Here is a 72,089-nt window from a genome sequence, read left to right on the forward strand (position 1 = left end):
CTATCTGAGGCTCAAAATTCAATATGTGGCTCAAAAACAGGAAAATTTGCCTATTTCATTATTTGGACGTGCCTCATTAATTTACAGTAATTCATCACTCTAGTGAGATCAATTATTTGGCGTGTGCCACAAAATACAATGGCAAATGCCCTGATAGGATGTTGGATTATTACTAACACATGGACACTTTTAGATGGCATTCAATGACGCATTTCATTGCCATATCAATAATCATTATTGACACTCATCTCTGTCTCTAGTGAGACTAATCACTATGCTAGTGCTGCGGAATCAAAATTGATCTTACACCTCTGTTCAAGTGTATCAAAAATTATTAAACATTATTAAACATTATTCAACAATACTACCTCAGTGGGTTTTCCAAATCATTCCTATTGATATTGTATTTCATGTGTTACCGCGCCAGTGCGCAAAGAGTCTATCGTAGTCCTGTTATTCTCCTAGATGTATGTTATTATATATTGCATTGCCTCATGCCGAATTGTCTTCACATTGTTAAATATGCGTGAAAAGTGAATACAGAAACAATTAAAATTGATTACAGAAAAGAAAGAAAATAGGATCATAGGGATAGTTCATAAATACGTATACAGGTCTTCTTCCCTATTTAACCCCATAGGGGTTTTTGTATTAAGCCTAATAATATAACTTGATTCTAATTTTCGTAGGGTTTTCAGCCGATCACCCCCCTCTAATGTTGACAGGTACAGCATCTATGACAAAATATGTCAAACCACTCACATCTTGGTTGTGGATTTGATTAAAATGACGGGCAACCGAATACGATTGGTCCACATTCTTTATGGCCCGTAGATGTTGCAGCACTCGCTTGTGTACTTGGAGAATTGTGCTGCCCACGTACTTCAGGCCACAAGGGCACTGAAGCACGTAGACAGCAAATTCCGTTTTACAAGAGAACTGTCCCTTGATTTTTTGTTCTCTCTTCATGAAGCCAGAAACATAACTGTTTGTGTTTTTACCAAAAGTACAGGCCTTGCACTTCGTGCATCTGATGAACCCATCTTTCCTGGTTAGCCATGTGCTTTTAGTCTTCGATGCTTTGTCAGTTGGTAGCATGTTGCTTACAAATGCTTGTTTTAACGAACGAGCCCTCCTAAAGGTGATGAGAGGTTTTCTCTGAACACACTTTTTTAAGATTGGATCATTCCAAATAATATGCCAATGTTTTTGTAAAATCTGACGCAAATCTTTGTGCTGGTTATTGAACGTGGTGATCATTCTACACTGGGAATTCTCTAACTTGTTCTTACTGTCCTTCTTGCTGGGTTTAAAGAGTAATTCTTCTCTTGATTGTTTTGTGGCTCTATACACAGATGATGCAATGCATTCCTCCGAGTATCCTCTGGCAGAGAATCTATTTTTGAGACATGCGATTTCCGCCTCCAGATCTTCCTTAATACTACAGTTCCTCATGGCTCGAAGACATTCTCCATAGGGAATGCTTCTTACCAAATTGGCTGGGTGAAAGCTCGTGGCATGTAACAACGTATTGCCATCAGTGGGTTTTCGGAATAGTTTTGTGTGTAGTTTTCCTTGGTGCATGTAAACTGTCAGATCTAGAAAGTTCACTTCTACACTACTGATGACACTGGTGAATTTTAAATTCAGTTGATTAGTTTGTAATTCCTTTACAAAATGTTGGGCACTGATAACATCTCCCTTCCATATGACAAACAAGTCATCAATGTAACGACTCCACTGAATCACATTGTTTTGCCATTCTTGAGTGAACTGCAATTGGACCACCTGCTCCTCCCACCAGCCCATATGCAAATTAGCATAGCTGGGGGCGAAGCAGGTGCCCATCGCTGTACCGCACTTCTGGTGATAAAGATCTTCACCAAAAAGAAAAACATTGTTTTGTAAGCATGTGGTAGTCATGGGATTCTTTTGATCTCCAAGTACCTGTTGAAAGATTTCGCCTCCCACCACTTAGAGAGTTCCGTTCGTTTCAGTTTCTCCAGTCTTTTCAGACGGGCTTGTACATCGGTAGTTTTCGTACTCACGTTCGCTGTCACAGTTCTTTTGCTGCTACCCGCAACATTATCGTTAAATACAGCAAGTGCTGCCTCCTCCCGATCCTTCAATTCGGCAGCTGACATATTCTCATGCAATTCTGATGCTAAGAAGTTATTGCACTTCAAACGAACCGCCAGGTATCGTGCCTCTGAAATAGTGGCCAGACACAACAGTCACACTGGCTTTCCTTGCTCCCCAACACTGTGTTCAATAAGCGCTTGCCTTCGTCCCATGCGTTACCTCTGTGAGCCCTCCGACTCGCCAATGCAAACACTCAGAGATTTCGTCAGCTTCCTTATTCTCGTTCCCAGGTCGCGAATGCCGCTTTCCTGTGTCCGCGGTGGGGGGGGGGGGGGGGCGGTGGTATCCAAATTGGTTCAGGCTTGCTTCTGCAACAAACCACCTCCTGAACACAAGGCACGTCGGCATTGATGGACCTCCGAAGCCCGGTCCAGCAATATGATTCAAACTCCAAAAACAAATGGACTGTCGACGCCGTGTCGTTTGGAAAATGGTTTAATGTCAGCTGGAAAGAGTTAGACGCGTTTCGCCTGCCCAGCAGGCTTGCTCACCAACAACTCCAATAAAGTTTTTTACCACCATTTAAACTCGTGCATAGGTTCTGTGTCACATGATAAACTACAACAATGAAAAGTGAAGACATACTCGTAGTTCCTTAATTGTAACACATGTTAAATTCATTCGCATTGTTCTATCTGAGGCTCAAAATTCAATATGTGGCTCAAAAACAGGAAAATTTGCCTATTTCATTATTTGGACGTGCCCATTAATTTACAGTAATTCATCACTCTAGTGAGATCAATTATTTGGCGCGTGCCACAAAATACAATGGCAAATGCCCTGATAGGATGTTGGATTATTACTAACACACGGACACTTTTAGATGGCATTCAATGACGCATTTCATTGCCATATCAATAATCATTATTGACACTCATCTCTGTCTCTAGTGAGACTAATCACTATGCTAGTGCTGCGGAATCAAAATTGATTTTACACCTCTGTTCAAGTGTATCAAAAATTATTAAACATTATTAAACATTATTCAATATATATATACTGTGCACTATGGAGGGACTAGATTTTGCAGCATGGGGTTTAGTGAGGACACTCTTCAGAAGTGTGCAGAAACTGTGAGGTTTCACCACATTGAGATGTTTAATGATCGGTAATGTACTGAAGAAGAAGGGGGTAGTGGCAGGTGTATTCCGACTGGAATGGAGTACCACAACCTTTAAGTATAACCTGAATTTCATTCTTGCAAATGTTATGCTCTGTGTCCTGCAAAGCCTTGTTTATAATCACCAGGTATGGCTTTGTGGCATTGTTAACTGCATTATAGGCAATGCAGCAAATCTTGAAGTTGATGCAGGTGGGCAGAGGGAATGAGTGGACTTGATTAGGAGTTGGAGTTGACATGACATTTTCATAGAAGTTTCAGGTGGTGAGCAGCTATAATGACATGAAATGTTCCTGTCCAGACTTTCATCTCCTGTGGTGCCAATGAAATGAATAGGTCATCTTTTCATCTTATCTCTTTACTTCTTGTTAGTCACAATCAGAAGAAGGACAGCCTTTGAAACTCTTTTGCTAATTGCAAAAATCCAATTACCTAGTATCTCAATACAGAGATCAATTTAATTCACTTGACATGGTATGCGATGTTCTTTTTTTTCAATTTCTTATAACAGTGATTGACTGGGAACATATTTCAAAAGTAATTATCATTTTCAAGGCATCATATGTTGCGCCAAAGAAAGTCAATATACGGCCCTAAAAAAATTCATACACGCCTCTCATCCTCTACAATGTTTGACAAAGATCAATAATTGCTTAAAACGCTTTACATCATACATATAACCTGAAGAAGGGGTGCTTGGTGCTCCCATACTTAAACAGAGCAGATAATAAAAGTGACTAAACATGTTTGTACAAGTACAGCGAATGACCAAAGTCCCGAAATGCTTGGTGTCACATTAAATCTGTCCCATAGTTTATTTTTCATATATTGTCTGTTTGTTGTGGGTTTCTTCTATCGTATTTGCTCAATCAATATTAAGATTCTAAAAATGAAGTATCTACTGTGGCAGTCCTTGTCATTGTACAATCTCAGTATACAATTCTTAAAATATTTTTTACTTGATAGTTTTGCAGTTGGAAAAAGTATCAACAGTTCATTAAAAGTCCGGATTCATCTGTGGATTTTTATGAGTGTAAATGCTTCTCACAATTGCTGAAAATCCTAAGCTTTTCCATATCTTTCTCACTTTTAAGCACACAGATATATAGACTAGGTGTAAGTGGTGTGCAAAGTGTTGGGCACTGCATTCAATGTCCCAGGAGTTCATGGGAAAGCAAATATTAGAATGGCAAATTATTTCCATGTGGAGAAAAATATTGTTTTCTATTAAACTGTACTGTAAAGCTACCACTATAGCTTCACACTTCCTTAATAAGGACATTTTACAGCAGTAGGCTCAGAGTAAATTGGTGTATGCCAGAGAAATAAGAATTTTTATTTTTCCTTTCGCAAACAAAATGGGGTTTGAGAAGTGAGTCGCAGATCCTATGTAGGGGTGGTATTTTTGTTTTATCAGCTGTAAGCGGATGCAATTCCTGAGGCAATTTCAATCATTTTGCCTCTGCGTATCACAGATTGAAAAAAGCCGGCATGCAGGGACAAATGCCATGCAGCACACATAGGAATGCATCTGCTACTTCAAAATGTGTGCATTCCTCACAATGAGGAATGAGAATTACAAGTGCTGTACAAAGGCTCCCCTGCTGGGGATGTTGCTTTCAGTAGCACCTTAGGGGGCTGGACGTTGCAATTATCTTATTGCCATTATCATTAATGTATATAAATTGCCAGACTCCTGACAGCGCTCCTAAAAACATGGGGCCATATTTATTTTCATTTGGTGCAATGCAATACAGCAAGACAATTTGCTGGGCTGCGTGATATGAAGAAAGCGGGTATGTGCCATAATTACTACCATGGTGCATTACTGCTCTCTCTGCACTGGTGCAATGGTGAATACCAAGCGCCAATGCAAGCACTCTTGCATCATGGTCCAGAGGTGCCTGCTTTACAGCCAGGATTGTTTTTTGCCGGGACAACTTCCTGCACATAAACAACCCCTGGAGTCATTTTCCTCTTTCACAGAATGCCGCGAACATGCAAAGAGGAAAAAACAAGGAGAAATAGCCATATTTCTCATTATAACACCTCGGCTGAAAGGTGTAGCATTCTGATGAATGCCCAGATTAAAAATGCACCAAACACCATTGGAGGATGTGTGGAATGCCGTCCCCGTGCAGAGTAATGCTAGACAGCAAGTCACTGCTTTGCATTGCTCCAGATATACCATGCAAGGTGGCTCAGGGTGGCATAGTAAATCTGACTTACGGAATTGTGTTGCCGTAGGTGGTGCAAGGGCAGTGCAAGCCCCTAATAAATGAAGACCATAGGCTTCTTTTGCCTATGGAGCACACTCATTCTTACTCTGCTGGTGAACAAAGGGTGAACTTTGCTTGTGATTTATAACCTCAAAACTACTGCCAGCCTTAGATAGTTGTGTACGAGTTTCCTGAGACTCTGTTGTGGGTTTTAGCCTATAATGAAATCTGAATGTTGGACCTCTGCTCTCAGGTGCCTTCACCATGGGTTCTGATGATTCATTTTCTATGACTGTCCATATTATCCCACTAATCATCTCCTCACAATCCATTCACATATCACACATAATGTGTGCATTTGTTGGAAGGTCTGTATGACATTGTGAACAGCTTGTCGAGCATTGCAGCAGATTTTTGCAAGTTACATACTAAAGGTGAAACATTTGAGTAAATCACACGCTCTCTCATTTACAATTTACTCAAACACAAGATAGCCTGCAGTTTGAATTATGCTTTGCTGTGACTCCCAAGCATTCTTTGTGAGTGAAATATAATACCACCCCCCCCTCCAGCTTGATAAAAGCTTTGTCATCAAGGCAGAACATCTAAAATGTATAGCTTCTGCCACTCACAATGGCTGAAATGAGTAGAGTAGTAGAGAACATATTGATAAGCAAGTTTGGTTGCAGATGCAATGCCGAGCCTGGCGCTGGGAGCCTTGAAAATCTGAAATCTCGGCTTTATTCCTCAGAAATGTACGCCTAGTTCCTCGAGATATTTGCTCATAAGCTTTCAAAGTTGCAAGTCATCTTGTGTGAAGGATGGACAAGAAGCAAATGGCCTTGCTGCATCGGAAGCTCGGCTGCAATGGAAGCTTTGTCCACTGAATGAGAAGGGCTGACAAGGACACAGCAGCGGTCTGACAAGCAAGGCACGCGAGCATTAGGCAAGTCAAGGCTAGAACAGCTCTCTCCTGTACATCTCTGCTCCTGACAGTTTATAAGCGGGCTGCCAGCTTCCAGGGGCTTGTTACCGAGAAATTCATTTTAAAAAGATACTCAACTTCTAGATGCACAAGGAGAAATGCACTGATATTTTCACCAGTACTCGGGCATTAGCAAAAAGAGAGAACACATGGAAATATTTATTGCACATGAATGTGGATATATGTGCTGCTCACAATTATCAGATTTATTTCATTTTAACAACTGTTTTCAATATTTTACAGTGCAACAATCAGCAACACGTTACTAAGCACTATTCTTTTATGATTTTAGGCCACTGAAACTAGTGTTTATGAAAATGTTGTTATGGAATTCCTTTTGTCATCTTCTGAATCATGAGATGTTTATGTTTTTTGTTACTCAACTTTGATCTCACCTAGAGGTTCTGGGCAGTGAACATTTATCAGACACCTACCTGTGTAATCATACATTTCTAAATGAAGTGCCTGCACTTCAACATTGCAACTGTACGCTACACTATTCATCAGCAAGTTGGTGTTAGTTGGTTGGAGAGCAATGTTTTTCAAAGCTGATAGTAGCTATGAACAAACAAGTGACAATGTTGTGGATCCCCCAGTGGCTTTTTGACCTTACCCTTACAGTGGAAGGTCAGGGCGCCCAACTGGATTTAAGCTGTGCCTTTACACTAGAATGTGAGCTAAATTCGAAGCCTTTGGAAGAGCCAGAGAGAGCAAAAGTTGCAACTAGGCGTTTATGTTGAATATTGCAACAGGCTCATCGTGCTCATCTAAAAAAAAGGCTGGTTGATTATTTGCAGAAGCTGGAAGGCTCTCGAGCAAATTAGGATCTTAAGGGAACTGACTACATCCTCTTTTCTGTGAAGGCTTTCTTTGCTTCATCTGTATTTGAAAAATCCTTTCCACTGAGAAAAGATTGGCCTATATAAATACGAGAGAACATCTTGGGCAAAGAAGAATATTTTGGGCAGCAAGATTCTTATATCAGTTTGGGCAATAGGTTGGGAACCGTGGCTTCCATCGACAAGCACTTGAGCAGCATGTTCATGCACACACAGTAACACAATCAAAATTGGAAGGACCACAATTTGATCTTGCAGAAAGCAATGGCGGCAGACTGGGAATATCTGTGAATGATGAGGCAGGAGAACAACAAGTGACATGACAATACCCTGTAAGTTTTCCAGTCACTGCCAATTAGCCCTGTTGGTAAGACCTGCACAGCCCGTTCATGTGCCACGAAAATCCAGCTCATGAAATCAATGAAATTAAGGTAAACCCCGCCACCCCCATACCCAAGTGAAAAGAAGCAAGCTCCAATATCAACCCCAAATCAAAAGTGAAGCCATGGACATGGGTGAGTCTTCGAAGATATGGGTGTCAACCCCATGATCCTCTAATTTGTTTTGCCACACTACTACAGCTGTGGCACAGATGGCCTGCTGCACACAGTGATGGGTGCGAATGTATTGTGCAGTTTTCCTATAGTTTAATTCCTATCCCCCTGTCTATGTGTAATAACTCTTTAACTCGTCTGGTAGATGCTTGTGTGTGTTAAGGAACAGGCTGAATTGTGATGTGTTTTTATGACATGTACCTACTGTAAGCTTGTGTCATGTTTCTGATATGTGAAAACAGACCAATACAACTGCAGAGGTTCCAGAAACGAACACACATAAAGACAGTATTTCATGCAGACTTTTTTTGGGAAAAGTAGAGCTAAAATGAAAGAATATTAAGTAATTTCTGAACTTTACTCTGTGCCCTTCACAAGGCTCCAAACATTGGAATGTCCCTCAAAACCTATCCCAAAAAGTTACAAACTCTGGGATTATTTTGATGTTGAGCTTTCCTGTGTTCCAGAGACCATTTCCATAGTCAAGGGGTTTAATGTGAAATGGGATATCCTATAAAGACATCTACCTTACCTCCAAACCGATCATCGCATGACATCACCTGACTGCTTGTCAAAGTATATCTTGGTTAATGTAATATTATTTTTCTGGTATTTCGATGATTCCGATGGACAGGTATCAAAGGCTACAAAATCAAGCAGTCAGAATATCACTGACCCTACGTAAACAGGAGCACATCAAGCCAGTATTGCAAATACATCACCTTCACCCAAAGAAATTATGAATCAAGAATCAAGGCTCCATTAGAGGTTCTCTGCACTGTCCACAAAGTTTTCTAGGTAGGGTTCAAAAATGCCTTCATCCACTATCCCTCACTACCCATCAACCTGCTTCTGTAAACAAGATCTCATTATCCAGCGATTCTTTGATCTACACTTTACACTACTCATAGAGACAGATCCTTGGGAGCCCACCGCCCCAAACTATGGAATGCCATTAACCCAGATCTGAGAGCTGGACCAAACTGCAATAGACTTAGAAAACAGATGAAGACAGATCCCCTCTAAGCTGGTGACACTCTACAAGAACAAGAAACACTCAGTGGATGTTTTCTCAATGACAGAAAATAGTACAGCTTTCTAAGGGCACATTTTCCACTATGCACATACTACACATAGTTGAGCAACAATGGATATATATTGTTCACAACCATGGGCTGAATGAAGACATTGAATGGAGTTTAATGTAATATATCATCAGTGAGGTTTGATTATTTTAGTCTCCTCAGAATGACATATCCCTAACTAGGAATATTATATTTCTGAAAAACAAACAGTTACTCTTAGCCAATCCCGTAATATGAAAACCACACCTAAAACAAACATATGGTTGTTCATAGTCCACACATTCACATAGGCATTCTGTAGAGGTGGATTAGACATCATTCTATTGAGCCAGGCTATTAGAGGCTAGCCCTTTTAAGTAATACTAAAAGAGAACTCCAGACACGAAATTAACACCCAACCTCATCATGTGTCCACTACTTTCTGATGAGCATGTCGGTGAACTGTAAACAGACAGAGGACAGCTGGAAGGTTTCACCTCCACATATTGATAAGCAAAAGTTGTGACTTACTGATAGATTCCTACACAGCCCAAGCATCTCTCCAATAACACAAAGAATGTAGGACCTGTAATGGAAATGTCCTTTATATTAAAGAGGCAGTTTTAGGTCCAATCTCCTTGTTGGTTGAGCATAAAACACTTAATACTGCAGATGACTTAGATAATTAAACAATCATGGTTAGGAATGCATAAAATATACTCTGGTATCTAATAGCATGTGAAAATGTCATGCTCAGTCGATTGTACTCCTTTGTTTACAAAAAAGCTGGTCCTTATTTCCAGAAGGCTCGAAGGAAGAAATAAAAAATACTTCACTATATTATCTACGGAGAGATCTCTCTTTGGGTGACAGTGGTGATTAATTGACTGTGTTTTAATAGAAAAACTGTTTCTGTGAGGGCATTGTATTTATAAAAGGATGATAACTAACTTGAACAACCATGATCCAAAACAACACACTTTAGTTGGGTTAGGCAACTGTACTGTTACTTATCCTTACACGCCCTCTTTGATAACATAAGTGATATCAGTGACAAGAAAAGGAATGCCAATTGGATGGACTCAGAGCTCATCCTTTTCTTGTAATTTTCCTCGATTCCTTGTATACCAGAAAAGTGCAGGTTTATATAATGTCAATGGGAATCTTTAACCTTGTCAACTGTCAAACAACAACAGACTTTTGGCCAGGATCTACACTGAAGATTGAGTCAAACAAAGGTGTGTGTTGGCACCACTTCTCATCTACTGATATATTTCAGATCTTCTGAACTACATGAACTTCTCAGAAGGCCTACTTCAAACTAGGTAAGCAAACAGTTAGTCGCCTGGATCATGCAGATGATCTTGTGATTTTCTAACAAACTACATCAGGCTTACAAAAACAACTGTGGAGACTAAACACATGTAACATTGTTAACTGATTGACAGGAAATGTCTCAAAAACTAAAATACTGGTCTTTACAAAAAAGGAAAACATAGACATAGTAAGCACAAACACATATGAATTCAGAGAAATACCCAGAATAGCCAAGCAATCCTGGGCAGACCACTTGTATAAGTAAAAGCAAAAAGCATGCACAATTACCAAATAAATGAAAAGGTTTGCTAATATCTATGGCGGAATGATAATTGGTCAGGCCATTTCAATATTGCTCCTCCCTTTGGTTTTGTAGGCATCATTGGTATTAAGAGAAAAATGCTTAATACCATCTACATTCAAAATTTTGGATTGCTGTTGAATATACAGTCTTCAACACCATATGTCAAGCATCATCAGGAACTTGAAATCAGTAATCAATTTACATGTTGCCACCATGATCAATTATGTTTGTGATAGCAGTAAGGCGGTTTGATGTCACCCTGAGACGGATGATTCTTGATGAATTAAAATCAAATCCTATAAACACACTTGATTTCAATCTAGCCACTTTAGATTAACCTAGTTATGAAAACAATCTTCCTTCGCTGGGCTCATTAATGAAAATTACAGGGTTAATTAGAATTGCACTGAGGAACACAGGCTAAACGTAACAACTCTATTGGATCACAAAGGCATGGAACCCTCCTTAGACTCACATTTTTTTTAACAAAACAACCGTACATTGATTCCAACTTGGAAACCACAAAAAAGCAGACATATTTACTGTTTCCCTTACTATATGTTCCAATATGCTACATAGAAGACTCATGGAAACATGATGTTGTGCTTGAAAAATGTGTGGATTGTGTTCACTAGGGTAGGGAGGGTACCCAGTTCCTGAGGCCAGCACAAAAAGGGACCAGAAGGAGGCTTGGATTCCAAACAAGATGACTTCTGTTTTCCCCGAGTTAAGCTTCATACAGTTCCCTGCCATCCAGACGCTAACCGCCTGCATAGAGTCTTAAATTAGAGTGCCCCAACTCTTCTAATTTTTAGTCTGGGAGACCAGGATCCGAGTATTATTAGGATAGGAATTCAAGTGAGAACCCGAATGATCTGATGAGATCAGCCAAGCTTGTGACATAGACGTTAAACAATGTTGGATTTAACAAAGAGCGACCCCTCTAGGAAGTGAGAATGGCTTAGAGGCAAATTCATTAAGTGCCATTGATTGTTCTCAGCCCAAAAGAAAGGATCTCAGGAGGGCAAGAGCCATTTCTCTGATTCCGATGTTTTGGAGGCAGCTGATCAGCAGTCTAATAGTTAACAGTATCAAAAGCTGCTGAATGATCTAATAATATGAGGGCAGCACTCCCACCCTGATCAAGGGTTTCTCTGATTTCTATTGTGGCCCTGATCAAGGCTGTCTCAGTACTCTGTCCAATTGCAAATTTGTGTTTTTTTCTACCATCTTGGCAGGAAGTGGCAGGCAAGAGATTGGACAATAACTATTAGGATCAGTGGGATTGAGAGTAGATTCTCTATTAGTGAGAGTATTGACACAATCTTCCATTGTATCTTAAAGTAACCAGTCTCAAACAAGCGGTTCAAAATACCTGTCACATTACTAGCAATAATGTCTGGTGCTAATTTGACCACTATTGGTGCGCACAGATCCAAAGGCGACCCTGGCTTCATGTATTTAATGAGCTATGAGATCTGCTAAATTGTAGGGATCGTGAATTTCATGAAGGAACCTCCCTTACGTCTGGGAAATATTTGGTACCTCCAAGAAAGAGGTTTTATTAATGACCAAGTTAATATATACCTCTTTCATTTGATTTTGAAGACAACTTGCTAAGGCATCACATAATATTCACACAAGTTCTTTCACAGAATCTTAGCAGCTCCAATTTTTTAAGTGAAATAGGAGCTTTTTTGCTGTTTTAGTAGCACTTTGTACTCGGCCATATACTGTTTATCTGTTTCTTTGTCAGATGGGCGATAGTCTTTTCTCAACTTATGCTCCTGCTTTCTACAACATTTATTTGTTTTCTGAGATTTTCGTTGAACCAAGATGCAGAAGGGTTCTTGTCTCCTGGGATGGGAAATCTTGGCAGGTGCCAGAGTATTCACCGCAGAACAAATCCACGCGGAATAATTAGTGACCGAGGAATCAAAGTCCTCATTGATCATGGGCTGAGACTGCATCAAGACCTGATTCAGTTGGTCAGGAAGAATCCGTGCCATGGAGGAGAAGTGAGTATTTTGGAGGGAATTTTCCCTATTTGGGGAATCAAATATAACTCAAAGATTTCTGCACGATGATCAGACCATGTTATTAGCACGATACTAGTATTCGTTAGCTAGGGCTTGTTCGTATAAATCCCATCCAGACACTGTTCTGCGGAATGGATAGGGCCTGCAACTGTCTGGTTGAGAACATTACCGGACTTTAAATCAAGTATAGCAAAAGTGTCTTTATCTGTAGTTTCTTCTAAGTAGTAGTTGAAGTCTCATAATATCGTAACATTATTAGCAAAAGAGCATGATTTCAGTATCATGTTCACGACCTGCACAAAGGCGTATCTAATGCAGGGTGGGTGATGAATTAAAATCCCAGTAAATGATTGTGAATTATAAATTTTAATAGAAAAAGAGAGGGCTTCACAGTGAGAAAGTATAACTTGCTGAAAAATGTCTGACAGGTAAATATAATATATAATGGCTAGTCTGCCACCTATTGTATCTGGTCTGTCAGCTCTTTAAATGGAATATCCCTTGGAGTGGCTGTAACCATATCTGGGCCGGAGGTCAGATCTGCCCATGTCTCTGTATGGATCTTGCATTAATTAAAGAGCATTTCACTTTTGTATGATTGATCTTACTAATAAGGCATTGTGGGGGGTTAGGTACAGACTTGCCATTAACGTCCCTGTTAAAAGCAGACTTACTATCTCTTGTAGTTGTGGAAAATCCACAGCTCTGGCAAAAGGTCTTGGGCGGCACAATTTTGGTATCTAGCGTCAAGCAGCAAAAGCTCTTACCTGCTTTGTTAAGAGTGATAAGATGTTTCCTTGTGTACCATAATCTGTTTGGGGCATGGGACCCAATATTGGCAAAGGGCCTGGCCCTACGCACTATCCAAGTGCTGATGGAAGCAGGCGAGCTTTCTTTAGGTGTGCCAGCAGTTCACACAGTGATTTGCTGATTGTTCACTAAAATAGCCAGCCATTGAAGGGGGGGTATGCCAGGGGACGTGGCCTCTGCGCTCGAACATCCAGAACAGGTGGACAAAATGACCCTTAACTAGTGTCTAGCAACTCTAAGTCCTACACACAGGCTCCTCTGTGTAAGGACACTCCTGGTAACTTAAAACAAATTAAAATAAATGTGTGAAATCAAAAGCATATTGTGATTAAAATAAGGAATAACTCCATTAAAGATGACACTCAGCTTAGGAGCCAGGCACTTCCTCAAACAATGCACCAGATAGCTACAAGGAAATTAAAAGTGAGCATTCAATTCTTGCTTTAGGAAGAGGTGCGCAAACGCTGATTGTTTGCTGATAGAGCCCACCAGTGAAGGGGGGGCGTCCTGGGGGGCGTAGCCTCGGCGCATGTCATAACTAGTATATCCAGAACAGGTGGGCAAACTAAACCTTAGCTAGTGTCTAGCAACTCTAAGTCCTACACACAGGATCCCGTGTGTAGGGGCCCTACTGGTAACTTAAAACAAAATAAAATAAATGTGTGAAATCAAAAGCATAAAAGGATTACATAGTGAATAAACCTTTTAAGAAATGGCGCTCACAACTTAGGAGCCAGGCACCTCCTCAAACGATGCACCTGCGTGTTACAAGGATATTAAAAGTGAGCATTCACTAACACCTTCACCATTAGTAGCCCATTCCCTGCCAAAGTGGCAGGACAGTCAAAAATATAATTAAAAACCCCAAAACTTACCTGATTGCCACTGCTGTCCTTTGCAACGCCCTCTTCCATCGTATGGGCACAGGCTCCCAGAATACACTGCGGCCAATCCTGACGCTGCATGAAAGCAGCATCAGGATTGGCTTGAGAGCTGGGCCTTTGCACTCCCAGGCAGACTGGGAGCCTGTGCCTGCTTTCTCCAGCCCCAGCAGTGCTGCTGGGGCTGAAGAAAGCTTCACTGCAAATGAGGATTTGGCCAGCATGGGATGGCTGGCCAAACTCTCATGCGCAGAGAAGAGAGTGCACTACCACTCCCCCACCACAGTGTCATCCCCTGGACCCACCCCCAAGACTCGTCAGAGTCCTGGGAGGCGGGTCCAGGAAGATAAAAATAAAACAACAATAAACAGGATTTAAAACCTGTTTTATTATTGTTTTATTTGCGGGTGGTGGCGTGGGGGCGCTCCTCCTCCCTAATGGAGGGGCCGCTGTTCGGCTCCATGAAGAGCCAGACAAAGAAACGATTCAGACAAAGAATACTCCTTAGAGCCGGATTGCAGAACTCCGTAATGACCCATGCCATAATATGTGGGTGAAAGTTCTAATCCTGTGTGACTGACAGTTCACAGGACAACACAAATGGGAATGGAATGCCATAGATGTAAATAATAACACGATCGCCACAGACTATCATGCTTATTACATGTTCATGTATTTGAATAAATCACATTATATAACATGTCATAAACCAGCAAACATGTGTGAAGATATCAGATAGTAATTCTGTTCTATTTCCATGGACGAAACACTGACGTTTACCATCTTGCCTTATATTACCTTGGTAAAACATGACCAGCAAGATGGCAATTCCAATGGCTGATAGGCCATATGAGAGGCATTTGTGCATTTCATACAATATTTTTCCAACATCGTAATGGGTTTCAGATATTGAGCACCTTGTAGATGCTCCTGCTCCTGTAGGTAAGCATGCCATTGCAAGAGCCCACCCCTTCACTGAAGTAGGGTGGACTGGAATCAAACATTTTCTTCTAATTAGCATGACCTTCAAAGAATGCCCAGCACCTCACGCCATCCGACATGATACAAACCTCTGTTACTATACGTGCAGGAATATGAACATCGATGCTCCAGTTAGGTCAGTTGTTGGCACAGAAATTGCCAATGTTTACCTTCCAGGTTTTTTGTATCTCACAGTGCACAGCTGGTGTAGTATTGGATCATATGATGCATAATAATGACATCGTTTTATTTCTCGAAAAAGCTCAAAATCAGTTTAAGGAGGGAGGGAAGGACACATGCCACTCATAATTTGTCAATTCTATTCCAGAAAAGTTATCCTGTGAAGGTACTGGACAACTGGACATTTTGGTATGAAAATACATTTGCAAAACCGCATTGAGCACATGAGATAATATGCAGTTCAGGCATAATATTATAAATAGAATGGGCGAGAGGAAATGTGCAACCGGCTGTGGCCTTAATCAGCTTTTAAATGCAACATATTTCCGTGGGTTTGTGCACATAGCCTTGTGATTGTCATTGTTTTATTGCTTCGTCAAGCATTTCTTCAGGAAAGCACGTGTTCAAAATAAAAACTCCGAAATAGCCTCTGAAGCCTGAGTAGGTAATTTACCCAAATGGACAGCACATTATGATTCAAATGTATTAGCTGATCTACCGTGTCATACTATTCAAACCCCTATACAATGAGAGCACTGATACTCTTGGCTTCAAACTTTGACTACATGGGTAGCTTGGATTTGGGAATGCTGAAATGCCTGCTGAAAGCGCCGCAGAGTGTAGAATGTTGCAGCATGTCACTTCCATTCCCATTCCACATCTTACTGTATTTTCTAAGCACGGACTACATTGCATTTGTCTCCAAGCAACAGGCAGATCCAGTTTGAGAGCTGTGTATTCAGTAAATAGGATATTTTCAGCTAAACCCTAATTTGATAGTAGTAAACGTCTTACAATGCATTGTACTCATGGCATAACGTATTCTAGTATGTTTCATGTCACTGAGGTGAAGTTGGAAAATGTATCCAATCAAATGGCAGGACTAGAACAAACAACTGTTAGACAGCAAACACTGGAAGGCCAAGGGATTGGTTATAGAAGAAATGAGAATCTTCAAGAACTGTATGAAACTGAACTCAGGTATGGAGGAGAACTTGAGATGGAGGGCCCTGTCGAAGTGGTGTGCTCCCCCTTTTAAATCCATGAGGAATACCTCTCACAGGTGATTTGCAAAATGCTGAGTAATCTTACAAAAAGAGGTGCAACAGCAACTTCTAGACCATTCTTCAAGTGAAATAATGGTGGTCGTTTTGATTTCCGCTGAAGTTGTGAGTGCATATTAGGCCTGGGCGAAAATTTCGTTCCGTTCGCGGAAATTGTCAAAATTTCCGCTTTCCGCAGCTTGGCGATAATTTGTTTCTTGCTCGCGCTGTAAAATAATACATTCTCGCGCGCGCGCGATCGCCTTACCTGAATCCCTGCGTTCGCCGACAAGTTTTCTTGATCCGGTCGCGTTCTCCATGAGATGTTGGATTGTTTTTAGCCATTTGCGCTGTCTCGCGACAGTTCGCACCCGCAGTGACGTCATGCGTCGCGCGATCACGTCTTTCTTCTCGCGATCATGCACCGCGAGACAACTCAAAACAAGATGGCCGCGCCCGCGAGCAACCACATGGGTAAGTTGGCGACCCGCTTGTTTGCGATAATTTTAAACATTTTCGCGATATTTGCGAAAGTGGATTTCGCAAATTCCGCCCACCCCTAGTGCATATTGCAGGCTGTGGAAATGTACTGCAGGAGGGGCTGAGGTCTCCTTTGTTTTGCTTTTCTGGACTCCTCATCAGGAACATGTTGTTGATGAATATCGAGGAAAATGTAACACTAGTGCCGGTTAAGTCTGTAAGCCTCCATGTGAATCTTACAGTAAACCATTATTGGAGGAAATATGTGTTCTCTGAGGTTGAGAAAACAAGGGTTTGTCCTCGTGGCTTGAATGGGACCTCCATGTGGTCTCTGGATTCTCTGGATTCTAAGAGCAGTGGCGGCCGGTAAGTTTTTGAGGGAGGGGAACGGACGAGACACACTCTCATGCACACACACAAATAACACAAAGCTATGTATTCACACACTTGCACATGCACACAAACACATCTATTCACAACATTTTTCACCAAACATTCATACATACACACATGCACACAAACAAACACATCCATTCACAGCACTTCACCAAACAATCATACATACACGCACGCATGCACCAAACAGCTCACTTACCTGCAGCCAGCTCTGCCTCGGAGGTTCCAGGAGGCTTGGGACTGCTGCCTTCCCTCATTGGCTGATTTAAGGTCAGCCAATGAGGGAAGGCAGCAGTCCCAACGTCATCAGTGGGATAGGGTCAATGAGACTCCTGACCCCACCCTACTCTGTGATGAAGTGTCACTGATTGACACCCGACCCTGGACGCTTCAGGGCTTATAACTGAAGCACCCAGGTGCGAGTCAACATAGTGACGCTACTCCTCGCCACTGAGGGGATGGCCTCAGAGTCCTTTGCTAAGCTGAGGATGCCATGCCCACAGGAGCTATGACATTCTCAAAACAGCAAATTTCAGCTCAGGCAGCCAGCATGATGCGGACGTTTTTAGGGGAGGGATAAGAATTCCCTCTCTAGTCTTAACAGGTTTATCCTTTTAAAAATAATTTTTAGATTTCTGTATAAATGTCATCTTTCTTTTTTCTCCGTACATTTTAGGTTTCGATCCCTTTATATATTGTTCTCTGGCAAAACCTAAATACCTTCTGTCTGGTCGATTCTCTATTAATGTTGGATCGTGTCTCCACATACAAAACCCATTGTCAAATATTATTTTAGCGTCTATCTTGCTAGCCAAATCAAATCTTCACTTTTACTCTAATGTTTGACCAATACCAGCACAGCTTTTATTCTTTCGACCAATCAAATTCTATTTCACACTATGCGCTTAGCCAATACTAGCACGGCTTTTCTGTAACGTCAGTATCACTTTTTACTACTGACCCCGCCTTTACAATTTCGCATCAGTCACATGCACGCTGTTCCACCCAATCCCAGCGCGGTCATCTGTGACGTCAGTGCAGCACCCTTAACTGACCCCTCCTTTGCAAGGTAACACTAAACTTATTTTTCTTTCAACTTTCATACAAATTCATTAAATGACAACATAGAAACATTTGCTACTCTGTTTGCTTCGCTAAAATCAGGAAGTCGATTCACATTTACAGCGAGTAAAACTATTCCGCTTACTCTTCACACACTACGAGTAAAACTCTTCCGCTTACTCTTCACTCAAGCACCGATGAACCTGCTACTCCTTCAGTACTACCCTTTCTGGGTGATATAGGACCGAAGTTTCACCAGCGAACACTTTGCTATCAATCACTCTCACTTTTATACAAAATAGTCCCTAATTCAGCACTGTCAGCCTGCATAGCCCTTCAGCGCTACCTTTAGCAAACGAGCAACTTCATTGCAGTGTGGTTTCCATTAACCACCCACTGTTCAATATTCCTGGGAATTTCCAGACAACATAAAACAAGTACAAACGGGTAAGTTATTACATAATCAATAATTCAAATTCAAAGATTTTCACCGAACTAGTTAATAAATTAAACCATAGCTCTACTACCAGAAAAACTGATCCAGCGGGTTACCAACCTCAGGTACTCATTTACTATACATTCACTTGGGCCCATAAAAACACTCATTCATGCAGGCTAGTAAATACCGCTGGGGTCAATTTATTGTGCTAATACCTGTAAGAGGATTTTTATCTAATTATTTCTTACCAACTTCTCGATCCAATGTATTTTTCTCTGGTCAATGGACCTTTTAGTTAATTATATAGATGAAAAATTACATATAATAAACCTTCATTAAATAACCACTGACTCAGGAGAGTTTAAATTGTTTATCTAATAAATTCAGGTGAGCCAAGAACCAAAATACAGTTAGAGCACTGTCTTTGACAAGAGTAGGAAAAAGGACGTGATTCAATCAGAATAATCATTAAATAAAGTTATTACGATGACAGTACCTGAATAAGGAGGAAACGCGAGAACAGCACATTGACATACTACACAAAATTATATTTACCTAGTATGATGTGGAAACCAACCCCTTGGCCAAGGAATTGGAAAGGGTCCCCTGGGACAGATCAGGTGACAAAGTCTCCGGACAGGATTCAGGACAGGATAGATGACCTCTTTTAGATACGACGCCTGCGCCGCACCCCTCTCTGACACTATCTTCCTCCTCAATTCTTCAGCGATGTTCTTCTAACTAATTGGCTCAAAAGTTCTAAGTCTGGATTTGAATCTTCTTCAGTATTTGCTTAATTTTCGGACAGCATCTCAGTCTCTCAGCATTCTCCGTCTTTCTGTGGTTACTAATCTAGCTAAACTACTTCTATTATACCTTTCTAATGGCATGTACCACCCCTAAATGTTTCGAATTTACGAAACTCCTAACTCTGATTGGACAGGAAAGGGGAGATGATCATCACACCATGCTAAGATTAATACTTTTTTTTTAAGCTTATGCTCCCTCCCCTTAATTTACATTCCCATGCTTTATTTCCCACCCGTATTCACAAGTTAATCAATACAATGTACGCAAATTTATTTAAAATCCTTTCCGTTCTCAGGACTAAGGGTGGGCGTAGTTCGCGAAGTAGCACTTCGCGATGCTACGCAAAGTGAAGTTCGCACTAAGCGAGCTACACGTAGCACTTCGCGAACTGCGTAGTAACATGTTCGCACTGTGCAAGATGTTGTTTTCAATGATTGCACAGTGCGGACAAGCAACCGGCACTGTGCAATCATTGAAAATGGCATCTTGCACAGTGCGAGCTGTAGTTTTGTGCTGCTCGAGTAGATTTTTACTCGAGCGGCAGCTTTCTCAACGCGAACTGGTAGTTTCTCATCGCGAGCATATGCGACCCCTCGCAATGAGAAACCTGACCTCCTCGCGTTGGGAATCTCGCCGGGAGGTTTATTTTCCATGCTCGCGATCGCCAACTTGATAATGCTGATCGCGAACAAGGAAAAAGTCTCGCCGGGATGTCATTTTGCTTGCTCGCGGTCGCCAACTTGACGTTGAGGACCGCGAGCAAGCAAAAAATGACCGCAGCACTATGCAACACTACGCTATGCATGTTCGCACTGTGCTACGGGCAGTTCGCGTAGTGCGAAGTAGCGCGAACTTCGCAAACTTCGCGAGCGTAGCGTAGTGCTTCGCCCATGCTTACTCAGGACATCATGCTTGTTCCCAGGGCATGTTACTGTTTTCTTTTGGATAACATTCAAGGCTTTGCATCACGGCTCCTGGGTTGTTTCAACTGCGCATGTGAAATGGTCACATGATGCGCAAGCTTCAGTCCCGCACGGAGGCCCAAATACAAACTAATAGACAGGTCAAAGAAAGAGAGTATTAAACTAAAAAATAAATGATTTCACTGTATACCACTTATCTCTACTCTATTCCCATTTACTTATATAAATCTTTCGCATTAGCATTTTTAGTAAACTTACATGGTTTAGTTTCAGCAAAGAATGCGCATTATCATGTGAATTCCAAGCGCCCATTTTAAGGGCAGCTGCGCAGCTGCAAAGATTTCCCTCCAAGCGATAGTACGTCATACTATGAAGATGCAGTAGACGCATGCGCAATGAGAATCCCGAGTTTAGCAGCCATTTTAGTGACACACGGGTCACTTGTTAGTAATACATATAGGCAAACTTCCCCTAGATTCAGTGTACGGATTTTCTGGAGAAGATTAGTACTTACAAACACAATTATCACGGTATTAAAAGATATTTGAGAGAATTGCATCTGAGCAAGTCTCTTTTATTCGAGTCCTTGCTCCATCATAGTGATGCTACCCCTCGCCACTAAGGGGAGGGCCTCAGGGTCCTTTGCTAAGCTGAGGACACCACGCCACAGGAGCTGTGACATTCTCAGACCAGCAAATTTCAGCTCAGGCACCCAGGAGCTTGCGCTAAATTTGCTTGTCTGGCTCCTTGCTGCTTGAACTGAAAGTGAACAGTGTCTGTCAGGCTGACCTTTGTGCAGCCTGACAGACACTGTTAATGAGGGGCAAAAGGTGGAGGGGTGTTGCCCTTCAGCCGCAATGGACCGCCCGCTCCTGTCTGAGAGTCTTCTTAGGGACTGAGCAAGCCATTTCTGGGCCTCAAGGGTATTTCGTGGCCTGGTTATTGGGGTCACGGTGGTGCTCCTTGTTGGATATGTGCAGGGAAATGCAAAACTGTAGTAATAATTGTAACAGTATGTTTATTCTCAAATGCTGTGTCTCTCATTGTATTCCTTCCTATCCATCGTCTACAGTGAGCCTTCGTGTTGCCTTCTGATGTGCTTTTCCGTTTGCTGTACTCATTGCATATTCACAAAATGTTATTAATTTTTCTGGGTATTAGGCTTTGAAATAATAAATACACATATTGGGCCCAATTCACAAACTGTTGGGCCTATTCATAAACTGCATTTTCTATTATGTTTAATATTACTACAATATTACTACTAAAATACTACAAAATTATATTTATAAACCTGCATCCAAAGGTTCTGCCTTCGCCTCTTCTACCTTTTTCTGTGTGGAGGTCTCCAGCCCAACTGTAGAGTCACCACACAAGAAAATATATACTTTTATTGTGAATTTGGGAAGAACAGTGGGACGTGGTTGGAAAATGGACATACTTATGAATCAAAGGGATAGATTAAAGGAAGAGCAAGGAGGTAGAGAGGGGCATGCACCCAGCCACACAGAACCATAAACTCATTGCTATTCCTAACTATCTTCTAAAGTTATTACACCCAAAAAAGGACCCAAAACTGTATCAAATATACTCCAGCTCGGAGCGGCGATACCCCTCTGGTAATATAGAGGGAACATTAAAAAGGTTTATTAAACTTGAAAGGAAAATTGTAAAAATATTTTGTTTGAAACTTTACAATATATTAAATTAATATATTCAATGTGAATGAAGAAAATATTCAACACTGCTATAGTTCTGCTACCTTAATTGTAAGTTAAATATTTAATTAATTTAAGTACATTTAATTAAATTGAAATCATTTTTCTGAAGTATAAATTTAAAAACGATGTTCCCAACTAGAGTTAAAAAAACTATTTTATTTTACATTAATAATTATTAAATATTTTGTCGAGTCATGTGATGTTTCTGGTCAGCACTCCCACTCTAGAAATAGTTCCACTATCACTGGGACAGCAGAATCTAGGATTACCTTCTGCTCCCCTTATACCTTCGAGAATAGTAGAAATCAGTCCTACCCTGCAGAGGATAGCAAGAGCTTATTTTGACTGCCATTTTATTATTAGGGACTAAAATGACCTAGTAAATATTGTTTGGGCATTGTGTTGAAACAAATGTTGACCCTGATTACTAATTTCGTGGTTTTTAAAAAGCTATAACATGTAAACGTGATATCTGCTTCTTGTTTTATCATATATGGTATTGCCCCAAACACCCTGTTTGAATTCAACACTTCTTGTAGAACCTGCATGAAATCGCCCATGCAAGTTTTAGAAAAGTCAGAGCACTTTGCATTGATTCTGTGATGGCACAAAGTGAATACAGGATGCAGAAACATTTGCACACTTTTTAGTTTTCTGGCCATTTTACAATGAGCTATCAGGAGTCAGAGTGGGTGAAAGCTATATATTTTGCGTCGTGGATTATGGTGTGAGTGAGTACATCTGTGTAGTGTGCTGTACTGTGTGCTGTAGTGTGCATCAGAGAGTTTGCTCAGGGACAGGCGCGGGAGCAAAGTGTCTGTTACCTCAAAGTGCATTGACTGCTATTTCTTTAAAACATTTTATTTGTTTGTTCTGCCATAATGGTTTTACTTTAAACGATTTCTTTTGTAAGGTATTGAAGCTTATTGTATTTATTTTATGCACAATAAACCTTAAGTATTTCTGGAGCAATTACATGTAATTTGTTTAAACAATAGATACCCCCTTGGGTACCGGAGCCTTTAAACAACTTAGACGTGCTGTTGCATGCTGTGGTAATGTCAAATTTATTATGCATTTCATTTGATTTCATTGCAAGCACAGCAAGGAGCATTTTTTATTTGACTAACGCAGTGCAAAATCTGCAATCAAAATATTAATAACTTCTAAATAGGCATTCGGTAAATGAGATATTGGCTTTCTTATCACCAGCACTGAAATATTTATCTTTCCTCAGCAAATATAGCTGTAATTGAATGGCCTTGAAGAAGTTGGAAGTGCTTTTGTTCGGTGAAGGAGTGCACAGCAGCGCGGTATCTGCAGTCAAAGCTTCCATTTCTTTTGAATGTCGCTGGCTTGTGATCAAGAACAGCAAAATGGGTTTTAACTGAATGAAAACGAAACCTACCAAGAACAACAGAAACATTCAAATCGTACATATTGTTTTTTACATCTAAAAATATTAAATACTGAATACTGCTTCTCAATCATAAATCCCTATTTATATTGCAAACCTTGTCAAGAGTTTGGGGAAAATAAAGAAAGGTTTCATTTAGAATTGTAACTACAGAATAGTGCTTTATTTTTTATTCAAATTGTAAACATGCGTTATATAACAAAAACCTTTACATTTAGTAAGACAATGTGCTATTGATCGCATGACAATGTGAGTTTAATGTTTATTATAAGTCACAATATTTTTAACAGGGGTATGAGAGGCAATATATTTAAGAGCTTTGCAGTATGCACATCAAGTATAGAAAATTAGGGGCATATTATCAAGCCAGGCGATAAAATTATCGCTGCTTTAGCGCCAGAAAACTGCCACTAAAACTGCGATAATGAGCTTGATAATATGCTCTATGGAATTCCAATTGAAGCCCATGTTAAATGTGAAGGACGTCTAACATGGGCTTCAATTGGAATTCCATAGAGCATATTATCAAGCCCATTATCGCAGTTTTCTGGCGCTAAAGCGGCGATAATTTTATCACGCCCCTTAATGAGTCCACGTTGTTTCTTGTATTCCTTAGTTGTTTTTATATGTGATGTGCTTAAGGTTCAATACAGTTACTCCTATTACCTACGAGGATGGACCGATGCTGATTACTGCCCGAACATGGAACTTCCCTTCTTAAACTAGTTTCTTTAGCTCATACTTTCTCAGTCACGGCACGGACCTTACACACCGTTGACGTATACCTAACCAGAGGCGCTCCGACTTTTACTTGCTGTGTGATAGTTACTTCAAAATCAGACCATTCAATTACAGATCTTTCTTAGTCAAAGCGCCACATCCACACTTTAAGCTAAAAAGAAAAGTTACTTTAAGTTCAAGTTCCTTTACCCGGACTGACATCTGCAAACACTAGAAAATCACTATCCAGCACTCAACCATATACTCTGTCTCTACATTTTTCACTATCACATCTGTGATATTCGCTACATATTATCCTCTAGAACAAAATTCTAGCTACATCGCACATTAGAGACCTGTATATAAGTTTAAATCACATTCTGTAAAATATGTACAAAACCATCCTGTCCATGTCTGACACTGGATCAAGTATGTCCATAATATTTCCCCTTTCACAAGAAACAAAAGAATGTGTGCCCCACTTTACAAACTGTGGATCCTATTAACAAACTGCATTTTGTAGTACTGTTGTAGTACTACTCACGTACACGGCAATGGCAAGAAATGGTGAATATTTCCTATTAAAATTAGAGAGATTTAGTGAAATTTAAAGAGGAATTTTGAAAAATTAATAAGGGGTTTGGAGAGTCTTCTGTTTTCTTAAATATTAATATAAATATGTTTTTTTTTTTTTAAATAATTGGAGTCGCGCACCCATCGTGTACCTATCTCGGTGGTTGTGCGGATTCAACCCGCCATATTTGTAAAGTGGTGAAGGATGCGCGTTTCAGCCAGCCCACTCCGCTTACGCTTACAGGAAGGGAAAACGCTATATGTCCAAGGTCTTCCCTGTAGTGACCTGCTGATCACAGGTCTATTTCTCAGCTTGTTACAGCCACTCACTCACGGCTGCTTTACACCCATACCATACCAATGCAGCACAGGGGTCACAGAACATGTGATCCTACCAATAAAATGGGCCGGGAACATGTGCTCGACGCCATTTCCACTTTCTATATGGTTGTATCCATGTGCTTATTATGTTGGTGGCAGCTGAGGCACTTTGACCGACACAGGCCTCCCACAACGTCGCAATGATTTGAGGTGCACAGAGATGGTGGCAGCCGTAGCACTTTGCGGGACACTGGCCTCCTGCCACGTGACGATCACTTGAGGTGCACAGAGTTGGTGGCAGCTGAAGCATTTTGTCCAACACGGGCCTCCCGCCACGTGGCAATGAATTAAGCTGCACTGAGTTAGTGCCACCAGAGCTGAGTGGTTGTGCAGCCTGCGATGATGCGTGGCCTCGATACGCTATCCTGGCAATCAAGACCCGATTTGAATTGTGATCTCGGCTGGACCGCGTGTACGCCAAAGGCAGCTGGCTGTACAGACATGACTCCACGGCGCGGTGCAGCAGGATGCGCTGGGGGCCTGTGCTGCGGAATCCAGCGATGGCTGAGGAGGTTTTTCCTGCAGATGGTGGGACCTATTGGACACAGTCCGGTGGTGGAAGGTGAACATTGAGATCTGGGTGCGTAGATTCGGGCAGTCATCGCTGGGCAGCGGACTGGTCTGGGGACCAGGGCTGGGATGCTTGCAAAAGATGTAAGAATCATGCACACTGCCTGAGAAGTTTGCAACGACATTAGTGTACAGGCCCCGGTGGTCCAGTTTTGCCTGCACATTGTTGGAATGCGTGTGGTTTCTGTTGTGGTGATTGTGTGCAGTGTCAGCACGGGGCACAAGTAGTACATGTGTGTAGTCAGTTGCCTCCAACACATGCAGGAAGGCTGCTATGGCATGGTTCCCTTGCTTGGTTTCCAGTTGTTTCTGCGTAGTGTAGGTGAAGTAAACATGCAGGTGTATCAAGCTGAAATGAACCCTGATGCTTACAGGTCTGATAAATTCTGCATAATGAGACCGTAACAGAAGTTTGTGTGGTTGTAACGTTCATTTTCTTTCCTACGAAGGTTACAACCACACAAGCTTCTGTTACGGTCATTTTGTGCAGGATTGGTCATACCTGTAAGCATTTCGGTTTGTCCAAGTGCAATACATTATACCATATTACGTTTGTGACCATACTAACGCTTGACTGTTATCTTCATTTATCCAACAGGTCTCTGAATACGGAGTTTTGAGATTTCCAGGACGATCTACAGTTATTTCGATCCACAAGCTGATGTTCCCCGTTGGCAATGTCACTCGATGTTTGATGTTTTTGTGTTGTTAATTTATGTTTTTCTAATAAATTACTGTTTATCCACTACTGTTGACTACTAGACTTCATGACCTGGCACACCCCCATTTCAGTGACTACAATCTTGGATCTGGAGCATAGAGCCGTCAAGAAACGCCTGGGGTTGGGGTTGGTTGTGCAGTAATACTACGTATTGGGAAGAGCGGGTGATGCAGATGCAGGGGCCCTAACTTGCTTTTGTAGACATGCATCCAAGACGTGTTAGGAAGTTTAATAGGGATGGCTGTGAGACTCCTCCGACTCTCGCAGTTGTTTGCTGGAAGATGCCAGAGGCTAACAGGTGCAGCACAGCCAGCAGCTTTGTCTGTGTAACGATGTTGATTGTCCACTGTGATGGTACCATCAGCCTGTGGGCAATGTGGCAGTGTGCACCAATTTGAGAATGGGGCGATAATTCTTTCACCACTCGGCAATAAGTCCCAACTGTTGGGTTATAGGATGACTCTAAAACGAGCCCTTGTGTTTATTAGGACTTTGTTGTAGCTACATGCGAATCACAATAAAAAAGATGAAAAATCAAGAAAAGTGGGCAGGGTACAAAGACCCTGACCCCCCTATGCCTGCTCAGGGAATCCCACAAAAAGTCCCAGGGCCCAAAAATTATTACTATTTCTTTTTGTTTTAAAGCGGCTGGGAGCACGAACCCGGACAAAAAAAAAAAAAAAATGATGGGGTGTATTCTCAAAAACTTATCGCTGAGTTATCGGCGCTTCACCGCAGCAAAATAATTATCATCCCATTCCCAACCTGGTGAAATCTGTTGATATCGCCAGTTTTCCAGCGATAGCTTCCCTTAAAAAACATCGCTACCAATGAGAGCGACAACTAACGCTAATGATATGCAGAATAGGCATTCCAGTGCAAAAAAAAAAAGAAAACACCACTTTCCGATATTTTCAGCAACCAGCAAAATCTGCGATGCAATCCCAAAACATGGGATAAGTGGCATTAGCAGTAGGAATGTAACATCTACCTTTTACTGGTGTAAAGCAGGACTACCTACAGTATGAAAGGGAGTCCAGCCCAGAACCACATCTGAAGACCAACACATGTCATAGAGCTACTGATCATGCAGCTCCGACACCCAAGAAGGCCACAACACCCACTACCACCGCCCCAGGACCTCCTCCTCGGACCCCTCCCACTACCACCGAGGCAGCACAGAACAGCAGACCTTCCCAAAATGGCATGGCCCCTCAGCCACACAATGACTGAATGTTGGGAGACGTGGGAACCAAGTTTGTGTGAAGGAGGCAAGTCACCCATCAATAACAATGCACACAATGCCAAGTGTAGCGGTAATGTGCTAGACAGACCTCACTATGCAGAGCACGGACCTCTCCATGTGTACATATACTGCTGGAGCTTGTACTGTTGTGGACAGTGGATGCCACCATGTTACCTTAGGCAGTGGGGAAGATCTCGGTCATGTAGGTGTGTCATCACCCAATGGAAGCGTAACCGGAAGCGGAGTGGGCTGGTCCAACGTACGCCAATCTAGCGTAGAAGTGTGAATAAATGGGAAGGGGCTCTGGGCGTGGTTCACTTCTGGAAGGCCAACGCGTCTGCTAGAGCGGTGGCCCTCACCCTGCCATGAGACCGCCGCTGTGACCGCTGGCCTCCTCGACACAGGCCCCCTGTGAACCCAGCAGCACAGCACCACAGAGTTATGTCTGTACAGACTACTGCCTTTGATGTACACTGCGGACAGCAGGGCTCACAATTCAGATTGAGTCGCGATTGCAGATGACGCAGTCCAGTAGCAAGAGACATTGCTCCCTGTGCGGCCCGCCTGGACCACACATCATCACAGGTTGTGCACATGCTGAGTGCTTCAGGTGCCACCAACTCAGTGCACAACAAGTCATCGCAACGTAGCCTTATTAAGGCAGAATTCATTAGACAAAAGACATTGCTACCAGTGTGGCCCGCCTGGACCAATCATCATCGCTGGCTGCACACACGCTGAGTGTTTCAGGTACCACTATCTCAGTGCACCACAAGTCATTGCCACGTAGCCTTATTAAGGCAGAATTCATTAGGCAAAAGTTATTGCTACCAGTGCGGCCTGCCCGGACCACACATCATCCCTGGCTGTGCACACGCTGAGTGCTCGAGGTGCCACTGGCACTAATTCGTCACCGCCATGTGGCCTTATTGACGCAGAATTCATTAGGCAAAAGACATTGCTCCCATTGTGGACCGCCCGAACCACGTATCATTGCTGGCTGCGCACACGCTGAGTACTTCAGGTACCACTAACTCTGTGTAGCACAAGTCAATGCCACGTGGCTGTGGGCCCTTGCTGATCGCTGACCCCAGCCTACACTGCGGTTAGCAGGGCTCACAATTCAAATTCAATCTTCATTCATTAATTTCAGAGTCCAGTAGGCAACTAACTATAACGTCCCTGAAACCTACACATTTTGACAATGTATTCCATACATACTTCATCTTTTGATCCATACGCCTACACTGCGGTCAGCAGAGCTCACATTTTGAATTGAGTCTTGATTTATTAATTGTAGAGAGAATTGTACTCTATATCCTCGGACTTTGTCAAGAGGAAGTGACAAAAAGCATCCCTCGATGTCTGCGCTGACTACTACTTCCATCTACACTGCGGACAGCAGGGCTCACAGATGATGCAGTCCAGTAGGCAACAGACATTGCTCCCAGTGCGGCCCGCCCGCACCATGCATCATCGCAGGCTGCGCACACGCTGAATGCCTCAGGTGCCACTAACTCAGTGCACCACAAGTCACCGCCACATGGTCTTAATTAAGCAGAATTCATTAGGCAAAAGACATTGCTACCAGTGCGGCCCACCCGGACCACGCATCATCGCTAGCTGCGCACACGCTGAGTGCTTCATGTACCACTAACTCTATGCAGCTCAAGTCAACGCCACGTGGCTGTGGGTCCTTGCTGACCGCTGCCTCCGGTCTACACTGCGGTCATCAGGGCTCACAATTAAAATATAACATAATCCATGTACAAAGGGAAGGTGCACCAAATCAAAGTCAATGTCCTCCAAGTGTATCCAAACAATATCCTTTTAGCATCCTTGCTTCAAGAACTGGTTTTATATCAGTTATAGCATTAGTACAATGACCAAATTCATCTTGCAAGTGCAAAGGAACACTGAATAACAGTCTACACTGCGGACAGCAGAGCTCACAATTCAAATTCAGTTTTGATGTATTAATTGCAGAGTGAACTGTACTCTATGTCCTCGGATTTTGTCGAGAGGAAGTGACAAAAAGCATTCCTCGATGATCTGTGCTGACTACTGCCTTCGATCTACACTGCGGACAGCAGGGCTGACAATTCAGATTGAGTCGCAATTGTAGATGATGCAGTCCAGTAGGCAACATACATTGCTCCCAGTGTGGCCCACCCGCACCATGCATCATCACTGGCTGCGCACAAGCTGAATACTTCTGATGCTCCTACATAAGTGCACCACAACTCATGGACCCTTTATAATAGAATATTTTTTGTGTATTATTTCAGATCTGCTGCCCCTACCTCAGTGCACCACAAGTCATGGACCCTTTACGATAGAATCTTTTGGGTGTTGTTTCACATCTGGTGCCCCTACCTTAGTGCAGCCCAAGTCATGGACCCTTTATGATTTAATTTCTGTGCGATCCGATGATTACTGTTGTACTTGTTGCCAGCACCAACCATTCCCTGAGGGCTGGCTTACACTCACCCCACACACATCCAGCACAGACGTCACAGGACATGTGACCCTGGTAATAAAAAGGGGCCGAGCGTGCCCGTACCCAGTTCCACTTTCTATCTAACTGTGTCCGTTTGTTCATTATGTATGCATGATGCCCCTGGGCCCTACCACATTACATTGTGTTGTGGACAGTGCACACAACCATGTTACCTCTGGCAGTGGGGAAGACTTCAGTTATGTAACTTTGTCTGGGTCATTGTATAACTACATGGGTAGAGACTGGATCATTAGAGTACTGCAAGGAGAGTGTATAGTGAATTTATAAGTGCTTGGGGATTGGCGGAGTGATTGGATAAGTACATATGTTGGCGGAGCCTAACCCCTGAGCACAAGCTTGGCTCTAATTGGCTGCCCTCCATGCGCCAAAAATTGAAATTTGGGCTTTGCATGGCCCTGTATTGCTACAGCTACAGCTGCAGCAGTGTAAGGGGCAAACACCAACTCACCACCGCTGTGAGGGTAACTGCCAACGTTGCTTCTTCCTACCGTGAGGGGAATGGCTCAACCGAACTTCATCCCTCAGCAACCCTTGCCTTGTCGCCCGCTCTGACGTGGTGCAGAGCGCCTGGAGGCGCAATATATTCACCGCAAGCCTCCCGCACTGTGGGACGCTGTGAGCAGCGGATTGTTTGTTGGGCAGCAGTGTAAGGGGCAAACACCAACTCACCGCCGATGTGAGGGTAACGGCAAACGTTGCTTCTTCCTACTGTGAGGGGAATGGCTCAATCGAACTTCATCCCCCAGCAACCCTTGCCTTGTCGCCCGCTCTGACGTGGTGCAGCGCGATATATTCGCCACAAGCCTCCCACAGTATGGGACGCTGTGAGCAGAGGATTGTTTGTTGGGTAGCAGTGTAAGGGGCAAACACCAACTCACCGCCGCCGTGAGGGTAACGGCCAACGTTGCTTCTTCCTGCCATGAGGGGAATGGCTCAATCAAACTTCACTCCCTAGCAACCCTTGCCTTGTCGCCCTCTCTGACGTGGTGCAGCGCGCCTGGAGGCAAGATATATTTGCCGCAAGCCTCCCGCAGCGCGGGACACGTGTGGGCCGCGCCCGGGCGAAGCCCCGGGCAAGGGCGGGCCCATCCTTGCCCGTCAGTGTCTGATAGAGGCTGGGCTGGGCCATCTCTCTTTCGCCGGTGACATTAGATCAGGTGAGCATTGCCCTTTGAATATTTGTATACCAGTCGCCCAAAGAATCCTCAATCATGGCAAAGAGAACAGATATAATACCGTCCCTCCCAGTCATCACAAGTATTGATAGAATGCTGGAAAGGGCGGTGAACATAGTGTCTAATGAAATTGATCTTACGGAGAGGAGACTGTCCCTTGGTATTGAGGCTTTATACGATGGTCCTACGGTAGGGACCGAATCAATTGACATAGCTGGCCCTTCTTTGTTCCTTAACGCTCAGAACACTGAAATGGCCAATATATCAACCCCCAGGCCAGGTCTCATGTCTGGATATGAAGTTATTCCGACTCAGAACTTGAAGGACACTAGTATTGCAATTGATCAGGATTCTCCCACGGCTAGCGCCATCGCGTGTTCTGGTGCAAAGCGGAAACAAAAAACAGCAAAGCCTGCCCTTTTGAAGAGAAAACAATCGCCTGTACTGGTTCTACCCGCTCTGTTATGAGTACTTGGTTACACACCCCCGTACAGACTAAGGCTCAGAATCCTGCACCTGTAGATTCTACACACCATGGAGAGCCAAGGAACATCATCAGTACCCAAACTGGCACCACATTGTCTTCTCTCCCGTATAACAGTTTGGGCGAGAATTTTATTGACACTGTCTTGAATATTATCTTTGGGCGTATCAAAGACCTGATTGACTCTAATTTCTGTGCTCTGTTGAAACGGCTCGATGGGCTGGACACATTGTCTAATAAACTATGTTCCAAACTCAAAAATGTAAGACCTGCAACATCAGAGGGGTTGGAATTAAGTCCAACAATAGTTGACATTGCCCCCCAACCACATGTTCCCGCCCCAACAGCCCCATTGTCATTACCATTTGGGTCATGTCCTACCTGCGAGAAGGTAAAAGAATGTCTTAAAGTAAAGGTTACTGTTACACCAGGGAATTTACCTAATAATGCAGGGTTAAACACTCTGCCAGTTATACCTTCACATACACGCTTAGATCCTAGCTGCACATTGCACGCTGATACAGAGAGACCTAACCTGAGGGACGGTAAAACATGTGTGGGGGCCCCAACCAAAGCAAATACTGTAAATACCCAACCTAGTGAAGTCATACTGAACCTCCCACCTGCATCCTGCCCATTTGTCTGCGTACTTGCAGGTGCATCCGCCCTTAAGAAAAATCAAACTGTGACATGGTACCAACTGTGCAATAAATTCATTGACTGGTTATCCAAATATAAGGGATACAAGGTGGCTGATGCAAATAATATCATTATGGTTCTTAGGGTAAGCTGGGTTGGTTTCTATATCGAGGGGGACTGTATTGTTGTTAACTTTCGAAAACCTGCAATGGCCAAATCCCTACTAAAGGTACAGGAAGACGCATGCATGAGCCCCAGTAATATTTGCCTGCTGCCATTGGGATATTTTTATAAACCAATTTATATCCCACAGACAAATGATGGTGCATCTTTATTGAGGCATAATAGGTTTGTGCCTTTGTCTACCTTAGATCCCCAAGACTGACTTGCATCCATAAGGTTATTAAATGAAGCCAATAGTCTACCTGATGTATGTCCACCGGAAGGACGTTCAAATCTAACTAGGACTGGTACCGATTGTAATTTGAGTATACTTAGTTGGAACGTTGCCGGCCTGGCGTCTAAAATGAATTTACCAGAATGGCTTGAAATAGTTGAAAATCAGGATATTGTAATGATGCAGGAAACCTGGGCCACCCAGGATCTCCACTTAGAAGGGCTCCAATGTTTTAATATTGTTGTGCCGGTCCCCAAGGCATTACGACCCTCTGGTGGACTCTCGACATGGGTGAACATTTTAACAGGAGGTACTGTAAATGTTTTAGATACACAAAATGATAATATACAAGCACTGATCTACACAAGGGGAATCTCCATATGTTTAATCAAATTTTACAACAATGATTTTCATTCTGTGCCAAATATTAACTTTAATACCTTGTTTAATTTTATCTTAACCCTATGAAACCTCAAGTTTTTTTCTAATGTTGTTGGTATTTGTGTGGGGGGAGACTTTAATGCCAGGATTACAATGGGTAACAACTTAACAATATTCCCAGCTATCAGTTTGTCTTGGTGTACTAAGGGGACAGAATTATTAGATTATCTACATAATTATAACCTAGTTAACACCATGGATGTTGCTGCCGTTCCCGATAAAGATAATCGTATCGAACCGACATATAGAGGCAAGACTGTTTGTTAAGTGCAGAGGTCATACCGACCCATCATGGCAACCACAAACCTATTAGAATACTATTGAAAATTGCTCCTAAGCCTTTAAACAATAAGGAGTGTGTCGCGATTAACTTGTTACCCTCCACAGATAATCTTAGATTAGTTTGGCGAGGTATTGACAATAACAAGCTATTTGTCAATATGTTAACTGCTTATTCTCCACTTGTCAACACTTGTTTGTCATTTAAAGACCATAACCCTGATCAGTGCTTTTACCCAACTGTGTGAAGGTACTAAATGGTTGTTGTCAAGGCCCACTACGAAACCTAGAACGGGACCGAGATGGTTTAATAAAGACTGCTCACTAGCTAATAGAAAGCTTTGCAAGGCACTATCAATGACCCCTGGAGATCGGGCTCTTGTTAAATTTCTGAGGCAACCATACAAGACAGTAATTACACAAAGGAAAGATGAAATCCTAAAGAATCACTGGGATAGTTCAGCGTGTAGTGCATCCTCAAAAAGTGGAAATGGCTTTTGGGCGGAAGTTAAAAAGCTTAGGACATTGGATCATTCCCTGACTGCTATTAGTTGCAATATATCTAGCGACTTATGGGTGGCTCATTTTTCCAAAATTTACTTGGTCCCAATTGGAATCGAGGATTCATATGAAGATCATACGGCCACCCCAATTGAAATAACTTTGCTAGAAGTGAAGGATGCAATCCAACAAAGTTTGGGTAATAAAGCCCTGGGCCCTGATGGGTTGCTATCAATCTTATTAAAAACAAAACAGATTTTTGGGCACCCCTTTTATTGAATGTTTTTATTAATTTAACTTACACTACAATTCTGAGTATGTGGTCTATGAGTATCATTGTAATGATTTTTAAAAAGGACGATCGTTCTTATAGACCTATCCCTCTCATCGATAACACCTTGAAAACCCTGGGTAGGATTCTCTATAACAAGATAAGGTCATGGGCCAAGGGAGATAAGATTTTAAGGCTGTGTCAACTGGGGTTTAGAAGTAAAGTAGGCACAGTGGAACTGTGCCTAAACCTAAATTTTATTATTGGCAAGTACACTGTTGCAAAAAAATCCCCTATATATCTCGCCTTCATGGAAATTACTTCTGCGTTCGACCTCGTCAGTAGGTCACGACTATGGTCCATTCTTTTAAAACAAGACCTGGATGAAGCCCTAGTCCACTTTTTAGCATATTTGCAGAGAGATCTGCATGTCCGGGTGAGGATCAGCCAGGATGGGGAAATATCAAGTGACATCAAATTTGATAAAGGAGTTAGACAGGTGTGTGTTCTAACACCTCTTCTTTTTATTCTATAAATTAATGACCTACATGATTCACTAGTAAAACTCACCCACGATGTCCCGAGAATAAACAGTAATACACTCCCGCCTTATTGTACGCGGATGACGCGGTTTTAATGGTGCGCACCCTAAATGCCCTACGCATTTTAGTATGAGGTTTTGTAGATTTTATGGCTGTTTTAGGCTAATTTAAAAAAAATCGTTTTTAATGGTTTGCGGTCCGAAAAAGCTCCCTAATAATAAAATCACCGTCAATTCGGATAGTTTACAAAGCACTTGCACCTTTTCTTATCTTGGGCTAGTCTACGCTACAAATGGCTCCTGGTCCGACCACGTGGCACACAGCAGAAGTAAGCTGTCACGAAGTATTAACACAATTTTGGGTTTACCCTAACCCAAAAGGTCTGAAGTAGTTTTAGTCCTTATGAAAAATGTTAAACTACAGTGTGCCCCCACCACCCCAAGGCTTTGAAAATAGAGGGAAGGGGGCCGCGCAGCCCCCCTCCTGGGGCGTTTGATGGCCCTGGGGACCGCCACCCCCAGGACCGGCTCCTGCAATGTCCCGGGGTGTGCATCCATTTTGGATGCGTTGCAGTCATTTGATGAACTTGGTCGGGGCTCCTGCGTAGAGGGCGTTTCTGTAGTCGAGTCTGCTGCTGACGAGGGCCTGGGTAACTGTCTTTCTTGTATCTGTTGGGATCCATTTGTAGATCTTGCGGAGCATGCGGAGGGTGTTGGAGCATGAGGAGGAGACAGCGTTGACTTGCTTGGTCATTGAGAGTGTTGATTCTAGGATGATTTCTAGGTTGCGTGCATGGTCTGTGGGTGTCGGGGCTGTCCCCAGTGCCGTCGGCCACCAGGAGTCATCCCAGGCTGAAGGGTTGGGGCCGAGGTTGAGGACCTCCGTCTTGTCCGAGTTCAGCTTCAGGCGGCTGATCTTCATCCAGTCGGCGACAGCCTTCATTGCTTCGTGAAGGTAGGCTTTGACGGTGATGGGGTCCTTGGTGAGGGAGAGGATCAGTTAAGTCTCATCGGCGTAGGAGATTATGTTGAGGTCCTGCTGTTGGGCGACGTGTGCAAGCGGGGTCATGTAGATGTTGAACAGTGTCAGGCTGAGGGAGGATCCCTGGGGTACGCCGCAGATGATCTCGGAGGCTTCGGATCAGAATAGGGTGGTGGATGCTCTGGGTTCTGCCTGATAGGAAGGATGTGGTTCATTCCAGAGCCTTGTCTCGGATCCCTGTGGTGTGGAGGCGTGCACGTAGTGTGTGGTGGCAGACGGTGTCGAAGGTGGTGGAGAGGCCTTGGCGGATGAGTGCTGCAGTCTCACCATTGTCCAGCAGGGTCCTGATGTCATTGGTGGCGGTGATGAGGGCGGTCTCGGTGCTGTGGTTGCTGCAGAACCCTGACTGGGAAGGGTCCAGGATTCTGTTTTCGTCGAGGTATCGGGTTAGCTGTCTGTTGACGATCTTCTCAATGACCTTGGCTGGGAACGGGAGCAGAGAGATGGGCCGGAAGTTCTTGAGGTCTCTTGGGTCTGCCTTGGGTTTTTTGAGTAGAGCGTTGATCTCGGCGTGTTTCCAGCTCTCTGGGAAGGTCACGGTCTCAAGGGAGAGGTTGATGACGTTGCGCAGGTGGGGTGCGATGGAGCTGCTTGCTTTGTTGAAGACGTGGTGCGGGAATGGGTCTGACGGAGAGCCGGAGTGGATTGTGCTGATGGACTTGATGGTGTCATCGATGCTCACACTGGCCCAGGCTAGCAGGGGGTCGTGGTCGATGATATGAGGAGAGTCTGTTGTGTTGCTGTCTGTTGGGGGTGTCTGGGTGTTGAAGCTGTCGTGGATGTCTGCTATCTTGTGGTGGAAGAAAGTGGTGAGGGAGTCGCACAGGGCTTGCGACGGCGGGTTGTCGTTGGTTGATGGAGCTGGATTTGGAGAGTTCCTTCACAATGTTGAGTGGCGCCTTGCTGTCGTGTGCATTGTTGTCGGGCGGTATTTGAAGGAGGTCCTCTTGGCAGCCTTGATGAGGTGGTGGTGGTTGCGGATGGCGTCCTTTTGTGCTGCATGGCTGTCCGGGGTCAGTTCACTGTGCCATTTCTTCTCTAGCTTCCAGGAAGCTTGCTTGGAGGCTAGGAGTTCTGGGGTAAACCAGCTGGCCCTCTTGCTGGTATCTCTGTAGGAGGGTTTCTTCAGCAAGGATGTTGGGGCAGTCCTCGATCCAGCGTCTGAGGCTGTGGGCAGCGTCGTCGGTGTTGGAGGGTACAGTGGGTGGGCTGAGAGCGAGGTTTGCATGAAGTTGATCTTCGGTGACTTTGCTCCAGCAGCGGCGGGGATCTGTTGGGTACGGTGGTGTGTGGTGGGTTTCTGGAAGGTGAACTGGATGCAGCGGTGGTCGGTCCAGAGGAGTTTGGTGGTGTGGTTGAAGGAGACGTGTGGGCTTGAGGAGAAGACGGGATCGAGCGTGTGGCCGGCGGAGTGAGTTGGCGAGGTTATCGATCAGGGTTGTTGTGATGCTGTCATTGTTGTTCTCAAGTTGAAAGTTCAGGTCTCCAAGGAGGATGTAGTCGGTGGAGGTCAGGGCGTGCATGCTGATGAAGTCGGCGATTGGAGTCGCTGAACTGGGGGCGAGGCCCGGGGGGTCGGGTGAGGGTGGAGTTGGGGTCTGTGTGGATCTGGAAGTGCATGTGTTCGACGGTGCTGAGAGTGTTGCACAATCTTGTGTGACGATTGAGATCTTAAAGGGGGAAACCAGGGAGTTTTTTTAGAAAAATCAGGGTTCGGCTAAGATAGGGATTGTCTGGGATGCCTACAAGGTGTTCTTAAGGGGTATGGTTAGGCACTCTAGCAGCATGAAAAAGACGAATATAATATTAAAAAGTCTCAGATTTGGACGAACAGATTCGAAAATTAGAAGCAGTTATAATAAATGCTTGAAGTCAGGAAAGTTGTGAGAAGGAGAGGGAGGAAATAATAAATGTAAAAGTATGTCTGTCAGGGGTTTTAAGTAGTAGAGTTAGGGAGAGGTGGGAGGCTAGCCAGTTGGCACATTTTGAATATGGGGAGGGATGTAGCAAGCTACTTGCCTGGAAGGCAATAAGTGAACACGTTAGAAACCAGATTAAAGAAATTACCTGTGAAGGGTCAGATGTGGTCCTAAGTGATAGTGGTGAAATAGCCTCAGCCCTTTATGAGTATTTTGGAATGGTATATAAGGAAGAGTTGGTTGGTAGGGAGAATGATGTGCTGATCTGGTTAGAGGACATGGAGCCACTTCCAGAAGAGGAAATTGGGGTATTGAATAAGGAGATTTCTGTAGAAGAATTGGAGGAGGCTATTAGGGCTGGTAAGAAGGGGAAGGCCCCAGGGCCGGATGGCCTTCCAGTAGAAATGTTTAAAGTACTGGCCAGCGAGTTAATTGAGACAACTTTTTAATGCCGCCTTTTGGTTTGATTTTGAGTTACCGAAATTTTGGAAGGAGGCTAGTATAACGCTAATCCCAAAGCCTGGCAAGTCATTAAAAAATGTGGAGTCTTATCGGCCTATCTCTCTTTTAAATGCTGATTATAAGTTGTTTGTGAATGTCATGGAAATTAGGTTAAATGCAGTAATGCCTAAATTAGTCCATGAGGATCAAAAGGGTTTTATTAAGGGAAGAACTTTGAAGGAGTTGACATACTCATTGATAGGATCAATAGATATGGCAATGGCTTACCATCTTTCTTGGCTTGGCAGTTCGGGCTGGACTGTTCCCATGAGGCACAGGGTCAAGACTGATTTGCATATGGCCATGTCTGAACTGGGGTGGCGTAGTGGGCAAAAAAACGATGGATTTAACCCAGATCTCTTGACTGGGGGAGAATGTCTGCATTGTCAGCATTCCGTCCATCATTTGTTTGTTGTAACGCTTTTCGCCCTAAGTGGGATGGGTATTCCCAGACGTGGGACCCGTGCTCACTACGCCACTGGAGTCAAGCTATCCTGGCTGATGACGGCTGATAGCCAGAAACCGGTCCTAGGATGCCTGATTCCGGTCCAGGGAAGACATGGCTTGGCAGTTCGGGCTGGACTGTTCCCATGAGGCACAGGGTCAAGACTGATTTGCATATGGCCATGTCTGAACTGGGGTGGCGTAGTGGGCAAAAAAACGATGGATTTAAACCAGATCTCTTGACTGGGGGAGAATGTCTGCATTGTCAGCATTCCGTCCATCATTTGTTTGTTGTAACGCTTTTCGCCCCAAGTGGGATGGGTATTCCCAGACGTGGGACCCGTGCTCACTACGCCACTGGAGTCAAGCTATCATGGCTGATGACGGCTGATAGCCAGAAACCGGTCCTAGGATGCTTGATTCCGGTCCAGGGAAGACATGGCTTGGCAGTTCGGGCTGGACTGTTCCCATGAGGCACAGGGTCAAGACTGATTTGCATATGGCCATGTCTGAACTGGGGTGGCGTAGTGGGCAAAAAAACGATGGATTTAACCCAGATCTCTTGACTGGAGGAGAATGTCTGCATTGTCAGCATTCCGTCCATCATTTGTTTGTTGTTACCATCTTTCCTTGGCACTAATAGCGCTAGACGCCGCTAAGGTATTTGATTGCGTAAATTGGTTATACCTGCAGATGCTGGTTATACGCCTTAATTTGAGTGCAAATTATTGTAAAATGTTGATAGCTATATATAAGACTCCGAACGCCAGAGTACTGGTTAATGGAATATTGACACAACCGGTACAGATTGAGCGGGGAACTAGGCAGGGATGCCCCTTGTCCCCCTTCTTTTTTGACTTATATATAGAACCCCTGGCTGGAAAAATTAGGAGCAGTCAAGGTATATTGCCCTTTGAGTTTCATGGTTGGAATAAAAAAAATTGGGCTCTATGCGGATGACATTTAAATTTTCAAAACAAACTTGCAACAATCGATTGGGTGCCTGCTGGGTATAACAAATGATTTTGGGAAGATTTTGCGATATAATATCAATGAGCAGAAAACCGAGGTTATGGCCTGGAAAATGGATACGGAGGGGATGGAATGCAAAAAAGAAATTAGGTACTTGGGGGTTAGGGTGACACAGAATATTATAGATCTCACCAAGGTCAATTTTGATAAAGTTAAGAAGGAGATTAGTGCAAGCCTACGAGGATGGATGCATCTCCCACTCACATTATACGGTCGAGTAAACTTGCTTAAGATGATTGTTCTACCAAAGATAACCTTTTTATTTGAAACTATCCCCCTTACGTTTCATAAAGAGTGGTTCATAAGGCTTCAAAGTGAAATTAGTTCATTTATTTGGGTGTCAAAAGGACCACGGCTTTCTTAGAAAAAATTGAGAAGGAGACTGATTAAGGGGGCCTTAGCTTTGCCGGACCTATTATTTAATTCCGGGGCATTTCTCTTGAAGAATGGAATGATGCTATTAGACTCCCCGGCGAATACAGAGATAGGTAGGATGTTTAGAGAAATGCTGAGAGAAGAAGAGGGAGCAGAAATGGGATTTTATTTAAATTTGCTGATCTGAAGTATTTTAAGAAGGTTAGATTAAAGGTGTTAAAAGCAATGGTAGAAACTTGGTACAGAATTAGAAGAGATTTAAAAGTTCCGTACTTAAGTTGGTCAGCCCCGATCTGGGATGCGCCAGGCTCTACAATGTGGTCTAAAGATCTTTTGGCTCAACCACTTAAAGAGGTGGGTATTTTAAGGTGGAAGCAGTTTTTTCCGGATGACCATCTAGTTCCCTGGGATTGGTGCGAGCAGGAGTTGGGTTCGAGCCTTTCAAGATTTAAATATGTTCAGATCCAGAGCTGGCACAGGGCGTCGGGTAAAGAAATAGGTGGTTCAAATGAACTGGAGGAAAAACTTCTGTCTAGTTCAGTGTTCAAAAAAGAAATTGTGCTTTGGTACTGGCTGATGCCTGAAATGGAGGACAATGCTTTTACTTTACCTGAAGATCAGTGGGGAAGATGCTTGCCGGTGACTGCGATGGAAGATCAATGGCAAGTATCTATGTCTATGCTAAATAAAATAGTCAAACCTGCATGTCTCAGGAGGAACCATTTCTTTACCATGCACAGGGAATATTGGTCCCCGCGAAGGCTGTCGAAATTTGGGTCAGGTGGAGTGGTGGTGTGTCCTAAGTGTGGCAGTCCAAATGAAGACGACTTTCACATGTTTGTATGCTGTATCCAGATTCAAGCTTTCTGGGAGGCCGTAAGTAAATGCCTGTCCAATTTCTTGAAAGTGCAGATCAAGGTAAGTGCTGAATTAATAATATTTAGAAGATTAGATCAGTGGTGTAATGTTACTATGGATGGTGCACAGTTAGCATTTTATGCTATACTTTTGGCTCGCAGAGAGATTTGTAAATTATGAGTATCTCCTGTTTCACCAACGGAGTGTGGCTGGCTTCAGTAGTTGAAATATATTGCTAAACTGGATACTTCGGATCAGATGAGAAAGAGATATGAATTCTGGACTCCCTTTTTGTCTTGGTGTGGTTGACGGTTGGGGAATTTTCTTTAAAAAAGTCCAATGATTAATGTCTTTCATCTGCTTCGGCTGGTTTCTAGTCCCCCTTGTGTAAGCAGGAGGATTTGTCCAGTTTATATGAGGCATTAAACCCTGGGTTGGTTAAGTTAGAAGAAGGGTGAAAAAAAGGCAAATGAGGACAATAACAAAAAAATGGAAATGATGGCCTCAGTATGGGGAATAAGTCCAACCCCATTTAACTGTACATGGACGACACAGTGTTGATTGCCCTCACACCAAATGGGCTTCAGACACTTTTAGATTTATTCCTCACATATATGAAAGACCTATACCTTCAAGTAAATTACTCAAAGTCCTATATAAGAACTTCCAGTCACCCAAGCACTAAGTCCAAACTTTTTTAAAAGGGGGATTGCAACTTAGAAAAGGTGAAGAATTTGAATTCCTTAGGGATTCTTTTTAAGCAATGAGTTAGCTGGACATCACTTTTAAAATTAAGACTCTAGTCCTTTAGTAGGAACATTGAGGCCGTATTTAGATTTGTCGAGAATTGAAAAAGCAATCGATTTGTAAAAATGCTGGGCAATTGTATTTTAGTGGAAACATATGGTGTTGGGCTATGGGGGTATAGTAAAACAGCAGAAAATCATTTTACTCACATACTACTGTCAGGATTGGGAGGCATAGCTACTTTAATATTGCATGAGGAACTCGGATAACTGCAGTAATCACGCCGAGTCTATGTTGAGTTACGAAGGTTTATTGTACAGGCTACACTGGACGTTCCACCGCAACACACATTGATTTTGACACTGCCCCATATTTACAAGGGTGGCATAAATATGGGAAAGTGCCAAAATTAAGACCAGGGAAAATCTGGTCTTACCCTTGTGAAACAATACTGAATGAATAATGCTTTATTTCTTCTTGTTTTTGCTGTTTCTATGTATGCTGGGGTGTGCAGAACACATGGAAACAGCAAAACACCATTGATTGTGTATGCACAGGAAGGTATCCCTTCCTGCACATAAATAGTCCTAAAAAAAGATTATGAGCTGCAACACACATAGAAGTTACAAAATGCCTTTACTGATTGTTTATGTGTGGGAAGGGACATCTTCTGCACATAAACAATCTTGCCCTGCAACACAGGCACTCTTGCACAATTGTGCAAAAGTGCTTATGTTGGCGCTAGGCAGCTAAATTTAGTGTCAGCACAGGGTGAAATGCAGGGCTGCACGATACTGTTTTAAATACGGTGCAGCACTGTATTTTAGAACTGGTGGAGCGCTGCATTAAGCCAAGAAGGCTAATGCCACACTCAGTCACTTTCTTTTACATATGCCCCCTTATATGATAAAATGCATATGTAGAAATGTTGATAGAAAACATTCCATTTGCTCATTTTTGAGTGCTCCTTCATTTTTAGCATCTGTAATAACACAAATAACCACCGTCCCCTGTAACAAATTGTCACTGTTTTTGTGCTGATTCTGTCAGTCTAATTTATGCCAATTTATTTAATCTTTGTTAGGTTGGCTTATTGTACAGGTTCCCATGTTCCTATTAAATCATTGCATAAAAGACGGCGGTCGCCTGAGACTGCGGTGCACACAGAGCCAGGCGAGCTCCAGCAAAACGAAAACTGAGGATGCTGTATTAAGCAAGAATGAATGTGGAATCCTGCGCTACCTGTGAGGAGGAGCTAAAACCCGCCAGAAGATATCTACATCTACTAGGAACAATTATTGGTCTGGCTGTGCTACGATATCTGGGCAGAACAATTTGTAAAGTCAACCGCCGTCGTCTGGGTGACTCCTACCTCTCGTGCAAGCCTGTTGGTGGATCCGGCAGGGCGAACGAGGTGGAGTGTTCAGGTGTCACCCCCGAGAGTAGACCGATGGCTCCGAAGACAGCCGCAGTCAAAGCGGCCAAAGTAAAGATGGCTAAGGTTGCGTTGCCGGAGGCTTCCGAGTCAGCGGATGCAGGACAAGGAAAAATTCCCGATCGGGGGGTCTCCGGAACACCCGCATAGACCCCGAGATGTTGCAGAGGAGGAGGTGGGGCGATACAGAGAGGACGTCCGGAAAAGCGGTTCCGGGTCAGGATAGGAAGAGTAAGGCGGTCTCTCAAACGAACGCCTTGAATGCCGTCTTGAACGCTAGCGCCTTGAACGTGAGTGCCCCGGCCCCCTGTGACAACCCTAAATTGATCCCTGCCACATCCATTTGCTTATTTTGAGTGCTCCTTCATTTTTAGCATCTGTAATAACACAAATAACCACAGTCCCCTGTAACAAATTGTCACTGTTTTTTGCTCAATCTGTCAGTCTATTTTATGGCAATTTATTTAATCTTTGTTAGGTTGCGCCATGGGACACCCATTGGCTTATTGTACAGGTTCCCATATTCCTATTAAATCATTGCATTACTTGGGGTATGTGCTTTCTAAATTCCAAATATTTTGTGTGCTTTAGTCAAAGAGTTGCAGTGTCCAAAATCTCTGGGGAGTAAAGCATTGGTATTCTACTTTTGAAAGAAGATGTAATCGAACCTCTTACTGTTTGGTTTATGGCAATTATTACTTCTACATCACTAGGACATTCCAGACCCTAATTTACTAGCCAAATGTATTCAGTGTGTTTTCTTTTTTTCATAATAACACTGTAGATTGCCTTGCCACCTCGACTCATGAGAAATGAATGTCCATTGATGGAATGGGATCTCTTGCATGTTATCAATTATTAGGCTCAATATGATCACAGCAGGATCCTATGTGGTGCGGAATGCCATTGTATAACTTACATGCTGAATATCTCTTTCCATAACAGTTGTATGTACTTGCAAATCAGACATTTAAAAAAGCTTCCTTCTCTATGCTGCAACTCCATCAGTAATCAGATGCATATGGAAATTCACTTCAAAGCCATCTTTGTAATCATGTACCATTGTACATTAGTTTGTATGATGTCCCTTTTGGAGAATGCTTTTGAATGTTCTAGATTTATAAGCCCATACGTTTTCCCATTTCCTGTCTGTTATGTCTGCATTCCGCTCACTTTCCCACCTCATGTGGTATCTCCACTAGGTCCAATATCACTCTTCTGGAGCATTTATTTATGCTAGAGATAAGTATTCTTGATCTTACAAGGCTCACAACTGAATTTTAGAATAGTCTGAGGTATTTCATAGCTTCAGCTACGTTAGTTGGGGGTCAGGCCCAATGCCTAATTTGCCGTTACTGATGCCTCTCTTTTTCTGTTGCATGAAGCTTTGCCTTACATTTTTTAAAAGCCGTGATCTTATCTTATAGAAACGTTTCTAACAAGGTTATACAATACTCATTCTCACACCTATCGAAAGTCTTTTGTTCCATTGTGGTGGTAAACATGGGGTTGTGTTGTAAGGGTGCATAAGGAGATACAAATACTGTTAGTCTACCTTTCACAGCTACCTGGTCCCATACCTACAGTGGTTATCGATCTAAGAACGGAGCACACTTAGAAAGAGAAAAGAATGAGGAGAAATTAAAATATTTCTCCTTGATGTGCCTCCCCTAGAGGGCGTAGCATTTTGACACATTTCCAGGTTTACCAGTATTGGTAAATCTGTGAATGAGTCAAGGTCCATGAATGGAAGCGTGGGAACACGTGCACTCCTTCCATGGAATGACTCAGTGGGGCAGAGTAACGCAAGGCTGCCATTTGGGCTACCTTACTGTACTACAGATTTTACAAGCCACTCAGGGTCATGCAAGGTGGCCTTGTGTGGCTTGGTAAAACACACTTAGGTTTAGCATCGCCTTTGTGGCACACAACAAGGTGCAAGGGTTATGCAAAACCATGATACATTTGTCCCGTAATACTTTGAACATTATTTTATATGGGGTTTTATATTATTGTTTTATTGATTTATTTAGCAAGTTTTGTAAAGTGTGAACTTGACCCAAAGGTGTCATAGTGCTGTACAGAGTAGCGTTCATTGCCATTACATACATAAGTGAATAAAGGAAATAACATTTCTATAAGAGATGTACCATGAAAATACTACACCCTATTGACCACAATGCATTTTGGCCATAAAGATCATTTTGTCTTCCCACACAGTATAGGATGTATGTTACATCAACTTTTAGCAGTTTTTTGCCTGCAACCTCGGTAAGTTGGTCATCTGTCAGTCAGTCACTGCTGATTGTGGTGCCGTCCCGGGGCTCTGGAGAGAGTACCATGTGAAGTGTGGGAACAGTGGTGAACTAGGGTCTGGTCATTCGTGAAAGCATCTGTAAATAAAGTCCTTCTGACTTCCATTTTAAAAGTGGTGGGCGATGGATGAATTTGACTCTCCAGTAGTAGAGGGTTCCACATTTTTGGGGTTGAGCTGGAGAAAGCATGTGCTTGGGTCAGTGATTTCCTAAATCTCACTTGTTCGAGTACGAGGGAACTTTCACTTCTAAGAGAGCAACTACCACCTGATAGATTTAGATTGTGGGCTAGGTACTCAGGTAAACCATGGCACAGGACTTTGTGAGTCAAGCATGCTATCTTAAGGAGTATCCTTGCTTCGATCGGAAGCCATTGTAGGGAATTGAGTGAGGGTGTGATGTGGTCAAAATACCTTGATCCTGTAATAAGTCTAGCTGCAGTGTTGAGGGTCACCTCCAGTGGTGCAAATTGTATTTTGGGTAGTTGTTTTAGAATTGCATTTCTGTAAACAAGCTTAGAAATGACTATCAATTGTATTAATATTGTGAGGTCAGTTGTTGGGCTGAACATTTTCTCCTTTTTTAGGAGTCTGAGTTGGAGGAGTGCACCATGTGTGGATGGGCTAATGGGGTCTTGCATGTTGAGATTTCTGTTGACTGTTATACCAAGTGATTTTGTTGATTTCGCAATTGTGTGTTTGCAGTCAAGAGCATTCAGGTGTTTGAACCATTCTTGTAGTGGAAGGGAGCCATAGGGAGGAAAGATGAGTAGGAATTCAATTTTTAGAAAATTGAGTTGTAGATGGTTTTGTGCTAACCAAGTCTGGTTAGCACAAAAGCTAAAGCAGTACATTATTAAGACTGATAATTTCTTCTTGAGATGATATATTTAGGTATATCTGGGTACCATCTGCATACCTGTAGTGGGAAAGGTTAGCTTGTTTAAGTATCTCCGTTAGGGGTTCCATGTTGAGGTTCTACAGCATGGGGGATACTGTGGCACATTGGGGGACACCCAGTCAGAGCAGGCTGGAGAGTTGCAGTACCTGTGAGTAGCCATATATGGTGCTAGATGTGCATCAAGGCTTAGCTGGAGTACACACACTGCAGTTTTAGGACCTTTTTGGCACTAATCAATTTAGAACTGTAGTTTTTGTTTAACAATGAGCTTATTCTTTTGTGGGTGAGCATTTGTATTTGCAATGTACCTCCCTTAAGCCCTTCTTTACCTCTCTGTAAAGCAGTCCCATTTGGGATTAGGCACCATTTTCCTGCCACTCCCCGGGTTCCTTCCACATTCACTACGAAAAGATATACCTTCATGTGCAGAGATTTACACACGATTTACAGAGATGACTGTACAGACTAAATAGGAGTTGTGGAGATAAAAGTATCTGCACATGTGTTAATGAATTGTATGTTCCCATATATGAGTAGTGCTACTGTAGAACTACTTATGTACAACAAAATGCAGTTTGAGAATTCATCCACTGGTTTGCCTCGAGGGCTGATGATACCTATGAAAGCCAGCAAAAATCAATTAAATTATTTAAGAATAATAATCACAAAGGTGCCCAATCTATAGCTCAGACCATGTGGAAAATATTATTAATTATAATCAATGGGAGATACATCCCTAGTGTCCCTCAAGGGCCTGTGCGACCCAGTGGATGCTAGCAAAAATCGATTAAAATAATACAAAAATAATATTCACATGGACTGCAGACTACTCTAACCAGCCGTTGGCACAGTGCAACAGCAGGATGAATATTTACAAAAAGGCAAATGAGCAAAGATCTCTGAGGGCTCTTAAATGGTCATCGCACATACAATGCTTCCAGCAGATGACTTTTGAAAGTGGAATACAATTATTAATGATCAGTGATCATACACACACCCTGGTTGGCAAAACGACTGAGAAGCACATGGCTTGGTAAGATGGAAAGCATAGAAACCAAGGAGAAGATGGTTGCCTATGAGGCACAGAGTGGTTTCACAAAATGGTAGACAAGCAAATGAAAATAAAGGAGGAGGCATGTACAACAAAGACAAACTGTTTGCCTATGAGACACACGTTGGTTTCACAAGGCACAAGACAAGCAAGAAGGAGAAATGGAGGATAAAGAAAAGAGAACATGGCTGCCTGCTTTCCCTGGAGCCCCCCATCACCAATACTGCATGGAAATAATTGCATAAACATATTTCTAAATTTCCCTTGGCCCATTCATGGAACTGAGAATGTAAAATATCAACCAAGGTAAAAATAATAATAGCACAGCAACATGAAAACTGACACAAATACTTAAAATAAACTGTGAAAGCACAAAGATCCCTAGGCTGCAATTACTCCAGCCAAACACTTTTAAATGTTTGAAGAAATGCACATCAATCAACCATCCAATAAAAGCATTCACAACTCAGCTTACACACCGACACACACACACACGCACACGTAGCCAAGCACATGGGGAAGTCATGGAGCCACCCACAACCCAGCAACTGACAGGAACATTGATACAAAAAATAACCTACATTTTTAATGACTAGAAGGCCATCCACAAGCTCCTAATATAATAAAAAATACCAGAAGCCAGCAGCAGTGAGAATGTCAAAAACACATTAGAAAACAATGTCACTGGCCTACGGCAGACTAAGCCCCATGCGGTAAAGGACCTCAGTGTAATCACAAATCTGGATAAGGACTCCACCGTTCCAAGAAATTCACTGCCCAAATCTTCTCACTCTTATGGTGAGTCAGATTTTTATCAGGGCAAGCTATATTTAGAGTTACTCGCCCCTTCTGGTAAGCTGACAAACCACAGGCGTTGTGTTCAATCATAAAGTGAAAGAGCATTAAAGATGCCTTTAAATCTTGTTTTTATCGTGTCACATTTATTCTGTGTTCAGAAACAGAGATCAAATGTCAATTTACATCTACGGTGAGTTTTCTTTCTCTGACTGCAGAGTTACAGAATTTTATAAATTGGTCTGTCTGACAAACATGCTGTGCACAAAGTGTGAAATAAAAGGCTGTAGGATGTCATGTTTTATTGTAACACACATTTACATAGCTAAAAGGTGAACTGTACAAACATTTTAAAATACATTTCAGTAGTTATGAAAGTCCTTGCTTTTAATTCTGTGTGATGAAGTAAACTATTTTAATAGGATAAAAACAAATCAGAACTCCCCAATTTCCACAGATTGTTGTTTATAATGTATATTGTCTTATAAGTCAAATGTTAATGGGAATGTTTTGGCCATTTCCATAGAAAATGTGTTGTCTGTAAGTGACAGTGCACTACCACCTGATGCTTTAGTGATATGTAATCAAAAGTGAGTTTTTGAGGATGAACTGAGAAATATTCCTCCCCTGATGGCAATACTAATAATGAACTAAGAGGCAAGTCAGGGGTCATGCGTACCCTATGTGTGGGCTATAATCTTATTATGCATGGAGAAAATGTTTACTGTATTAAATCAAACCATATAGGCTTGTTTGTACAGCTGGAATGCTGAAGTCTCATACTGGCAGGTGCTTTAGTATGTTGTAATGAAGAAAAAGGTGGTTCGGCCAAATTAAATATTTGCCTAGGATGATATAATGAGACCATTTTATTGGTCAAGTACATTACAGTTAGGTCAAGTAGATTATTCAGGTTACTATACCTGCATGTCTAGTAAGATGTTTTAGATATTTCACGGCCTCCACACATATGCCTTAATCCCATACGGGCCTACTCTGCAGCCCCTAGTTCAATCTCCAGGACACCCAGTAACAAACAAAATTAAACAAATCTAAAAAAGTTATTTTCTTACAATTTGTTTCCCTTGGGCTCTCTGGACACTCCTTACCTATTCCCAATTATCTCCTGCTCTCCCACTTACTGTCTTTCGCACACCTCCCCGTCCCTCTACCTCCTCCTGCTCTCTTCCCAAATCCCAGAATCTACTTAATGTTGGTCTCAGCACCAAAGACAACCCCTCTATGCCCATTCACAACCAACCTACACTAGTGTCAGGAGCTCTTGTCCTCCTCCCACCCACCACTACACCACTACGAATGTCCACACTCTGAACACCAGCTCCCTGTCATCACAATGCTGCTGAGCCGCACCTCACAATACCATAGGGGTGTTCTACTGTACTGCCTGCAAATTAGCATGCACTCTCCTACACCTATGGCTAACCACTTCGGCACCAACAGCACCCCCAATTCTCCACAATGTTCCACACTTTCATGCATGACTCTTAACAATTCCTCACCAATCACACCATGAGGATATGGGACCTATTGGATGACCACACGCCAGACCTGCTCTTCTCCATGGAGACCTGGCTGAACACAGAATCAGCCCCTGATGTTGCCACAACCATCCCTCCCATATACAATATCACCAGGCAGGACAGGCAGCACAAGCCCGGGGGGCTACTACTTTCGTACTTAAGGATCCCAACAGCTGTGCCACCTCCCTAGACACAACCACCAGCTACATGGAACACCCCTCCTTTAAACCACAGCCAATTTCAGAGTGAGCGGCAGGCTTCTACAGATTATCAGGACTATGCAGCAACTTTGCCAAATCCAGTGCTGACTTTGTCACACCACACATCCTTGACACCAGCACTTTCATTATTCTAAGAGAACTTTTCCCTTGGAAGGCCACACAGACCCAAACATGAATGTACTACCTGAAGGCCTCAGAAGCCTTGGCCTCAACCATTGCATGATGAGACTGACTTATGCTGCCCAAAACCCCCTCAACCTGATCTTCACATCCTTTGACAATATCCCAGTGGACAAGCCCATGCCAATCACATGGACAGAGCACAGCCTCATGTTCACCATACCTATCACATACTTCCACAAACCTACCACCGCCAGGCCTGCTCACGATACTGGTACAACATTCCTGAGGAATATTAGATGACTGTAGCACAGAACACCAGCTCAAAAACTGCAACAGTTTACTTGAATCCATCAACAACTTCAAAAACTGGATAAAGCCTGTGCTGACTGCTTGACTGCTCTAAATCACAGCAAAGGCTCTGGCTCCAAACCTCATGCCAGCTGGTACATGCATGAACTAAGGATGACAAGCCATCACTGCAAACAACTTGGGTGCCAGTGGAGAACAAGCCAAGCAAACATGGACAGGAACACATATCTGCCCACAGGTGTTACCACCAGCAGATTAGGGCCAACAAACAATCTGTGCTTGCAGACAACAGCTGAAAAGAGATTTTTGCCAGTGTGAAAGATTTCATCCCACCAGTGGCAACTGCCAAAAGCATTGGTCTTTCAGAAGACTTCTGCAACTAACTGTCCCAGTTTGTTTGCAGAAGGATAACCTCCACATATAAAACCTTCAACTCTCAACCAACCTGTCAGATCTTGCAGCAAGACACCTGTCAAGTTCTAGGAAACAACTAAATACCCTTAGCCAGACATCCCCAATGAATAAATTGTCATCGTCATGCCATTCATCCACTCCGGGGCCCCACTGAACCCTTGCCTCCACCCCACTTTTATCAGATGACTTCTACAGATCAGCACAGCACTCACCCGAACCTGAGCTCCTTGAATGGCTCTTCCACCTTCTCGGACATGTGGAAACATGCCAAAATGTCCTCCCTGCTAAAAAAGCCTTCCTTGGATGCTTCAACACTTACTAACTACAGACCATGCTACCGTACCCAGTCAAAGTCCTCGAGAAACTCATCAATGAACGCCTCGATAACCATTTGAACAAACACCAAATCCTCTCCATCACATAGTCTGACTTCAGACTAAACCACAGCATGGACACAGCACTCAGCGGCAACTCATACAACATCTATATGATGATGGTCAGAGGAGACATGGTTGTCCTTACCCTTGTGGACTTTTATGCCATTTTTGACTTGGTATCTTGCCACATCCTCATTCGATGTCTGCATGAGATTAGTATCCAAGGACTCGCCCTCTGCTGGATCTGCTCCTTCCAGACTTGACACACCCAGGCAGTGTGCTTGGCCCCCTATGCCTCAGACCCCCTGACCTCATCTGTGGAGTACTGGCATGATCCTCACTGAGCCTGACCCTTTTATATGCATACATGATCCCTCTTTTTAGCATCATCTGCTCCCCTGACATTGATGTCATTTTGCATGCTGATGACAACCAGCTCACACTCTCCCTCTCAGAGAAGTCCCTCAATACCCAGAATAAGTACCACCTGCATGAATGAAGTCACCAAATGGATTTTCAACACCAACAAGATAGAGAGATTGATTTTCAGAAGGAACCCATCACCGTGGGAGCCCATCTGGGGGCAGCTGAATTAGGATCCGACCCCAACCCCACCTCCCATTTCAAGAATCTCAAAATCATCATTGAAAGCAAACTTACCATGAATGCCAAGGTCAATGCAATGACAGCCTCATGATTCCTCACCCTCAGTAAAAGCTTCAAACCTCCACATGCATAACTGTCACCCACGCCATTATCACTAACAAATTGGACTACAGGAATACTCTCAACACCGGAATCAGCAAACAACTTACCAGACTACTACAAACCATCTGGAACCCTGCTGGAAGAGGGACATTTGACCTTCCACACTGCATACACATCAATCCACACCTCAAAGAGTTCCACTGGATCCTGTACACAAACAAGCACAGTCCAAACTCCTCATACATAGCTACGAAGCTCTACACAACACCAGCACAGCCTACCTCAATAGCAACATCTCCTTCCACAAGCAATCCAGACACCTCTGCTCAGATGCCTACCTTATTACACATATCCCAAGCATACACAGGACCAAATCAGGTGGTTGGTCCTTCTCCTATATCATCTCAAAAACCTGGAGTGACACATTAAAGCCTCCTCATCAACTCTTGAATTCCGAAGGAAACAAAACACTTGCCTATTCAAATATCCCCTGCTTCCACAAGCAAGCCTAGCCACACACCTGTTCAGCACCATGATACCCGCTCTAGTGATAGCGTTCTCTATAACATATAACATATCAGCATAGCATTGCATGGCATAACATAACATGACATAATAGAACATAACATATGCAGGGACCTCCAGGAGACTGCACCTACAACACCACTAACATTAACCTCAAAATATTAAACCCTTCAAGTAGACATGTGGATGCCATCTGCCTGACATTCGTCGCCAAAACAGCAGATTCACATGGTAGAACTCAAAACATCAAATGCCACTGTTACAGCGCGGAAACCCTAGTAACGGGGAAACAACCCGTACCAGTATCCTCCCTTTGTCACAGACCCGACGTCACACTAACTCATTCACACATGCAGTCATTGGTGGGGCCCATAACACCAACACTCACACGTTACTTCCACACCGGTCTGCGCTCACAGGAGGGATGAATGATTCAAGCGCCGGACATGTGAGGGGAACACCTTATAACCTATAGGGAAGGAAAAGTCATTTACAAATATACATTAACACCCTTTTGCCTACAGATCCTTAATCCCAAAACATCAAGGCACTCCTCCCACTTTGGTCGATCGGACCAAATTAGTTGGATTGGTTGATGGTGATTTAGAACCGGCTAAAAACACATTTTAAGACTTCAGAATCTATCTCTTAAATGAAACTCATAACTCATGAATTCTCGTTAATCAACAATTGTTTATCTAAAATGTTATAATGATTTAATTCGTATTTGTCTCGTCAAAGTTTTAGAAAGTTTATATCAAATTTTTTTTAGTAAATCGCAGAACATCATATTTACCTAATCTGGCTATTTGGAGTCCTCTAATTCATTGGCTCTGCATAATTTGTCGTAAATTGTCCGAAAGCAGGCCAAAGCTCAAAGTTCTTTGCTCCGCACCCTACAGTCCCAAAGATCTGCAAAGGACCAGAGACGTGCAAGCATCCATCATTGCCCATAGATTTAGGAAAAGTTCGTAGTCATCAAATGATCGGGCAGCATCCGGACCTTCAGGAATTCATGAGAATGCGCAAAACGAAGCAAGGCAACGTAATGCGACGTGACCCAAAAGTAGGAGCGAAGCGAACGCACCCTCTCTATTCTATTACTTCCTTTATAATTCAGTGAAGTCAAGAAGATACAATATAATATTTTAGGACAGTCGTGATTGGCTGGTTAAGATTAAGCCTGGGCAAAGCACTACGCTACGCTCGCGTAGTTTGCGAAGTTCGCGCTACTTCGCACTACGCGAATTGCACGTAGCACAGTGCGAACACGCGTAGCGTAGTGTTGCGTAGTGCTGCGGTCATTTTTTGCTTGCTCGCGGTCCTCAACGTGAAGTTGGCGACCGCGAGCAAGCAAAATCACATCCCGGCGAGACTTTTTCCTTGTTCGCCATCAGCAACATCAAGTTGGCGATCGCGAGCATGGAAAATAAACCTCCTGGCGAGATTCCTAACGCGAGGAGGTCAGGTTTCTCATTGCGAGTGGTCGCATATGCTCGCGACCGCTCGCGATGAGAAACTACCAGTTTGCGTTGAGAAAGCTGCCACTCGAGTAAAAATCTGCTAGAGCAGCAGAAAACCACAGCTCGCACTGTGCAAGATGCCATTTTCAATGATTGCACAGTGCCGGTTGCTTGCCCGCACTGTGCAATCATTGAAAACGACATCTGGCACAGTGCGAACAAGGTACTACGCAGTTTGCGAAATGCTACGCGTAGCTCGCGTAGTGCGAAGTGCACTTTGCGTAGCTTCGCGAAGTGCTACTTCGCGAACTACGCCCAGGGTTAGTTAAGATCTTCCGATGTCAGTTATAAGTTTTTAGTTCAGTTCGAGGAGTGATGTCATGAAGTCGGCTTGTTCCGGTTTATTGCAAGGTTGATTGTTCTCTGATATTGGCTGATGTCCCACTCTGTCCTTGTTTGAGTACATGGTGAACAAAGGTCGTGATGAGGTTTAGGAGATTTCTCATGCCTGCGCAGCTCACTTCGCGCCTCGTGGAACTGTGGCCACATCGTCGTGTGGTGTCAGCTGCCATCTTGGATTTAGACCTCAAATGCTAACTTAAGTGAAACAAACACAAAAGAGTAATTAATATATAGAAATAATGAACCCCTTACTAATCCTTCTATGTGCTTGTATTTATCTAGCGTATTGCAACATTTAAAGCCATTATATTCACCTTTTCGGTCCTCCTCTTGGGCAACATTACAAAAGCAACATATATCATGCAGTATTTTAATTACCACATATACTACTGTTAATATGCATACTGATTTTAGTTATACAGGTTATTTTAGCAATGCAATTGCAAATCCCCCGTGTAATTTGAATGTTAATAATGTTGGTTAATAAACATGCAAACTCGTTTAAAAATATTATAGCTAATAGATTATTTAATTAGTATTTTCATGCAGAATAGAGGAGGTATACAAAATTTTGCACTACCCGCTCCATCACCACAAAATGAGATTACCGGTAGAAAAGTGCTGGATATAAATGCAGGCTCAAAGGGTCACGGCACTGCACAGCAGTTGACAGAGAATTGGCAGAATGGTTAGAAATGCCAGGCTCAAAAGGAAAAAGTGGAGGACTTCCCAAGACTGTCAGAGATCATCAAATTAAGCATAAAAATAATTCGATGACGTGTTGCTGTGCATGTTCGTTGGGGGGAGCACAATGGCAAAAAGAAAGGGACAGCTGTGTCTCTTTCCCCCAAGAATGGCCCCCCTCCCAGAAACACTGTAAGTGAAATCTCCAGAAGAAGCAGACCACAAAACAAAGGGCAATTGATTCTGCACAAAAATATAGGTAAGTCAGTTTCCGAGTTTTGCCGTATGGAAACCCTTCGCCTCAATCAGATCACTGACTACAGGGCCGCCTGCAGAATGTCTGCCCTTGGTATAGCATTTAATAGCGACAATGCCACCACTGAAGTGTTGTCTAAAGTACGAGCAATATAAACTGATTTAAAGCGCAATTATTTTTCAATAACAGTACAAACCTGCACCTGTGCTTGGGGATGAAATGTATTGATGAGAAAAAGGATGCATTTCCTTAGTGAGTTCATTTGATGCATAACCTTCAAGAAGAGAGAGAGGTGTTAAATTCAATTTCGTTAATTGCTGTTATACTTTTTATTGCATATATATTACTTTTTGAATGACTCGTGGAAGAGATGACTCCAATTTGAATTATCCACAACAGTTCCTTCTAAACTTAAACTATTTTATTTTGATTAGAATTTTACATTAAGTCTTAATGATGTTTCCTAAAAACGAAGGTTAATTTCGTCATTTATTTTCAATTAGCTTTAATAGAGAGCATGTGTGGTCTTAAAATGGGCCCAGGATAGTCACGCAGTATAAGTAGTAGAGAGAAAATACTATTATTTTGATACCCTGATAACTTATGTTACAGATTTACCCAGAAGCTTGTTTCTAAGCAAGAAAACACAATTGGCAGTGCTTTGGGTAACTTTGAGTCAAGGGGGTGTTATTGGAGTTTTATCTGGGCAGATCAACAGCAACACTTATCTCAAAGCCAGATCTATACTTTCAGTACAAATCCTGTGCTGGATAGCACACATTGCACTCTGCGAGGCTGTGTGTCACACAAAGCAGCCTCTTAGAGAGCCAGCAGAGGGGATTACAGTAGCAGCTGGCCACTTTTCATACATACGGCTCTGTGGTATTTTCCCCTTTGTTCAATACAGTGCAGCAATTTGGGGGCAGATTTACTAAAAGTCACGCAGTGCTGAATTGAGTGGAAAAAATGCAATGCATTACGCAACTTTTTTTATGTGGCAGTAAAACAAAGCTGTGTGCCCTAGTGCAACGCAGCTTAAAGCAAAACATCATCACATGCTAGAAAGCTTCCTTTTGTCGCACAAAGCGTCTTTGCATGCCCCAAGGGGGCAGGTTTACAAGCCCCTTGCACCACCTTTGCGTCATTTTTAACATGGGAAAAGTGACGCAAAAGTAGCGCAAGGGGCTTGTAAATCTGCCCCAAGGTGTTCTCGCACAGGGCTACGTTTTATTAAATGACGCAAATCTGATGCAAAATTTAAGGATTGCTTCAAGCTACAAGATAGCAACCCACAAATAGGATCCAGTCAGGCAGTCACCCAGCACAAGAAGGGGTACCTAGGAGACTACAAGAACAAGCATTGGCATAGCCAATAGGTCTCGCCTTTGAGACCTTATAAATGTTTAGCCATGCAACAGTTGCATAACTAAAAACTTATAAGGTCCCAAAAGCGAGACCTATTGGCTATGCCATGCGGCCGCAAAAGTGATCGCGATCAAACATCAAAGCGGCCGCGAAAGTGAAAGTAATCGCTGTCAAGCGCGGCGTGCGCGCCCGCGCGCATGCACTGTAGCTCTAGGCAGGCCTGTTAGCACTTTTTGGAGCCCTCTCAAAAAGTCTCGCCAGACCAGCGCATGCGCTGGGTCAGGCGAGACCTAAAAAGAAAGTGTAACTTTATCCAGGAGGAAATTAGATTTTGCCACCTCTGAACTCCCACTAGCAAAGAAGGATGTTTTGTGCAGAACCATTGAAAATACCAGTGGCACAAATCAACATGCAGAACTGTGGAGGTGTGTAAGTAAAGGTAGGTTGATTACAATCACCGGAATAGAGAGAAGCTGGAGTACCTGAAGACTGCAATGGCATCTGTTGTAGGTCCAGACACTCAGGTAGAGTGGGTGCCCAATGAGGAGCAACTAGCAGCAGTCATTGATCCTGAGATGGTTGGCGAATTGAGTACACTGACACCTATGCTCTTGGGGACAACACCATATCTCAGCATAAATTATGTCAACACTCCAAAATTGTATGCAGCATCCTCATGATTTTAAAATTTTATATTCATGTAACATGTAACATTTAAATTGAGACATATTTAAGAAAATTGGCAGACTCATTGATAAAACAGATGGCATGCAGGGATTACTGGGTTCAAATTATGGAAGTTGTGATTGTTTTCCTCTGATGTCCTGGGGTGTGTTTTATTATGGTTCTCGTATGCTGCTGCAAGGTTGGGAATTATTAATGTCAGTGTATGCAGTGTGCTTTTTAATTGAAAGATATTCTTCCTATACAAAACCTATGTTAGTTAACCTGCACCCAACTTAGAACTATGGTGCAAAGGTGTGTGTGTGTGTTTGTCTTTAACCTCTTCAGTGCCCATGACGAGATAGTCTCGTCATGGAGCACGGTTGCGCTGTGCCCATGACAAGACTATCTCGTCATGAACCCCGCCCGCTAATGTAACGCCCGGCACAGGGCGGGGAAAGGGCGTGGCACTGAAGGGGTTAAGCAGCTTGAAAGAGTGCCATACCTGGACAGAGAGAAGCATTAAAAGATCTTAGTAGTTCTTTCCCTCCCACCCAACTCAATGCTGAAACTTTGTTGGTGCATAATAAATATTAGCACTAAGGGGCTGATTCCGATGGCTGGTCGGACATCTGTCCGTGGCCTTACCGTGTGACCGACACGTACCCGGAGCCGGTCCGTCCTGTCGAGTAAGTACGATGCGCATAACTGCCAAAAACACAACCGACACGTAGGCTGTGAATCAAGCCCCATTCTCCGTCCGAGCCGTAACTCCTAAAGATGAACCGAGTCACCCAGAAGCAATATCAATAGCAGTTTCCGGCATGACAAGTACGATGCGTACTTCCTACGCGCCGGACGGGTCGTCACGCACGAGACGTCACAGCATCCGGAAAACAAGCATATCAGCTACGATTCGCGCCACAAATCAAAACACGGCTACGAGACGGACCAGCTTGCAGCGGGTACGAGACGGAGCAACAAGCAGCGTGTATGACACAAACACATCATGAATCCCATCGCGCTTGTCATACCAGTACTCTACATCTATGACTGGATCAGGGACCGACGCCGACGGCGCAGGCGGTAAGTCAGACACCTACTACACAAACAAACGACACGTTCCCGCAAAATGGCACACACACACATAGGGGTTGCATGGTCAGCACCACAAATACCCCCACCCATAGTGGATCTGTTGCTCATCACTACTGCCACCCCCACTCACAGGGGACCTGTTGCCCATCACCCCTGCCACCCCCACTCACAGAGGACCTGTTGCCCATCACCCCTGCCACCCCCACCCATAGTGCTTATGTTGCCCATCACCCCTGCCACCCACAGCAATAGGGCTTATGTTGCCCGTCACCCCTGCCACCCCCATCCATAGGGCTGATGTTGCCCATCACCCCTGCCACCCCCACTCACAGGGGACCTGTTGCCCATCACCCCTGCCACCCCCACCCATAGGGGACCTGTTGCCCAGCACCCCTGCCACCCCCACCCATAGGGGACCTGTTGCCCATCACCCCTGCCACCCCCACTCACAGGGGACCTGTTGCCCATCCCCCCTGCCACCCCCACCCATAGTGCTTATGTTGCCCATCACCCTTGCCACCCCCAGCCATAGAGTTCATGTTGCCCATCACCCCTGCCACCCCCAGCCATAGGGCTCATGTTGCCCATCACCCCTGCCACCCCCACCCATAGTGCTTATGTTGCTCACCACCCCTGCCACCCCCAGCCATAGGGCTTATGTTGCCCATCCCCAACCATACTGCTTATGTTGCCCATCACCCTGCCACCCCCGGCCATAGGGCTTATGTTGCTCTTTACTCCTGCCACCCCCAGCCATAGGGCTTATGTTGCCCATCACCCCTGCCACCCCCACTCACAGGGGACCTGTTGCCCACCTGCCCTGCCACCCCCACCCATACAGGACCTATTGCCAAGCACCCCTGCCACCCCACCCAGAGGGGACCTGTTGCCCATCACCCCTGCCAACCCCACTCACAGGGTACCTGTTGCCAATCAGCCCTGCCACCCCCACCCATAGTGCTTATGTTGCCCATCACCCCTGCCACCCCCAGCCATATGGCTCATGTTGCCCATCACCCCTGCCACCCCCAGCCATAGGGCTCATGTTGCCCATCACCCCTGCCACTCCCACCCATTGGGCTGATGTTGCCCATCACCCCTGCCACCCCCACCCATAGTGCTGATGTTGCCCATCACCCCTGCCACCCCCAGCCATAGGGCTTATGTTGCCAATCCCCCCTGCCACCCCCAGCCATAGGGATGATGTTGCCCATCACCCCTGCCACCCCCACCCATAGTGCTGATGTTGCCCATCACCCCTGCCACCCCCAGCCATAGGGCTTATGTTGCCAATCCCCCCTGCCACCCCCAGCCATAGGGATGATGTTGCCCATCACCCCTGCCACCCCCAGCTATAGGGCTGATGTTGCCCATCACCACTGCCACCCCCACTCACAGGGGACCTGTTGCCCATCATCCCTGCCACCCCCACCCATAGGGGACCTGTTGCCCAGCACCCCTGCCACCCCCACCCATAGGGGACCTGTTGCCCATCACCCCTGCCACCCCTAGCAATAGGGCTTATGTTGCCCATCACCCCTGCCACCCCCAGCCATAAGGGACCTGTTGCCCATCACCCCTGCCACCCCCAGCCATAGGATGGGTGATGCGCAACACATCCAGCATACTCCAACATCAGGTATGTCCACAAAATACATCCCCCACAACATCATGACAACAGTGTGTAGTCTGTGACAAATGTCCACAACAGTGATTATGGCTACGATCATACAATGTAAGTAACAGCACATGTGTGACCAACACATGAGTGTGACATACAAAATGCACGCATCACCATAGCACTGTGGCAATGTAAAAAGAACACCCCCTCACTGTGTAGAACAGTAGTTAAGTGGGGGCTCACAAAATGCAGCAGATGTCGAGCATTGTGGTGATGGGTACCAAACCCCCCTCATCACAGTGACCAAAAGGTAAGTGCCATCATGGTCAAAGCTGCAAATAACAAACAGCATGTATGATCCCTGCTCCCAACACATCAAACACTTCTGGGGCAAACTAGTGGTTGTGTCCCATACACACAGAGATGTGGTGAGGCTAACAGTGCTGCAAAAACATAACACTCTCGGCCGTGTGCAAACAAGCAAAAAACACATGAGGGCTGACAATGCATACAGCATACAATGACACAACAGCAGAAGTGACCATCACCAAGCATGCACACATCTCGAAAATAGACACACCAATCTAAACAACATGTGTAGACTGTAGGTGTCAGCTCACAAACTCACATTCCATGCCAACAATGGCACCTAACAACCAGGATGAATGTGCACAATGATGAAATGACTCACAGGGACCGCATGCAAAATCACAGAAACAGCATCCAGACAAAGGCCCACAACAGCAATACCAATGCACTGGTGCAGATGCACAAACACAAACAGGCAAACTCACACTGCACATCCGACACAACATGTGTGTGTGTGTCACAGTATTCCCAGGCAACTACACAACACATGAGGGGGGCTGAACAACAGTGTCACAGATGTGGACACAGTGCCATACAAAATTAAACCATCACTGGGACACCCTCAGTGGGCAATCAGGCATTGGGAGATGAGAGGGAGCACAACAGACACATGTGACACAAGCTGGAATGAACACCAACTAACACAGCAAGAGACTGACACACAACACCACTCCACCCAGGGACCAGACAGTAGGGTGACAAAAGCATGCATGACACCTCCACTGTGATGACAAAGGCAGATGTCGTACAAACTGGGAAACCCAGACATGTGTCCTGTGACACAAACGTACATCACACATACACAAACACAAATCACTCAGCATGGCCCCTCAACCATGGACAAACGGGAGCTAGGGGACCATCCATGCAAACATTCACATCAGTCCACCCTCAACACCACACACCCTGAACTGCAACAATGTGTATCTGAGAAGCCCACATAGACAGGTGACATTGCACATGCACCCATGACAAACACAGGAATGATGGGATGAACTAAGGTGCACAGACACATCACACAAGGACAGTTTACAACCCTGGGGAATGACAGACATACTGCACAGTATGCGGTATATGGCCATGACCTCAAAGCTCATGTAACCTTCAGATCCCTGCCACAGTCCCAGGACAATGCAGATGCCAAGGAGAAACACAAGGCACACATGCTGAAACCTTCCAGCATCCCCGCCGTGAACCCGACAAGTGGGAGCAGTCACACACACATACAAATGCCTCAATCACTGAAAGTTACCACCTAGGGACAACTACATGATATTGCGAACTAACAGGTGCCTTGAGGAACTCTGACTGTGTCCCATCTGTGTCTGACAACATCATCACCACTCAGAACTGACAAATCCCAATGATGAAACACCAATTAACAGTAGTGTGTCATGCACCCACACATCTTGTAGCCCATTGGAAAACTAGTTAGATGAACCCAGTACCACTCAGCAAGCATCAACAACAGGAACATATCAAGGGAACACTGTCTGTGTATGAACAGGGATGTGGACACACACACATCCTCATACAACACACACCATGGGCCCAGGCCATGTCACTGGACAACACACTAACTTGAGGGGACACAACTCCTGTGGGAGCCCAGCTGTGCCAAACATATTCACCGCAAGTCCCACTCATGTCTGCAGAACACTTGGTCAGTCAGCCATCAGTTACCACACAGTGAGGGCCCTGGTCACAACAGCCTGCGTACGTGAGTCTCCCCTACGTCATCTGAACATACCAAAAACATATGTCTAGCAAGTTGCAAAGAGGCCCCATTTGCTCCTATTACAATGATGCCCACACCTGTAGGTCCAGTGTTGATGAGCACAAAGTATGTGGAAGTGACAAATTGGACAATGGGAAGCACATCATATGTGCAGGGATGCAATCCACAGATGTGACCATGCCAATGAAATGCTCACAGAGAGATGTCCACAAATAGTTGATCCTGACACACCCAAGTAGCTGCAAAGGATGACATGGATACCCACCAGAATAGGATACATATCTCATGGACCACAGGGAGTACCTCACATCAACACATCAGTATTCAACATTGTAAACCAAGCATTACCGGTGCAAGGGCATGTAAAACAACATCAACATAATGTACAGCTAAATCAAGTTCACAGGGATAAAGAAAAAAGCTTTATTCAGCATATTAAAAGTGAAACATCTGTTCTAACAAAAGGCCAATGGCCAGTCCATGTCCAAATGCCAAGGAGTGAACTAGAGTGACAAATTCAGTTTATGAAAATCTAAACGTCTGTGCAAACAAAAGGCCAATGGCCAGTCCATGTCCAAATGCCAAGGAGTGAACTAGAGTGACAACTGTCACACCTTGCTTGCCTGCACTGCTAAGGACCGGGGTCATCCCCTCTGGGGGGCATACATGGGGGCAGGCCAGGTACCGCAGGGACAGGATCAGGGTGCAGCAGAAGGAGGCAGTGAAGAGGTGGTGGATGCAGGCGAGACACTTGCAACTGCAGTGGAGCTGACTGAAGTGGTGGGTGCTGTCACAACTGTGGGGCACAAGTCAGATGGGGTGGGTGCCGGAACAACTCCTGTGGGCAGGTCAGATGGAGTGGATTGGCTCACCGCTGCAGTGCCTAAGTCAGATGGGGTGGTCATGGACTCCAAAGCAGTGCCTACATCCGTGGGAGTGGAATGGGGGACAGGTGAGGTGGGCAGGGCAGGGGGGAGAACACGGTCCCCACATCAGTGGCACCAACTGTCTGACCAAGTGTGGAGAAGCAAGTGCTAGGGGAGTATGGCCTTAGCATTTTGGGGATGGTGTATCTGTGTTTGGGGGAACCCGGGGCAGGGAGTGGCGGGGAAACTCTGGAGTGGTGGCCTGGGGGATGGAGGACGGAGACTTAGCCTTGGAGCTGCGTGGTGGCGGGGGGTCTTGCTCTTCTGGTGCCGGGGGCACTTGCGGGTGGGCATCTCGGTCGACTGCGCCTGGGGGAGGGTGTCTGGGTGTGAGGGGCACTCCCTTCTGTGTGTAGGGACTTCCTCTTCCCCTTGTAATCAGGATCTGCAGGGTCAGTGGGGAAGAGGCCATGGTCACAGAGGAAGAGCTTCTGGGGGGATGGGGTTGCAGGTGAGGCAAGGGAAGGGGGCTGGGAGGGAGAGGTCTCGGAGGACTGTGGAGTGGTTGTGGATGACTTTGTGTGTGTCAGCAAATCAGCCCCTGTGAGTGTGGAATCAGTCCCCTGCGCTTGCTTGTGTGCACATCTAGACCTTGGTTTGGGGGTTTCGGTGCTTGTGACAGGTAGGGTGCTAGGAATCGTGGGTGGTGCAGGGGTAGTAGGGGTGCGGGACTGTTGGAGGAGGGACACTGCTGCCATCAGGGAGGAGGCCATGGACTGGTTGGTCCTCTGTAGGGCAGACATGCCTGAGGAAATGCCCTCCATGAATGACACCAGTTGTGTCAACAGACCTGTGTCTGCATGGAGGACCTTCAGCATCAACGTCTGCCCCACATGGATCTGTCGAAGTAAGTCCACAGACTCCTCACTCAGGGCAGCAAGGGACACAGGGGCAGGGGGTGCGGTGCCTGGCACAAATGAGACATGCTCATGAACACGGGAGCCCACGGGGACCTCTGGGATGGGAGCCGATGGGAGGGGGGTGGTGGTGGTGGCGGTGGTGGGGAAGTAGACAGCCTCACTAGCTGGGGATTGGTGGATGCTGACACCCGCCTCCACAAGGGAGTCATCCTCAGAGCTGCTGTGGCCCTCAGCTGGGGGGATAGTGCTGACGACTCCTCTGTGTGGCTCAAATCGCCCTCCGTGCCACTAGGTCCACCTGACTCCTCTCCTTCTGTCCCTGTAAGGCTCTGTGGCTCCTCCTAGTCCGTGGAGCTGTCCCCTCCTGTGGCCGTGGATGTATCTGGATATGAATAGGAAGTAACAGATCTACATCAGTCACCTGCACCGACTGCACACACCACAGTGAGTACATCACATCACAGTGCAAGCCCTGGCATCATCAGCTGAACACAGCTCAAAGTGCCAACACTGTTTAGGATAAGACAATTGTCAGTCTCAACATCAACCATGGCACACATATCCCTCCTTAACTTTCACACATATGTCCGTTGCATGTTGGATGCTAACACCCCAATGTGCCAACATGCACCACCCACACATTAGTTGTACATACAAGTGAACATGAAGGAGTATGTCACTATACACACAGCACATCTCTTGCTACTGACTCAGTACACGTGTCCGGATGAAGGGATGGGCAGAGACTCATTTCACATGCTTGGGATGCATGCCAGCAACACACACTATGATGTACTCATGTCCTGATGGGTAATGCCACAATGGGGTGCATGCTGCACACTTGAACACAATGCATGCTCACTCATAGCAAGTTAAATGCCATGGCACTGGGATACCCTGAAAGTCAGTCAACACTGTCTCCTGTCACAGGGGCAGGGCATCCAGACAACAGCAATATGCACTGACTCACAATCCTAGCTCAGGGGTAAAGCTAACTCTGCAGATGACCGGCGCACTTGCCTATCCCATGCAAACAACATATCCAGGACCCAGAAGACCCCACATCATGCAAATCATTCATATGAGTCTCAGCAAACACAAATCCCTACACATTAACACATCACAGTCTGCCATGCATGTAACCCAGCTGCATGAAGGACACAGTTGCATACACCACTGTGCGCTGTCAGATGATCACACACCTATATGTCACACAGGTCTTGTCTCTCACAGTCACGTCGCAGATGTCATGCTGACCCTCTGAATCATGGATACCCCAGTTGTACGTAGCAACAAGCCACACCCCGATGACACAGAGGCAGACACCTGAGGGCACATGTCACTAAGCACAACCTGCAATTTCATACAGAGGAGTGGGATTACAGAGTGTTTCTAAATGCCCTTGAGGGTGCATGACTGCCCAGGACTAAGTGAAACAGTGTTTGGCCCCGGAGAGTAGTCAGGTGGCTAAGCAAGTGTGACATACTTAATATACAATACAATGAAAAAGACGTGGCTGGGTTCAAATTTTCGCAAAGCCATCATTAATAGTTTCTGAAAGGTATCTAATAAATGCTCAGAGGGAACAGTAGAGAAACGGCCACCCACGTAACCCAAATTTCAGTGTCCAAGGCACACAGAAACAAAACATAGAATTTGAAAGCCTGTTCCCGAGCAAGAAATCTATCTCAGAGGTATCCCCACAGATTATCAGTCCATATCCTTAGGTATTCAGAGTCTTCTTTATTTCCATGATGATCCTTTAGCGTCACAGAACACAATCGGTATAATCAAAGAGTAGCCAGCCAACACGTGTTTCGTCCCAGGTTTATCACCCATTGACTTCCTCAGGGCTCAAAGAATTTCTGTCTTCAAAAGCTGAATAATAGTCTTCTAATGTAATTGCAAGCAGTCAATAAAAAATCTGCATAGGTCGATCGCGTCTTATTTCAGCACAAAAATATGTAGTGTGCACAGATATCTCGTAATGGGGAGAGTACTCCAGACAGTGTAACAGCCGAAAATGAAAATGGAAATAAAGACTCTGAATAGCTAAGGATATGGACTGATATTCTGTGGGGATACCTCTGAGATAGATTTCTTGATCGGGAACAGGCTTTCAACTTCTATACTTGATATACATACTCCTGAGGCCCAAAAATTGGAGTCCCCTGCTGCATGGGTTTGTTTGGAATACCCCAGCCACATGTTGCGAGTCAGACCAGCAATTGGTACATATATCAGGGGCACACAGATCACATGTCAGATCTCAGGCATTGTGTAAACAATTGACCCACCCATGAAACACACAACAGATTCACGGGAACTGATGCTGACAGGTACCTGAAGCATAGCTGACTGCAGGGACACAGTGCCCTAGTGACACAAGCAACAGACTGGAGGGGCCACACCTATGGAACAGATGAGGAGGGTGCATCAGACAAATGAGGGAACTGAGTTTGGGACTACAAGACCTGCGTAATGTGGAAGTGTGACTAGGAGAAAAGACTGCTATTTGTATGTCAGACATAGTACACAGATCAGACATGGACTCACCCCTTCCTGCTGCTGTCTGGCCTTCAACTGCCTACCCAGGTCCGGGAAGACCACCGCCAGGATATGGAGCATGTGGGGAGTCAGGGTCCGGTGTCCACCCCTCCTACGTGGAGGTGACAGCTTCAGCTGGACTCTAGCTATCCTCCGGGTCCAGCCCGAAGGTCCTGCCACCTCTTCTGGCAGTTGCGGATCCGGCGCTTGTAGACCCCCAAAGAACGAACAGCCCGGGCGATGGTCAGCCAGATCTCCTGCTTCTGGTGGGCATCAACCTGTGAGGAGGACAAAGTGAAAAGTACATTAACACACATGCCCAAGATTTGTGCAGCCCACATTTGGATATACATGTCAGCATCACAAAGGGAAATAAATTACACAGGTAGTGCAACCATGGGGAATGAAAAATCACATGCATGTCTGACATGTTAACAATGCCTAGATAGTTTAAGCTGGCAAAAATGCTCTTTAGCAGCAGGAAAACTATTCATTATCATTACATGTACATACACACTTTGGGGGATGAAAGTAGTCAGTGAGAATGCTTGCACTGGTGTACACACTGCTAGTACTGCTAGTCAGACAACATGCATAATTAGGAGGTAGTGGACTGCACACTCACCTGCTCCCCTGGTGTCCCATAGAGCTTTCTGTACTCTGGAAGGAGCCCGTCCAGCAGGGCCTGGTTCTCCTCCTCAGTGAAGGCTGGGGCCCTGTCCAGAGTACGTGCAATAGCAGGAGCCAGAGGATGCAGAGTCAGCAGCAGTGGTAGCAGGGATGTGGTCCAGTAGCATGTAGTGCAGGCAAGTGAGCTCCCTGGGGTCCAGCCAGCCTTATATCTGTGCTGCAGAGGCAGACTCTGTGCCATGTGTCCCAAGTGATAGGTCCAACACGGTTGCATTCTATGAATCTGGCCAATCCATTTAAAAGTACGACTCGTACACGCCTTCTGCATCGTTCAAATCTTCACCTTCATGGAACACTTGAAATTGCAACATAGTTGTAGGCATCCAACTGAATTTCCAGTGCACAACTCGTACAAGTTTGGAATCCGCATCCGTCTCCATGACAGTCCTGAGCCAATGGGTGCGTCCGGCTCGTTCAACTGACTGTACAACGCGTATTTTGAATATACACATGCACCCGTCTCCATACGATTCAATGGCCAAGGCATAAGCCTGTCTCGGACCATGCCTGTCCGACGCGTATGCATGATAGTCACCCGCGTCGGACCTCATTGCATTCAATGACAAAGCGTACACACGGCTCGGACATGACCCGTGCAATGCGTACGCATTGTCACCCGCGTCAGACCTCATTGCATTCAATGACAAAGCATATGCACGGCTCGGACATGACCCGTGCAATGCATACGCATTGTCACCCGCGTCGGACCTCATTAGTGTGACTATTATACGGATGCAACACACATATACTGGCCATGGACACCTGCGCACACCTGCCACACTATAGCATTGGCCACACAGTGTCCCATGGCATGTAAGGCTGCATTCCCGGGTGTTTGGGGCGGGCAACAGCTGTTTTTTTGGCTGGCACTATGTGCAGCCACTCCCAGGCTGTGTATGTGTACATGGGGGCAGATTCCTTTGTTAGTTGTGCACATTACCACTGTGATGTGCAATTGGACAGTAATGGGCATGAGTCAAGGCCACAGTTTCAGGTTGGATATGTTTAGGACATGTCACATACACCCTGAGTCCTGGGGGTGATGGCATGTACGTCACAGTGAGACTTGTAGCCACAATACTGATGTGCACACACAGTCTGTGTGGATGTTGTGTCTCAGATGTGTCTGATCACATGTTACCAATGGGTGACAGTCTCCACATCCATGTGGTATATGCATCAACCTTGATGGGGTGTGTGTCTAAGAGACGTACATGTAAGGCCGGAAGGAACAACAGTGGCCACTACCTGTGGGACTTACGCTTGCCTTGTGGTGTGTACGTGCTACGTCATGTCCATTGCTGTGTTGATGTGGCAATACAGGGAGCCTGGGTTTCTGCATGGCAAAGATCTGTGATGCCTGGGAGACATGAGGCCTCAATTGTGACTGGGGTGTGTTTTTTTAACGTTGCAGCGGCACATAGGTTGGGGGACACAGCCAGATGATTGGCCCATTGCACTACATGGGACTCATGTGGACATGTGGAATTGAGATGTGAGGTGGTGGTCTTGTAGGTGACATATGTGTCCATGCCCAACAGCACACACCTCAGTACATTGTGTAATGTCATGAACTAGCATGTGATACTGATCGTGGTCATGGCCACATGGGGGGATGTACTGACAATCTTCCTTTGTGCATCTCTGTACTGCAGGGCACCAGCTGTCTATCGTCCATTCCCAGACCTTGCAATCATGCAGGAACGCGACTGCATCAGATGGTACTGCTTCACCAGGCCACTGATTGCGGAGTTGGCGGAGCAGTTGGCGCCACATCTGCTACCTGGCCGGACATACCCTACAGCACTGACCCCAGAGGTGAAGGTGATGGCAGCCCTATACTTTTTTGCTACCGGTACCTTCCAGTACACTGTGGCTACTGCTGGTGGTATGTCGCAAACGATGTTTAGTCGGGTGCTATGCGATGTCTTGGAGGGGATGTTGCAATTCCTCGACCTGTATATCAAGTTCCCGAGCCCAGATAAACTTCCTGAAATTAAGGATGCCTTTTATACATAGGGGAGGATGCCGAACGTCATCGGATCTATTGATGGGACACATGTTGCCCTGATACCACCACAGGCACATGAGCAGGCATACCGGAACAGGAAGCACTACCATTCGATCAATGCTCTGGTGGTCTGTCTTGCTGACATGTCGATCACACATGTGTGTGCACGGTTCCCTGGTTCTGCGCACGATGCCTACATTATGAGGAGTAGTCGCAATTGCAACGCTGATGTCACAGATGCCAGCTCAGCGTGCCTGACTTGTCGATGTGTACTGACTGTTTCTCATTGTGTGTGTTTGTCACTGTTGTATTCCGCACTCCTACAAAACTCAGCTACTTGTTCATTTTTGTGTGTGTAGGTGACTCCGGATACCCCAACATGCCATGGTTGCTGACACCTCTCAGGAACCCTGTGATATCAGCCGAGCTGCACTACAATGAGGCACATGGTCAGAGCAGGAGGGTGATTGAGCGGACATTCTGCCTCCTGAAAAGCCGTTTTCGCTGCCTGGACAAGACCGGAGGGGTCCTCCCATATGAGCCTGCAAAGGTGTGCAAAATAATCCTTGTCTGCTGCATGCTACACAACATATCGGTGTGGAAGGAGGTGCCTCTCATCCAGGATGACGATGACGACGACCAACCTCCGGCACCTGTGGAGGATCCCGGCCTGGGCCAAGATGCCAGTGATGATGAAGATGATGCTGACGTCCGCTCCCAGCTCATCAACATCTTCTTCACCTGAATGTGAGTTTCCAGGGTTGTTATGTGAATGTATGGAGGTAGCCTGGAATGTGTTGAGCCAGCTCTGTTGCTGTCTGAGTGTGTCTGTGTGCCACTTGACTGGATGCGTGCAGTGATGTGTTCATTCAGCTGGTGTGTACTCCACAATAGGGTAGTACTGCTAACTAGTGTTTGTGTAGGTGTTTTGCAACATGTTTTGTGCATGTGTATTGCATTTCTCTCCTGTTCTTCTGTGCTTTTGACTGTATCTTGTCTGTCCTTCCCAGGGTACTTTGCCTGTTGTGTGGTCAATACTGACACCCAACACCCAGAATCCAACACCAGTGTGGAAGTTGACAATTCCCATCAACTGATGTACCCCACATCCCTGGACTGCCATTCTCCAACACATTTGAAGCGTGTGTCCTCTGTTACGTAGAATTACTGTGCAACTAGTGTGGAATAAACGTGTTGCTGATGTGTAATGAACCTGTGCTACTCTTTGTTATGTGCGTTGTCTGTCTTCCCACATCTGAGTGACATCTGCTTACCTCACCTGTGGACTTGTTGCCACTGACTGGGCCTGGTGTTGTGTCTGTGCATGCCAATGTGTTTCAGGTCAACATCATTGTGTGTGATGAGTAACATGGCCATGGTGAGTATGTTTTGTGTTGCCATAGTGGTGTGTCTCCCTCACATGTGTCACATCCCCATGACTCACCATACGTTGGTCACATTGTTGCAGTATTTGGCATTAGGCCTGGGCTAAAATTCCGTTCCGCTCACGGAAATTGCGATAATTTGACATTTTTGTGTTCCGCGGAGAGCGCGAAAATGTAAAAATATCTGCAATCCGCATTTTACCGGAAATTTTTAGCTTGCTCGCGCTGTAAAATAATACATTCTCGCGTGCGCGCGATCGCCTTACCTGAATCCCTGCGTTCGCCGACAAGTTTTCCCGACAGTTCGCGCCCGCAGTAACGTCATTCATCACGCGATCACGTCTTTCTTCTCGCGATCATGCACCGCGAGAAAAGTGAAAATAAGATGGCCGCGCCCACGAGCAACCGCATGGGTAAGTTGGTGAGCCGCGACCACGCAGAAAATATCGCGAACGGGCGGGAAAAAAACTTCTGCATCTTCGCGATATTTCCGCGTGTTTGCGGAGATTTTTAACATTTTCGTGATAATTTGCGAAAGTGAATTTTGCAAATTCCGCCCACCCCTATTTGGCATGCACTGTGTTGTGTAGCAGATCGACATCTCCCTGAACATGACAATTTGGAATCACAACAGAGGCAAGTATGGTGTACTGGTGAGTTTATTTACAAACTTCTTCCGGGGGGGATCCTCATGTGCAGGTCTCTGCGGTGCAGGGGACTCTCCGCTAGGCCTGGGCTAAACTTTCGTTCCGTTCGCGGAAATTGCGATAATTTGACATTTTCGCGTTCCGCGGAAAGCGCGAAAATGTCAAAATTTCCGCATTCCGCAGCTTAGCGATAATTTGGTTCTTGCTCGCGCTGTAAAATAATACATTCTCGCGCGCGCGCGATTGCCTTACTTGAATCCCTGCGTTCGCCGACAAGTTTTCTTGATCCGGTCGCGTTCTCCATGAGATGTTGTATTGTTTTTAGCCATTTGCGCTGTCTCGCGACAGTTCGCCCCCGCAGTCATGTGTCGCGCGATCACCTCTTTCTTCTCGCGATCATGCACCGCGAGACAACTGAAAACAAGATGGCCGTGCCCACGAGCAACCACATGGGTAAGTTGGCGAGCCACAATCATGCAGAAAATCTCGCGAACATGCGGGAAAAAAACTTCTGCATCTTCGCAATATTTACGCGTGTTTGCGATA

This window comes from Triturus cristatus, chromosome 6 (assembly GCF_964204655.1).
Source record: "Triturus cristatus chromosome 6, aTriCri1.1, whole genome shotgun sequence".
NCBI lineage: Eukaryota > Metazoa > Chordata > Amphibia > Caudata > Salamandridae > Triturus > Triturus cristatus.